At 36.4% G+C, this 72089-nt stretch overlaps 3 protein-coding genes and 2 long non-coding RNA genes across 5 annotated transcripts; 3 read left to right on the plus strand and 2 right to left on the minus strand.

Moving 5' to 3' along the window:
• Positions 1–20872: 20872 nt before the first annotated feature.
• Positions 20873–21875, plus strand: LOC146748003 (uncharacterized). The gene is made up of 2 exons (XR_014928909.1): positions 20873–21155; positions 21819–21875. It is a non-coding gene; the product is annotated as an uncharacterized LOC146748003 (long non-coding RNA).
• Positions 21876–22228: 353 nt separating this feature from the next.
• On the plus strand, positions 22229–26526 carry LOC146748004 (uncharacterized). Its single transcript, XM_085496612.1, has 2 exons — positions 22229–22575; positions 24708–26526. The coding sequence occupies exons 1-2, from the start codon at positions 22251–22253 to the stop codon at positions 25502–25504; spliced, it is 1122 nt and encodes a 373-aa protein (XP_085352738.1). The 5' UTR covers positions 22229–22250; the 3' UTR covers positions 25505–26526.
• Positions 26527–28620: 2094 nt separating this feature from the next.
• On the minus strand, positions 28621–39489 carry LOC146748005 (uncharacterized). The gene is made up of 11 exons (XM_085497521.1): positions 39427–39489; positions 38796–38939; positions 38417–38494; positions 35978–36128; positions 35488–35573; positions 33151–33320; positions 32351–32442; positions 31869–31950; positions 31595–31641; positions 30149–30364; positions 28621–28994 (listed from the first exon to the last, which is right to left on the minus strand). The coding sequence occupies exons 1-11, from the start codon at positions 39487–39489 to the stop codon at positions 28621–28623; spliced, it is 1503 nt and encodes a 500-aa protein (XP_085353647.1).
• Positions 39490–48629: 9140 nt separating this feature from the next.
• Positions 48630–50538, minus strand: LOC146748006 (uncharacterized). Its single transcript, XR_014928910.1, has 2 exons — positions 50256–50538; positions 48630–48854 (listed from the first exon to the last, which is right to left on the minus strand). It is a non-coding gene; the product is annotated as an uncharacterized LOC146748006 (long non-coding RNA).
• Positions 50539–53248: 2710 nt separating this feature from the next.
• LOC144350126 (uncharacterized) lies at positions 53249–53815 on the plus strand. Its single transcript, XM_078008482.1, has one exon. The coding sequence runs from the start codon at positions 53249–53251 to the stop codon at positions 53813–53815; it is 567 nt and encodes a 188-aa protein (XP_077864608.1).
• The last annotated feature ends 18274 nt before the right edge of the window (positions 53816–72089 follow it).

The following is a 72089-nucleotide window of genomic DNA, read 5'->3' on the forward strand; positions in this document are numbered from 1 at the left end:
GAAGTACAGTTCAGCTACCCTTATGTACGGATGGCACAATGAATAATACAATTCTTAGAAATAAGTGAGTATAGAGCTGTTTGTCTATGAAGTACAGTTCAGCTACCCTTAGGTACGGATGGCACAATGAATAATAACATTCTTAGAAATAAGTGAGTATAGAGCTGTTTGTCTATGAAGTACAGTTCAGCTACCCTTATGTACGGATAGCACAATGAATAATACAATTCTTAGAAATAAGTGAATATAGAGCTGTTTGTCTATGAAGTACAGTTCAGCTACCCTTAGGTACGGATAGCACAATGAATAATAACATTCTTAGAAATAAGTGAGTATAGAGCTGTTTGTCTATGAAGTACAGTTCAGCTACCCTTATGTACGGATGGCACAATGAATAATACAATTCTTAGAAATAAGTGAATATAGAGCTGTTTGTCTATGAAGTACAGTTCAGCTACCCTTATGTACGGATATCACAATGAATAATAACATTCTTAGAAATAAGTGAGTATAGAGCTGTTTGTCTATGAAGTACAGTTCAGCTACCCTTATGTACGGATAGCACAATGAATAATACAATTCTTAGAAATAAGTGAGTATAGAGCTGTTTGTCTATGAAGTACAGTTCAGCTACCCTTATGTACGGATAGCACAATGAATAATACAATTCTTAGAAATAAGTGAGTATAGAGCTGTTTGTCTATGAAGTACAGTTCAGCTACCCTTAGGTACGGATAGCACAATGAATAATACAATTCTTAGAAATAAGTGAGTATAGAGCTGTTTGTCTATGAAGTACAGTTCAGCTACCCTTAGGTACGGATAGCACAATGAATAATACAATTCTTATAAATAAGTGAATATAGAGCTGTTTGTCTATGAAGTACAGTTCAGCTACCCTTAGGTACGGATAGCACAATGAATAATACAATTCTTAGAAATAAGTGAGTATAGAGCTGTTTGTCTATGAAGTACAGTTCAGCTACCCTTAGGTACGGATATCACAATGAATAATACAATTCTTAGAAATAAGTGAATATAGAGCTGTTTGTCTATGAAGTACAGTTCAGCTACCCTTATGTACGGATGGCACAATGAATAATACAATTCTTAGAAATAAGTGAGTATAGAGCTGTTTGTCTATGAAGTACAGTTCAGCTACCCTTATGTACGGATGGCACAATGAATAATACAATTCTTAGAAATAAGTGAATATAGAGCTGTTTGTCTATGAAGTACAGTTCAGCTACCCTTAGGTACGGATAGCACAATGAATAATAACATTCTTAGAAATAAGTGAGTATAGAGCTGTTTGTCTATGAAGTACAGTTCAGCTACCCTTATGTACGGATGGCACACTGAATAATACAATTCTTAGAAATAAGTGAATATAGAGCTGTTTGTCTATGAAGTACTGTTCAGCTACCCTTAGGTACGGATAGCACAATGAATAATAACATTCTTAGAAATAAGTGAGTATAGAGCTGTTTGTCTATGAAGTACAGTTCAGCTACCCTTAGGTACTGATATCACAATGAATAATAAAATTCTTAGAAATAAGTGAGTATAGAGCTGTTTGTCTATGAAGTACAGTTCAGCTACCCTTATGTACGGATAGCACAATGAATAATACAATTCTTAGAAATAAGTGAGTATAGAGCTGTTTGTCTATGAAGTACAGTTCAGCTACCCTTAGGTACGGATATCACAATGAATAATAAAATTCTTAGAAATAAGTGAGTATAGAGCTGTTTGTCTATGAAGTACAGTTCAGCTACCCTTATGTACGGATAGCACAATGAATAATAAAATTCTTAGAAATAAGTGAGTATAGAGCTGTTTGTCTATGAAGTACAGTTCAGCTACCCTTAGGTACGGATAGCACAATGAATAATAACATTCTTAGAAATAAGTGAGTATAGAGCTGTTTGTCTATGAAGTACAGTTCAGCTACCCTTATGTACGGATAGCACAATGAATAATACAATTCTTAGAAATAAGTGAGTATAGAGCTGTTTGTCTATGAAGTACAGTTCAGCTACCCTTATGTACGGATAGCACAATGAATAATACAATTCTTAGAAATAAGTGAGTATAGAGCTGTTTGTCTATGAAGTACAGTTCAGCTACCCTTAGGTACGGATATCACAATGAATAATAAAATTCTTAGAAATAAGTGAGTATAGAGCTGTTTGTCTATGAAGTACAGTTCAGTTACCCTTAGGTACTGATATCACAATGAATAATAAAATTCTTAGAAATAAGTGAGTATAGAGCTGTTTGTCTATGAAGTACAGTTCAGCTACCCTTATGTACGGATAGCACAATGAATAATAACATTCTTAAAAATAAGTGAGTATGGAGCTGTTTGTCTATGAAGTACAGTTCAGCTACCCTTAGGTACGGATAGCACAATGACCAATACAATTCTTAGGAATGAGTGAGTGTAGAACTGATTGTCTATGAAGTACAGTACGGATAGCACAATGAATAACTCAAGACAGTAAGGCAGTCTAGTGCTAATAAGGTAGTACATCGTAGACTACGTTCGCTTAGGCTGTCACACACTTCCCAACCATAACTGTCACTACGTCACCAACGAATTAGTTATTCACTATGCCTGTCAGTTGTTGAAGTTGGTTGCACATTCACATTCTCCTGTGAATAAAAGACTAAACACTATGATAATAATGATGTACAACATTCAAAATGTGTTTTCTAAAAATTCGAGAACAAATGTTTCAAATGAAATCAACCAAGAATACAATTTAACCAAATCTGAACCTGGGGATTGTATGACTCCATGTGCCACTAACACTAGCCATGACACTCTCTACGTCTTCGAAATAAATGACCTTGGGCAAAACTCATTGTCAAATCACTCTACTGTATACGATATGTACTTATTGAGATCGATGCCGGCATATTGTGCGCTGACTGGGATATAACCTATACCTAATTAGACGGAAATTACGACTCCGTAATCCGGAATAATCTTATTGGGGATTACCCGTGGTTTCCGCAGTGAACAATATGACAAATTACCATATGACACATATTTGATTATCCAATATTCAAGTTCTCTGTAAGTAGATATATAAGAGAAATTGGCAAATAACTTAGTATTATATCATAACAAAACGGCGTATGTACATCGCATCGTGTAATACTTTTCTGTATCATCGGCAGACTGCAACTCTCTGGATAACTTTATTTCCTATTTAAGAAGACTCCATACTGCGTTACTTGTGCTCATACATCTCATTGGTGCGAGTCAAGGCTCATTCGTAAACAGTGTCGTTTTCCGAAATACTTACTACCAACGCGTTGTTTTATTTTTGCATGATGGCTTCATAATTGTATGTGTTATATTACCTTATAGTATACGTGAACACTGATTACTGTTACTATAGTGATTGAAAAATATATAATATTTTATATTTACGGTTTCGGGAATTACTAAATGTCTTGCCTTGTCGCCACTAGACATTGAGGAAATTGAACTGGCGTATTGTACCACATACCGCGTTTTAGTGATATCCGAAACTACCAAATATACTCAACTAATAACTGTAACTATTTCGAACATTTATTCGCAAATTATTGTGTTCTAACACAGAATCCTGCATGAAACAAGCCGAAATTATCATATTACATAATAACAAACAATTCGTACCACTACCATGTTGGATTCAGAGCCGCTCGATGGATCGTTCATATTGAAAAATCTTCAAGTGTGAATAACGATAACACGAATATGTATTTATTAGCTAGTGTAAGTTTTGCCTTTAGGTTGATGTTAGGTAAACTGACGGTAATCGACTATGAGACAAGTTAACAATATTGTTAAATCGTAAAACATTTAAAATAGAAATAACAACACACCTACAGTACATCCATTAAAATGGCCGACAAAATCAACACGTATATTACTACCTAAATAAAACAACATACTTAAATATTGCTATCAAATATGACATGAATATTCTATAACTGTATGCAAGGACTTATTGAAATTGATATAAATGAGTTTTTATCACTGGAGCAAACTGTTCAAGTAGAAGCAGTCAAATAGTCTTTTGTTTGCTCCACACGTGAGTTAATTCTCAATAGTTTTATGAATCTGTATCAAGCATCATTCTGGTCACGGATCGTCGAAGTGATCGAATACCATACGCATGCATTCGTTATTGATTACAATAATGCAATTTGAATTACAATGTTACTTGTTAGTGATATTGCGTTATACATTTTCTTTATTAGTAAAAAAACATGTTGACACACGTCTAATCTTTTTATACAGTGTTAAGTATTCAGTAAACTAATAGGTTATATAGCTTTCTATATTTGACCGGTATATATGTTGGCATTTACGTTGGCATATACGTTGGAATATACGTTGCAAAAGCAATCCATGTATTATCTTCTCAAATGAGTCATATGACTTGATGTTGAATGTTTGGTTCAAAATATCTTGCATTATATCATGACGTCAGTCGTTCGGATGTGCCATTCTAATAGATTAAAATTACAGACACGCGATGCATATATTTGCAATATTCCACATTTACAGAAGAATAAAATAAATTCTCATTATTTTGAAGGCATTCAGTAAGTCAGAGAACAATACTGCCCAAAAGCCATCTTCCGACATTGTCCAGATTGCTCAATGGGTAGCGTGTCTGTAAGAAGTATGTTGTGTGAGCTCATAATTAGAGGACAGCCTATGGGCAGCACGCCGTCGTTACATGTACGACGGTGGTGCCACAACAGTATCAATGGTGCCTGTGAGTCAGGGTATAGTGCCTATAAAATATTCTGGGACGTTTACAGCACAAAAGTCCAAGAACACTTGGACAAAGTGAGAACAAACAAGATTACGCTTGAAACATGACATTTAGTGAAGATAAAGTTCGGCATTATAGTAATGGTTGAAAAGCACTTGGTAGGTTTAAACTAACGGGTCTGCAAAGAACCGTGACACTTCTATATACTGTACAGACTGAATACTATTGATCAGTTCGATCCCAGGTTTCGATCGAGTAACAACGACATCATTTGGTGAATAATTATTTACCAGGCTGAAAGTACGCATACATAAATGTTATATACAAAATACATTTGAATTATTTCGCGTGTGTCCGTGACACAATACTGTTAGATAATATTGTTAAATTGTATGCTGCATTAAATCTATAATTCCCAAATATATACATTCATTATTGTAGTCGAAATTAGTTGTCGAAATACACAGTTCGTGTTATATCACATCGTAAGTGACAAGGGACCTCAGGTACACAGAAGACACTATGAACAGTCCTGATGTAGGATATCTCTAACTTCGCATCAAAGCAGGTTTGTTTGTCGCGTCGAGACTGAAATAGTTATCTTCGTATTTCAAAAAGTGACATATCTCCGATCATGACGTCAGTAGACCTGCATCAAAGAGTTTTGAAATTATTCACAGCATTACATCTTGTTTGAGTAGTACGACGCTAGCGAAATAAAGTAGATTGGAAATTTATGGAAAAATAACGATAGATAATATTTATCATACTATAAAACGTTGATTAACAATCTAAATATTGTATCATTAGTTGATTACTTGTGTATGTATAATGTATTGATTATAAGTATCCGTGTATCACAATAGATGTATGTTCGTGTGCAATAATGAAGATATCCACGTCACTGGTGAACACGGTAAAACAAGCTTGTCAGATCGTATTTGTTAATTAGTGTGTTTTCGTAGAAACTGAAGCTTGTTATTCCGTACCAATACTCAAACTAGTCCCGTTTGGCTATAGAGTGTTATCATGTGTGCCTCATGGTAAGTGTACCTGGTGTAATTGGGTTGGGACTTAAACGTACAGAAATTATAGGAAAAAAATCCGCATATGAAAATAGTCGTATATCACGAATTTACTAAATATTATTTCGAGTAGACAGACAAGGCTAGTAAAGAAAGTTAATTAACAAGAGACACATGTTAAATTCACTTTAGAAGGATGGGTTTACATGGCTCTAGTTCATAAAAATAGGTAGAGACCATTAACTAGCAAGCATTACTTACAGGTAAGCCACATCATAGACAGACCAGAAAACGATTAACATTGTGTTCTAGCATCTCTCATACTTGTGTGATCTGTATGTACTTCATTGAAAAAACCCAACGACTTTATAACTATACACACATATATATTATAAGAAGTGTAACATTTCTTGTGGTCCGATAACTATTTAACGATGAATCATTATTGATGATGCTGAACAATATGAGGTGATTTTAGCCAAGGATGTGGACTAACTATAATCACATACAGTGATGTCAAGTACACAATTGGAAGAACTGTAACTCTACTAATATTTCAAGTGAAAGTAGCAGAGAACTACTGGGATGAAATACATCTATATATTAGAAATATCCACCATCCTTGCAGGAAATTATAATAAATGAAGGATAAAAGGGCGGAAAATTCATTAGTTGAAACTTATGGGAACCTAAGTTTAAGCTCCATCAACCTGTAGTGTATGGTTTATTCAATGATTCTATCAGTGTTGATGTACAACCTGTGGTGTATGGTTTATTCAATGATTCTATCAGTGTTGATGTACAACCTGTAGTGTATGGTTTATTCAATGATTCTATCAGTGTTGATGTACAATCTGCAGTGTATGGTTTATTCAATGATTCTAACAGTGTTGATGTACAACCTGTAGTGTATGGTTTATTCAATGATTCTATCAGTGTTGATGTACAATCTGTAGTGTATGGTTTATTCAATGATTCTATCAGTGTCGAAGTACAACATGTAGTGTATGATTTATTCAATGATTCTATCGGTGCTAATGTACAACCTGTAGTGTATGGTTTATTCAATGATTCTATCAGTGTTGATGTACAACCTATAGTGTATGATTTATTCAATGATTCTATGAGTGTCGATGTACAACCTGTAGTGTATGGTTTATTCAATGATTCTATGAGTGTCGATGTACAACCTGTAGTATATGATTTATTCAATGATTCTATCAGTGCTGATGTACAACATGTAGTGTATGGTTTATTCAATGGTTCTATCAGTGTCGATGTACAACCTGTATTGTATGGTTTATTCAATGATTCTATCGGTGCTGATGTACCACCTGTAGTGCATGGTTTATTCAATGATTCTATCAGTCCTGATGTACAACCTGTAGTGTATGGTTTATTCAATGATTTTATCAGTGCTGATGTACAACCTGTAGTGTATGGTTTATTCAATGATTCTATCGGTGCTGATGTACAACCTGTAGTGTATGGTTTATTCAATGATTCTATCAGTGCTAATGTACAACCTGTAGTATATGATTTATTCAATGATTCTATCAGTGCTGATGTACAACATGTAGTGTATGGTTTATTCAATGGTTCTATCGGTGCTGATGTACCACCTGTAGTGCATGGTTTATTCAATGATTCTATCAGTCCTGATGTACAACCTGTAGTGTATGGTTTATTCAATGATTTTATCAGTGCTGATGTACAACCTGTAGTGTATGGTTTATTCAATGATTCTATCGGTGCTGATGTACAACCTGTAGTGTATGGTTTATTCAATGATTCTATCAGTGCTAATGTACAACCTGTAGTATATGATTTATTCAATGATTCTATCAGTGCCGATGTACAACATGTAGTGTATGGTTTATTCAAGGGTTCTATCAGCGTCGATGTACAACCTGTATTGTATGGTTTATTCAATGATTCTATCGGTGCTGATGTACTACTTGTATTGCATGGTTTATTCAATGATTCTATCAGTGCTGATGTACAACCTGTAGTGTATGGTTTATTCAATGATTCTATCAGTGCTAATGTACAACCTGTAGTGTATGGTTTATTCAATGATTCTATCAGTGCTAATGTACAACCTGTAGTGTATGGTTTATTCAATGGTTCTATCAGTGTCGATGTACAACCTGTAATGTTTGGTTTATTCAATGGTTCTATCAGTGTCGATGTACAACCTGTAGTGTATGGTTTATTCAATGATTCTATCAGTGCTGATGTACAACCTGTAGTGTATGGTTTATTCAATGATTCTATCAGTGCTAATGTACAACCTGTAGTGTATGGTTTATTCAATGATTCTATCAGTGATAATGTACAACCTGTAGTGTATGGCTTATTCAATGATTCTATCAGTGCTAATGTACAACCTGTAGTGTATGGTTTATTCAATGATTCTATCAGTGCTAATGTACAACCTGTAGTATATGGTTTATTCAATGATTCTATCAGTGTTGATGTACAACCTGTAGTGTATGGTTTATTCAATGATTCTATCAGTGCTGATGTACAACCTGTAGTGTATGGTTTATTCAATGGTTCTATCAGTGTCGATGTGCAATCTGTAGTGTATGGTTTATTCAATGATTCTATCAGTGTCGATGTACAGCCTGTAGTGTATGGTTTATTCAATGGTTCTATCAGTGTCGATGTACAACCTGTAGTGTATGGTTTATTCAATGATTCCATCTAAGGGTAGCTGAACTGTACTTCATGGTTTATTATTATTATTATTATTATTATTATTATTATTATTATTATTATTATTATTATTATTATTATTATTATTATTATTATTATTATATTATGTGTTTATTTCAGATCATAAAAAATCCATAGCAAAAAAAATACAAGTCAAAAAATCCTCTTCTCCCATAATTTCCATATTAAGCCCTGGGAATGAACAGTTTTGATGACACAGTTGCAACAGCAACCGGACGCTAATTAGACTGGTCACAGATATCGCCCCCAGGATCTTTTGGAATGGGGACTAAAACAGTAGACATAAGCTGATTAGGTACAAAGCCATGGATCAAAATTGCAGAAAAACAAAGGGATAGCAAAACATAAACTCTAGGGGGTGCATATTTAAAAAACTCGGTACTAACACCATCAATACCTGGAGAAGCTCCTGATTTTAACTATTTTATCATATTCAAAATTTCTTCCGGGAAAACTGGCATATCTGTAGTAAAATCAGAAGTGGGAATTTCAATATTAAAATCCGCACCTGTCTTAGTAAGTATAGACTTGTAATGACGTTGCCACATTCTGACACAGCAATGTCACCAGTATAACCACCGACAGTAGTAGGTGGTGTCGATTTTGTTTTTCGTATGGATATTCTTTTCCAATAATCGACAGTATCACTCAAATATGTAAAAGAATTAGTAGGCAGACGATCCACATCGGCCACAATAAAATTATTATCCAAGACAAAAGCATTTAAAAATTCATAGTGAATCCTTACTTGGATCTGAATTAAAGTCACCACAGACCATAGAACAGCAAGTATCTATGTCTTTAATGACGACCTCTAACGTACATAAAATTTGTTGTACTTCATCGTTGTCTGAACCAGCAGTCGGCAAATAAACATTAAAAATCACAAGATCAGGTTTTTCATTCATTTTTATACGGATACCTAGAACTCTATTTTCGCCAGCGAGAAATATCGGCGTGACACAGTAATTGACTTGCGCCAAAGAATCCCGACACCCCATAGGGCCTGCCCCCAAGAATACCGGCTGATGTATCCATAGAGGTAACAGCAACTGAACTAAAATCATTGTGCAGGGAGTTAAGTAATCCTAGGCTATCCTGAATTAATAGAATATCACACGTGTCAAGTATACTATTCATTTCAGCGAATAACTGGCAATGTTAATGTTATTCATTTATATTTCTGGAACGTTCGCCAGGCTTGCTTCTCTTAGCAATTAACGCTGATTTAGATAGGTAGTAAGGTTTAACCAGTACACCACGTGGCCACATTTCAGGACTCAAAAGACGACCAACGTTATCTTCAAACACATCAATTCGGAATGATGCATAAGTGATTATTCAATGATTCCATGAGTGTTGATGTACAACCATATTTCTTGGGTTGTCAGGACGGGGTAATGCTGTCAGAGTTAATGCTACAGAGAGTGGATGTACTAGTTTGAACATTAATAATATATTACATAATTCTTCCCCATGTAGTAGTAAAAGTAGGAATAAATTAAACCCAATTATAACAGAAATTAGGTGGTGTATGAGGGAGCTAGGATGGCAGCAGCAATGAAAGATCATAATAATCAACCACAGAATGGTACCAGAACCCAACTAGACAGTAAATGGATGAAATCAGAACATTGGAAAAAACTGTAACCACTTTAAAGCTAGATGAATGTCACCCAGGAAACAGGCAAGAAATTGAGACCGGGAAGAGGGTAACCAATCTACAAGACCAATTTCGAGCAAGACTACTTAAGTTGTTTTGTAGCAAATGTTTGGTGGAATTTTACATACAAGGAAAGTTAGTTCGAGAATTATGGGACATGCGCTCTCACGTACTAGGATGTACGTATCATCTCCAATGCATAGAAAATGCATAACCTCCCAGATTTTCCACTAAACCCAATTGAACAACTCCTTGAAATTGCCACAAATGTTCAGGCACTCATCCCACTTAAAGTGCAACAAACATATCTGAGGTCGAATTGAATTCAACCACCATCAGACAAAAAAATATAATCAATTAAGACTATAAAAGGTTCATGGAAACATCTGTTTATTTATGTCATTTGTCAACTGAAGAACAAGACATAGTGCAACAAATGCTAAAACAAGAAACAGCCAGATTTGCAAAATATCAAACAGAAATGGGCTGTATTGAAACTAAATCTTCATTTTCATTTAAATGACAGTAGTCGTGTACAACACAAACATGTGTCTAGACTTGGAAGATCTCATGAACAAAGATGGTAGAAGAAGTCACGGTATGCTTATTCACCAACTGTTTGAGGAAACATGATAGAACATTGACACGATATTTTGAGCTAAATCAGAAAACGCAACCAAACGGACAATAAATTCAACATATCCAAGATCTTTTAGATACATTTTGAGGAAGTTTGTGGTTTTCATTGATAAAAATAACTTTTATCAAATCATGGGAAAATTATGAATAAGCCAGAATCCTATTTTGGTTTACAAATCAATGATTTGATGGGTTGAGTCGTGACTCCATACATGTTTTAGTTCACTCTAACACATTTGAAAAACATTTAGATGACATCAAATGCACTCTGTTTAAATGCAAAGTACATTATATTATATTAGAAGAATAGTCCCAGAAAGAGGGTATACACCAAACCCAGAAATACTATTGCTGATATCAGCTAATTCGCTCGGAACTAATTGGTGATGTATCTGTATCCCCAGAACCAACTATTCCGGAAGATGAACAAGAACTAGAGTTGGGTACCACAGAACATACTATACCTGTACATGTACCTTAACCAACCTACTATAGTTAATAAAATTAAGCACGAACCAGATCATCCAGAAGTAGACCAGGGAAGGGATGAATCAACAAAATTCAATCAACATAGCAGAATGTCAATCCAGTAGTCAACAGTGCAGTAGTAATCAACGTATTCATCCAGTGCAAAGCTTAAGTTGAACCATTCCCCCTTTACTAAACCTAAGCTTCACAAACTTAAATTTAATTAAATATTAATATATATTATGAAAAATTGCGACTCCCCGTGTTTGAGGCTCCACATGTACAAAAAACTTCTCTTTGTTGGTGTGTATCCGGACCACTGGCTCCACTTCTACTTCTATACAAACACACACACCCGCCCCCGCACGCGCGCTTGTACACATCCATAGGGTCAAGTGCTAATAGTAATAGTCTATAGTAACAGTCATTGCGAGGTGTGCTTGCGAAGCTCATATAACGAGTGCCCATGGTAGGAGATGGAGTCACAATTTTTTCGAACAATCGCCAAATCGATGCTAAAAATAATAATATAATAATAATAATTAGAATCGGCCCTCAAAAATTATTTTTACTTGTCATTGATGGGAGCTATTTTTTATTAGCCGAACATGTCTGTGTATTTCTTTCTCCTGTCGTTAAATATTGCGAGGTCCTGCTAGTCACGTGGTGATATGAAGAATGATTAGTGTAGTCGCGTGGTCATCTATTACGTAACCATTTCGGGAAATTACAGTTAGAACTCGATAAATGAGATCAACCATGATTTCATGTTATTAAAATAATGTAAAATTGCATGCACGCACACGATTGTGTGTGTCACGTGGTAACCCATCCACAGGAAGAATATGAAATATTGTATTGATAAAACGATGAGAGGCCACAAAAAAAAATCGCCAGACTCTGACGTCTAAGGAAAAACCCAAATGAGTATAGACAAGATATCTCATGCCGCCATCTTGTCTCACTGACAGAGTGTACACCTAAGGGGACGCTTATCTAATATGAATCATCTGTATTAATTCTGATTAATATAATTTTAATAAATTATACATACATGCATACATAATATTAGATTATTGTAAAATATTTGCATTTTGTGAAAGAAAGCGTTACGACTATAAGATAGCCCGAAATTAAGTTGCTGATGTCGACACGAATTTTGGGGTTTAGAATATTGACCAGCGTACTAAAAAGCTGTGAGAAGCAAATTGATACGTACTACTTGTAATCAATGTATCCCTGCATTTTAACGATCCCGATCACCGGCAATCGGCATCGGCTAAAGATCTCCCCATTCGGATTAAATATTAAATTACACAATTACAATTAATACGAGAAGAAAGGTTTCACCTAGAAGACTTGCTTATGAATACAAACGCAATAATAAACGAGTTGAAGTGATATTTCCTTCGCAACTCCCATGGCACGTACTTGAATGTACGACGAACTTGTGTGATTTGGTCCGTAATAATGCACGCTACAAATAGCACATATATATGGCCCGACTAATCACACAAAACAAGTAATTGAATTTGTAAGTATAAATAGACATATATCCAGGGGAGTTTGCAGGAAAAACAGGAATCACTTCAAATTTAACATGACGTTTGAATTATAAATGAGGACAATGCCAGTCAGAGCAGAATCCTTGACACATTATGAATAATGCATGTAGTAATCGTCTCAGATGAAACAGTCATGATAATAATGAAGTACGTAAGACTAATACATCGCCCACATGAATACATTTTCTACTTTGAAGAGCGATGGCTGTCTCATAGCTCCCGTTCGAATGTTGTGTCAACAAACAGTTTATTTCACGAGCGGTGCACATGTCAAATGAAACGCATATCGTACACAACACATGATAACCGCCGCCTTTTTAAAACATTCTCTAGAAAGGAAATATCTCACGAAATGACGCTATAAACGTGAACACATCAGACACCATTTACAAGTACATCTCCGTAGTATATCTGATTTCAATACAATTACTACTATTCAATATCATTAGATGTTCATTAGCATGGTAATGTAATGATTGTCTTATCTGAAAGCTTAAGACATTCATCCTATGATGCATCGAAACTACTAATTCAAACCCAGTGAATGGAAGAATAAACACCCTTCAACAGATAGTTTAATTATATTAGTTTAAGAATATTCTAAGAACAGTGTACTTGATGAAATTAGACCATGAAGCCTTCCATCCACTAAATAACATTGTGGTCTCAAATTCGTCTGTGAAGCAAAATCCGGTAACGACGTGAACCTGCATATCAGGGCGACCTTCGGTAACAATCAAGCAATATTTCCGGCGATAGGAGAGGTAAAAAAACTATCAATATTAGATCTTGGTTTACGATCAATTCTGAGGAGAGTGGTACACATATGCATATTCTTGGACTGAAAGGGTAATGCCCGACTTTGGACATAAAGCAATCTTCTCAGATTAAAATCAAACTAACACATATTAAGGTAAACGATTATAATAAGTACACTACACTACACTGCATTGTCAAATCAGTAAGAGAACGATATATGGACCCCATGGTATACATGAAGTGATGTCACATGTCAGTAAACTGTCACGTGTATTGAAATTCATAAGGCGAGTAACTATTCATAAATATAGTTTACTGATTTTGAACATCTATGTGAGTATAAAAATAAACTATATTGAATGTGAACATGAATTGCCTGAGAAATGATTAATAATGATATATTTGCAGTTTGTTATTTAATCTTTTCTTTTTCAAAAATGGCCCAGTTAATTAATTTTCATCGCCCCAAGGAATTGTATCAAATATAAGACAAAATATGATTCATAATTTCATTCACCAGTGATTTTTCATAAGTTTGAATGAAATTAGACAAGGATCGCCATAGAAACAATGTATTACATGTTGAAATGTTTTTACCAGTCAAATGTTCATATTTATGGCAGGTATTCATTACGCCATGCCATCGATGCAGCATAACGAATTCATGCCATAGATGCAGCAACACGAATTCATGCCATAGATGCAATAGAACGAATTCATGCCATAGATGCAGCATAACGAATTCATGCCATAGATGCAACAGAACGAATTCGTGCCATAGATGCAGCATAACGAATTCGTGCCATATATGCAGCATAACGAATTCATGCCATAGATGCAGCATAACGAATTCATGCCATAGATGTAGCATAACGAATTCATGACATAGATGCAGCATAACGAATTCATGCCATAGATGCAGCATAACGAATTCATGCCATTGATACAGCATAACGAATTCATGCCATAGATGCAGCATAACGAATTCATGCCATAGATGCAGCAAAACGAATTCATGCCATAGATGCAGCATAACGAATTCATGCCATAGATGCAGCATACGAATTCGTGCCATAGATGCAGCAGAACGAATTCATGCCATAGATGCAGCATAACGAATTCGTGCCATATATGCAGCATAAGTAATTCGTGCCATAGATGCAGCATAGTGAATTCATGCCATAGTTGCAGCATAATGAGTTCATGCCATAGAGGTAGTATAACGAATTCATGCCATAGATGCAGCATAACGAATTCGTGCCATAGATGCAGCATAACGAATTCATGCCATAGATGCAGCATAACGAATTCGTGCCATAGATGCAGCATAACGAATTCGTGCCGTATATGCAGCATAACGAATTCGTGCCATAGATGCAGCATAACGAATTCGTGCCATATATGCAGCATAGTGAATCCATGCCATAGATGCAGCATAATGAATTCATGCCATAGAGGCAGCATAACGAATTCATGCCATAGATGCAGCATAACGAATTCGTGCCATAGATGCAGCATAACGAATTCATGCCATAGATGCAGCATAACGAATTCGTGCCATATATGCAGCATAACGAATTCATGCCATAGATGCAGCAGAACGAATTCATGCCATAGATGCAGCATAACGAATTCATGCCATAGATGCAGCATAATGAATTCATGCCATTGATACAGCATAACGAATTCGTGCCATAGATGCAGCATAACGAATTCGTGCCGTATATGCAGCATAACGAATTCGTGCCATAGATGCAACATAACGAATTCGTGCCATAGATGCAGCATAGTGAATCCATGCCATAGATGCAGCATAATGAATTCATGCCATAGAGGCAGTATAACGAATTCATGCCATAGATGCAGCATAACGAATTCGTGCCATAGATGCAGCAGAACGAATTCATGCCATAGATGCAGCATAATGAATTCATGCCATAGATGCAGCATAATGAATTCATGCCATTGATACAGCATAACGAATTCATGCCATAGATGCAGCATAACGAATTTGAAATTAAATTAAATTGTTGGACCATTGATTTAAAACAGCTATAGCAGATGTCTGAGTTCAGTGTAGAGATGCACCTGAATCAACTCTGAATCAATTGGATAAATGAGGCATCAGTAAAAAGCTACTTCAGAAAAATGTGGATGCCCAAATCACGTGACCAGAATGCTTAGACCCTGAAAAAACTTAAACTTCAATCCGAGAAGGTCGCCGAACAAGTTGACCAATTAAAATTCTAGTTCACAAAACTCTAATCAACAAGCACAATTTAAGACCATTCAGTTAAAAGTGGAAGAAGAATCTGAACGATAACAACAGGGGGCTTCATGTCCCAAAAGTGTTATTTCAGGAATTAATTATGTAGATGAAACACGAAATATATACACGACACAGATTGATTATAGTAGATGATTGTGTAGATATTAGTTTTGTTTGCAAGTCTGGACGTGATTAATTGAGTATATAGTATAGGTGTATATTGCTAAAACGTTTAGAGAAAATTAGAATGTTAATTCCATTTTAATACACTTTCTGAAATGACATGAACACAATGAGAGAAGATAATGGAATTTAATTAGACAAAGATAAAATAAGAGGAATATATTAAAAAATTGAAATCAGAATCAACAGTAAATTAATATTTAGATTAAGATTTCCATATGAAATTAAATTTATAATGTAATAATAATACATTAATAATAATACTCAATTTAATAAGTGCAATAAATATTGGTTTATTTATTATTCGTGGGATATATAAAATCGAGTAGTATATAAAATATATATACTATGTTGTATATATAATACACGGTCTAGTAGTAGAAGGTTAACAAAAATATATATGTTGTTTAGTTGCATCTGGTCAATCAAGTGCATTTTCAGAAAACAAAACAAAACAATAAAACATTTACATTGTATGATGTTAATAATATGTCAACTGAATGATGTAATAAATTGCAAACGAAAATAAATATATTACAACATAAATCACAGGATTCCAACTTATGATGAAATGTTGCCACTGCGGGCAGACGCTCTATCTATCACGTCACACTCGCTGTGCCAAAACAAGCATTTTGAAATTTCGTGTAATCACCTCTGCTCCACAACGACTAGATGGCAATGCACAAGTCGAATCTCGAACATCACAAACAATGTATATAGCTATAAAGGTTTGACCCAGGGGTCAAATAGGTATTAAAAGTTATATGAAACAACTAAACTACTTTAGTTAGTAACAATACAGGTAATTATAACACCAATTGATGATGCAGATAAGCTATCTGATGATTTAAAAAACTGAAAAAAAAATAGTTGACATTTTATAGCGATTTATTATAAGTATTGTAATCACAAAAAAAGGTTTACAACGGGTCAACAAAAACAACAACAAGAACAACGAAGACAGACATTTTTTCTCATATATCTTGACTTCGACTCTACGATGATACGGGCTTAAGGTAAAGCAAACAATAAATGTTATAGTTACTATTGTATGCGATATTTTGCGGCTTTAATTATTATAATATAAAACTCTCGTACTCTTATATCAAGATGAGTCCATCTAAACCATCTATAAATATGTATTATGGATTTAGTGAAGGGATGTCATGTTAATAATTTAACGCGAAATTCCTAATGGAAAAGCGGAATATGCTATCAAAGTCCTAGATATTTTCATACTGAAATTGTGGTATGTGAACCCTGTACGCAAGAACTGTAATGGCGAACTTGCGAATATTTAGTATCTAACCCGAATTATAATAACCCCAAAACAAACAAACCAACAATTTATTCCAGATAGCTCAAATAGACGGGTACATGTATGTCACATTTCCCGTTTTTTGAACACTCAGCTTTTGTTGTTCTTTCCTGACATATATACTAATACTTCGTCAGTATTCCGTCTTTGGTGTTATGTAATCTATGCTAAAACAAAGGCGTAAAACAGTTTTATGACATGTGTGACGACAAAGATTTGGCATAAGAACACGAGTGAGGCTTTGAAACAGAAGATTGTTTATAAAATGTAATAAAATTACTTTAAATATTAAAAAAAAAACTCTGTGCACTCTGATTGGTAGAGAAGCACCACGTGGGTTTTAATTAATGCCATAACATAATGAGTGTGGCAGGCCCGGGAGGGAGTTATTCCGCACAATTTACCTTTACAATTTACGTTGATGTACCGCCCTTTGGGGTGTGTTTTTTTCAGCCATCTGGGTTCCACAATGACTGATTGTCAAATGGGTATGGGTCTAACACAGGGTTAATTTTTTTAAACACTATTTTAATTTTTTCCGGATTTTTGATGATGCCGTGGTATCCATTTTGACCTTTAATTGCGTTCATTGCGTTCGGTATCTAAAATGGGGTCTATCAGACAACTGTTTGGTCAAAGATGGGGTATACATTTTTGGTCCAAATTGGTCTAAAATGTGCTATGGGTTTTGCAGAGTGGGCTACACACTTATACCATATCGGCAGCCAATCAGTCTAGGAAAAAGAGTCAGTTGTCATCCTGTTTTTAATAACGACATTATTTATTAGAAATCATGATGTTGTCTTCAGGTAGAGACGCAGTTTACTTGACAGGTATTTTAATTTAGTTAATTAGGAAACCAAGATGACCTCCCTTGTCCATAAAACTATATATTTTCGAAAAGCTTATTGTATGAATTTTAAAATTTTGTTAGTATTTTTGTTATAGACACTGTAGTTTGAAAAATGGACAAAAATGTGCTTTTTTGGTCAAAAGTGATTTAATAAAAAATAGCTTCTAAACCATGCTTCTGTTTCCTGTCAAAATTGGTTTATGGGTACATCTGTTTACTATGAAGAAAGTGCCGTCTTGAAAACTGTCTACCGGTTGTAAATTTTGCAGGACAGCAGCTCAAATTTCACTACTTCAAGTTTATGCATAAATTAACACCCATACTAGTTTTCTGTACGATTGTTGTAACACTGTTCAACCAAAAACAATGCCCCGACGGCGTTTTGAAGATAAACACATTGTCAATCATTTGTGAAAATTTCAAAACAAAAGGTCAAAGCGTCTAGGAGCTATTTTTTAACGTTCTGGGATGTGCACTAAAAAGAAGCGGAGATAATTGCTAATTTGCATTTTGCAACAATTCACTGAGTAAGAAGTTTGCTCATGCTCATAATCAAAATGGCTGTAACAGTTCCAAATTTAAATGTATTATCGTTTTAATATGGAGATTCCGTCATTTCTTTTTCTCACAATGTTTCTTTTTTATTATTTATGTACAGCCTTGCCAAATCTTGCTAAGCATTCAAAAGGGAGAATGTTTGCACCTGTTGTATAAATTTTAAAAACGTTTTTTGAACATGTTCCACTATTCACAGTTCTACAAAACTGTTTGGACAAAAAAAGCAAAAGAAAAAAATTCACTCCCAAGTGCCCACGAACCTGCACCTCTACCTTAATTTGACTATTATAGAAGTCTCACAATAAATATACAACATTTCGTGAAGGGTGTTACACACATATTAAATACGTAGTATGAAATATGGTACTTGATTGTTGCGTGACGCAATTGTCCTAAATTGTGTATTTGTTAGAAATAAAAACAATTTTGCCAGCGATATGTCAGGCGTAATATTGTACACATAAATCAAGTTAAGGCATCAAATCTAACGCCCCGTGCGGTGTTGCCAGAAGAGGTCGTATCAAGATAAGGCATTAAATCTAACGCCCCGTGCGGTGTTGCCAGAAGAGGTCGTATCAAGATAAGGCATTAAATATAACGCCCCGTGCGGTGTTGCCAGAAGAGGTCGTATCAAGATAAGGCATTAAATCTAACGCCCCGTGCGGTGTTGCCAGAAGAGGTCGTATCAAGATAGCATAGATTATAGACAGATAATCAAATTTATATACATGCAATTGTATTTTAATACCAGTTGGAGAGCGCCCTCTATGGCTGGCGCATTCTTGTTTAATTGTACCTTAGAGGGGGAGCAACATTGATCTACCTCTTTTGAACTACACCGTCGACTTGCCGGCTTGCAGTTTGTTTCTTCTACAATTTTAGTCGTATTTTCGACATTGTTAAGGTAAGTTCTGGTTTACCTGGGATTATCGTTCCGCCGTTGAGGTTTCAGGCATTCTTTCACACGTTTGTTTAAGTCATCATGAAGCCTAAAGTTTTAATTTTGGGTCATTCCTTTGTGGCGCGATATTGAGTACGTCCATGTCAAGTGGACGCAACGCACGCGCTTTGCCGCTTTCGTTCAATTTGAGTAATTCGGCAGAAATAAAATTGCATGGTGTCGAAGGGCGTGCAGTGGAAAAGATACGGCGTTGCGATTTACACGTCGTTCAGGATTTCAACCCAGACGTGGTTATTTTACAGTTGGGTACAAATGATTTAGCATCACTTTCTGCATCCAATGTATGGTCACGTTTAATTAACTTGGTGTACGAGGCGCGGAATGTAAATTTATTGTTTTGTGTATACTAGAAGAAAACGTACTAATAATTCAAAATTACGTACGTATTGGAGGCCGTGGCGTGTGTGTTTTAAAATGATGTGTGAATTTTAAAAAAACGGCGTGACTGTGCGTTTTAATGGTATGTGCTTTAAAAAATCATGTGTGTATATTAAATGGCGTGGGTGTTTTAAAAAACGTGTGTTTTAAAAATCGCGTGTGAATTAAAAATGATGTGTGTCTTAAAATGACGTGTGTGTTTACAATTATGAGCATTTAAAAAAACGTGTGTGTTTAAAAGGACATGTGTATATTAAATGGCGTGGATGTTTTAAAAAACGTGTGTTTTAAAAATGACGTGTGTGTTTTTAAAAATGGTGTGTGTTTAAAAATGACGTGTGTGTTTAAAAACATAACGTGTGTGTAAAAACGATGCGTGTGTTTAAAAACGATGTGTGTGTTTTTAAAAATGGCGTGTGTTTAAAAACGACGTGCGTGTTAAAAAAATGACGTGTGTTTAAAAATGACGTGTGTGTTTTTAAAAATGACGTGTGTGTTAAAAACGACGTGTGTGTTTTTAAAAATGGCGTGTGTTTAAAAACGACGTGCGTGTTAAAAAAATGACGTGTGTGTTTTTAAAAATGACGTGTGTTTAAAAATGACGTGTGTGTTTAAAAATGACGTGTGTGTTTTTAAAAATGACGTGTGTGTTAAAAACGACGTGTGTGTTAAAAAATGACGTGTGTGTTTTTAAAAATGGCGTGTGTGAGGTCGAATGAAAATTTCGTGTGTGTAAAAAGAAAAAAACGCGTGCATTAACTTATTTACGCCTGTGGGGGCGCTGTTTTGAATAGATTTTTTATTCGTGTGTGTGTGCAAAAAAACGCGTGCGTTAACCTTTTTACGCCTGTGGGGGCGCTATTTGAGAGATTTTTTTTCGTGTGTGTGTTAAAAAAATCGCGTGCATTAACCTATTCACGCCTGTGGAGGCGTCGTCTCAAGTGGTAGCCATTTTCGTTTGTGGATTTCTATAACGTCAATAAGGTACGTAAAAAGGAACTTGTCCAGCACGAACATTTTATTCATTCTGCTCTATAAATTTACCGACACTGTGTATACCTCAGCGACCTTTTGATTTATTCGTGTGGGTGGTTGCTGAGGACGTCTAGTACAATGGGGCAGAACAAAGTACTCGTACTGGTCTCACAGGCGCTCGGAACGTTTCTTGGATAATAAAAAATGACCTAAAGTAGGGTCGGCATAGTTAATCAGTCGCCGGCACATTCGCCTACCACTCATATGATAACACAAGGTAGGAAAGCGTTCACACCGTGACACCGAAATTGTCCGAAAATAACACGATTTTTAAAATTGTATTTCGATCCACTTCACACAACTCAAGCATGATATCGGTAGAAACAATCGATCGACTGTTATCATATGAGTGGTAGGCGAATGTATCAGCAACTGACTAAATATGCCGAGCCTACTTTAGGTAATTTTTTATTAATAACGTACGTAAAAAGGAACCACAGGCGCTTGGAACGTTTCTTGGATTTATTACGGTAGTAATAGTATGTAGACATCTTGCTATTAATGTATACTTACACATAATAAGTCGGGCAAATGTTTATGGCAACACTTGTAAATTGTTCACTTCCTAGCTTATGCTCAAATAATACTAATTTATTTCCATCTTTATTTTAGAAAACAATGGCGACAGCAACTGACAACTGGTGTCGATTTGTTGGGGATATACAAAAACTGTTCAAGGAGAGTGAATTCAGAGCACATACTCGAGACAGAAGATCTATTAAACACATGATACAGCGAGTTACTATGCATCTACGATTTACAAACAATGTTCTGAATAGAATGTATGCACTGAACTCTCCTGACACATGTGTTGATCAAATAGTTACCGTTCTTTTGGATCTCAAGACATCTTTACATAATCTGTTGAAAAAATGAATGGCTAAGGTTTCAACCACTGAAAAGGAGAAAAGAAAAGTTCTTTCATATCCATGTTGTCCAAAAGTATATACAGGTGAGCCTGGGAGACCTGCAATTATAATTGATACTGATTTGATTAAGACACTGTTGTCAAAATCCTTCAAAGTTGCTGACATAGCTGAAATTATGAATGTCTCGCGTCAAACAATATGGAAATCATTGGCCAAATATGGTTGCAGTCCAAGACAGTTCAAATACACAGCTGTTTGTGATGAAAGTCTTGATGTATTAGTTTCTGAGTTAAAGGACAAGGGCCCTCTGAAGGACAGTGGGGAAAGCATGTTACAAGGTATACTAAGAGCTTCTGGTGTGCGTATACAAAGGGAAAAACTAAGAAGCAGTATGAATAGAGTTGAACCAGTAGAAAGAGCATTGAGATGGCCACTGTTAAAGACAAAAACTAAGCACTGCGTATATAATGTCAAGGGAGCACAAAGCTTATGGCATATTGGTGAGTGGATTAAATGTATTTTATATTCTGAGGACATCTTACAATGTGTATGTATTATTTCGAATCCGTCTGTGCTTATGTATCAGGCATTTGGTTTAGTAACAGGGAAGGAATTGTTCAGTTTGTATTAATAATAATATCAGGGTTTTTTCTAAAAAAAACTGCAGAGGGAGCCCTGCAGTTCACCAATGCCACCAAGTGGGGGAGATAGGGTTCTCCCTACCAGGGTGTGGAGTTTTGATCATTCTAAATTAAAATGAAGCATTCTTTGACTTCCTTGGGGTGAAAATTACTATCAGACAGGTCACAGTTAAAGACTGTGGCCACATGTGATCCCTGGTCATTCAGAATTTTCTGGTTGCCAGAGGATATGCTCCCCAGGCTAAGGATGAGCATGGCCATGGCATGAGGCGCTGTGCCCCTGTTCCCTTGTTTAAAAAATTCACTGAATGTAATTGTACTATACCTTCCTCCTTTACTAAACCTAAGCTTTGCAAACAAATGTTCAGTCTCGGGATATTCAACTTTTATTTAATTGATATCTAAAGAATTATAAGATTTTCATGAAACATAGATGATAACATAGATTTCAATGGTACATAGATGCTCTGGGATAATACTCAGACCTGATTAGTTTTTGGTTGAAATCTGTGCATATAATGACCTGATTAGCATATTAATTAGTCAATATTTAACTTTTTCACCAATATCTCAATATAAATTTGCACAACGCATCAGATTCAGATGCTTAGGAATTAGCCATATACATGTTCAGTTTAATGTTGAACTTTGTTTTTACTAAATACCAAATTTAGCTCTGCTATTGATTAGGTCAAGTGGACTGTTAAAAATATGGCTTTGATACTTTCCAGAAATGTGCCTGAATTAGGTTGCTCTTCTCATTTCTTCATAATTTCCATTCAACTAATTCATCCACATTCATCCCACACTGTCATGTCATGTCACCCTGACATTCCTTAATATTATACCTCATGACCATGATAGCCAATCAGATTTGCATATTACAGGTAGACATATTCATGTGTCGACCTTCTGCCATATTCGTATGTCTACCTCCATCTGGGTACCTTCCTCCTGAATTTATCTCATATACACAAATAATAATATGGGGAACATAATACCAGGCAATATTTGTGAACTGATTAGTCAGCGGTGGACATATAGTTTTATAGACGCTCAGAGCCCATTGTCAACATTGGCTTTGCTTTGGTTGACAATGAGCTCTCTGAGTCACTAAAACTGTATGTCCGCTTCTGTCAGGTGAACATTTTCTGTCATGTCTGGGGGACATCCCAATCTGTCATGTTACCAAGACATCCCATACTGTCATGTCACCAAGATATCCCATACTGTCATGTTACCAAGATATCCCATACTGTCATGTCACCAAGATATCCCATACTGCCATGTCACCAAGATATCCCATACTGCCATCATGTCACCAAGATATCCCATACTGCCATGTCACCAAGATATCCCATACTGCCATGTCACTCGGATATCCCAAACTGTCATGTTACCAAGACATCCCATACTGTCATGTCACCAAGATATCCCATACTGCCATGTCACCAAGATATCCCATACTGTCATGTTACCAAGACATCCCATACTGTCATGTCACCAAGACATCCCATACTGTCATGTCACCAAGATATCCCATACTGCCATGTCACCAAGATATCCCATACTGTCATGTCACCAAGATATCCCATACTGTCATGTTACCAAGACATCCCATACTGTCATGTCACCAAGATATCCCATACTGCCATGTCACCAAGATATCCCATACTGCCATGTCACCAAGATATCCCATACTGCCATGTCACCCGGATATCCCAAACTGTCATGTTACCCAGATATCCCATACTGTCATGTTACCCTGATATCCCGTACTGCCATGTCACCCAGACATCCCATACTGTCATGTCACCAATACATCCCATACTGTCATGCTACCCTGACATCACATGTTATTATGTCACTTATATATCATATACTGCATAACCTACATGTATTACATATCATGTGAAGATTTTGCAATACACACTCAATAATATGCTGAATTTTCTATTCAATAATTATTATACTTGCCTTTATTTTTATAGATGGTCTTGAAAAGTTGAGACGTTGGAGCCTGTATGTTCATGGTGGGATTGATGGGTATTCCCGAACTGCAGTGTATTTGATTTGTGCCCCAAATAAAACTGCTGCAACTGTTTTTGATGGATTTTGGAAGTCAATAAAGCAATATGGTATACCATCAAGAGTCAGATCTGATTATGGAAAGGAAAATGTTGATGTAGCAGCATTCATGATAGCAACTCGTGGTGATCATAGAGGCTCATTCATTGCTGGAAAATCTGTTCATAATCAGCGTATTGAGCGTCTACACCAAGATACATATAGGAATTGTATCCAGCATTTCCATAATCTGTTCTATCAAATGGAACAAGATGGAATACTTAATCCAAGTAATGCAGCGGATATATTTTGTCTTCATTATGTATTTTTGCCCAGAATTAATGAAGCATTGCAAATCTTTAGAGAAGGTTGGAATGAACACCTACTAAGTACTGAAAGTTCTAATACACCAAATCAGCTATGGATGAAAAGTGTACTTGCAATAGAAAATGCAAACAACACTGCAAATAAGGACATACTAGATCCTCAACTTGTTGATTATTCAATGTATGGTATAGAACCTACAAGCGATGAACTATTAAGTTGCCAATCAGATGAAAATGAAGACTTGGAAATCAAAGATATGTTGGGAAATAAACTCATCCTTAGTGATCACAACATGCAGATTCTTTGTGAAAATATAAACCCTTTAGGACTAACTTCTGACTATGGAGTAGACTTGTATCTTACCACTTGTAGACTTGTAAGTAGTCTGGTATAGTCACAACTATACAAGGTTGATGTCAACAACATTTTTGCATTTTAAACTTAAACTGTCAGCATTATTCCATTTTGCAGTGTCCAATTGTTTGAGTAATCTAATACATGACTGATACAGAGTAAATTTTTCGTCAGAATATTGTTATTTACCATGTCTCTGTCTAGCAGCCTTAAGCCTTTTTGTTTGTTTACTAATGTACTCAAATGATATTTGTCCTGCATTTGCTGCTTTTATATAAGTGAATTGGTTAAATTGCGTTAGAATTGTTTTTACAAGCTAAACCTATACCGATAGTATAAATGTACCAAGCAGCTTGTGTTTAACTATTTCACACCACAAAATTAGAAAATTAAAGCAACCTAAATTAATAGGAAAATTAATTTTCAATAAAAGTAAAATTGATGAAGTGATTTTCTTTTTAATCAAGGGTGCTACTCAAAATTAGCATATTTTCCCATGGGAAAATAATACATTTTGATAATGAGTGTTAGATTATGTGCAAAACAAATTGTCAGTTGACATTCATACACTTGCAGGTAAAATGTACAACATACAAACTTCACACTCTCACACGGGAGATTAGAATGAAGTACAAGAAGCAATCAAACTACATATGAAATTGTGTTTAAACAAATAACTTTTATATATCAAATACAATAATTGTATTGAGTTTACAGAGTCAAAATAGAAGACAAAATACAAGTGATACTGTAATTGCTCTATTATTATTGCATATACACTTATAATAAGTAGTATAGGATTATCTGTTTGATGCAGTCTATAATTAATGCATTTGTTTAAACATGCTTGTATTGTAGATTTGCTACTACTGAGATGAGTCAAAGGTCTGAATTATCCTGCACGAAATTCTTTGTGCATCACATGTTCATAATTCGCATAAATAAACAATGCATTGTGTATGTCACTATTGGACCATATCAAACAAGTCACAGTTTGTTATAAGATAACTTTAATCTGTAGTACATACAGTTCTGTCATAATAAAATTCTTTTAATTATAAATCTGTCTGGGTCAACTGAACACATGCAGCTATGGAAAACGGTTTGTTTACAACATATTACATATATGTATAACTTACAAAGTACATTTTTTTCCATACTTTGGCAGTATGTAAAGGAAACAATAGTCTCTATTGTGCATCACAGACAATTTTTGAAAAAAATTCTTGTTCATTCCTCCCATCAGAAGAGATAAAAAAAACCAAATATTAGGGTAGCAAAGATACATGTACATTTTTTACTGCAATTTGGTATTGAGAAAATTTGCAAGTCATATTTAAGGTTCTCCCTAAGGCATGTCAATTATTAAATTACTCTGAGAGTGTATAGAAAATTGAAGCTGAATTATAAAGTTGTTGACACTATTACCAGAATATATTTACCCATTATTTGGTCATTATTTGAGATGACCCTGACCTGGCTTTGAAGATTTTGAAATGTTTTAGTCCCTCCCACCATCACTGTTCAATATCACCCTAATAAAATCAGCAAGGGTATAAATCTTCAAATGACATTGCCCATCCAGTTCATTTTCCAAAACAATGTGTATAGTTGCATTACTACTGGAATCCATGCATTATACATAACGTGTGGGAAAGTGAAAAAAATAACAGAAAAATCATAACTTCAAAACACTTGAGAGAGGACCAGTCCATGGCAGGCCGTTTCAGAAAAGAAGGCAAAAATAGATACAATGTACTTGCATTTGGTATCATGAAAATAAGTCTGATATTCCAAGTTAACAACATTCATGCCAAATTGCAAAGCAATCTAAAAAGAGGTTGTGGAAAAAATCTTTTTTAACCATAGATGACAAAAATATTCCCAAAAAATTAAAGTTTACATGTGATGTGTTGTCGTGAAACAAATCTGAGATAGGACCATCCCAGGTACATGTAGTAGTGCTATGAATAGCAAGACAATCCAGTCACTTGAATGAAACAAAGTTGATGGACACCGATAGGTGTGGTCAATCCATGAGCTCATCTTCGGTCGATCATTTTTGATGACAGCCAAGCATAAAAAAAATTGAATGTAAAACTTGAAACTAAAAGTTCTGTGCAATATGTAAACCCTTGCGTATATTACAAATGTGACATTATTTAAAGTCACTTGTGCGGCTTCAGGAATCAATGTATTATAAAAAAACAAAATCACTATGTATGGTCTTCAATACACATGTCGTGTTGAGGATCTTGTGTTGTATTTTTTCTTTGGTGCATGTGTGAAATTGTGCAATCAGTCTGTGTGTCAGTCTCCATGGTCGCGTAATTAGTCTGTGTGTCAGTCTCCAAGGTCGCGTAATCGGTCTGTGTGTCAGTCTCCAAAGTTGTGCAATCAGTCTGTGTGTCAGTCTCCAAAGTCGTATAATCAGTCTGTGTGTCAGTCTCCAAAGTTGTGCAATCAGTCTGTGTGTCAGTCTCCAAAGTTGTATAATCAGTCTGTGTGTCAGTCTCCAAGGTCGCGTAATCGGTCTGTGTGTCAGTCTCCAAAGTTGTATAATCAGTCTGTGTGTCAGTCTCCAAGGTCGCGTAATCGGTCTGTGTGTCAGTCTCCAAAGTTGTATAATCAGTCTGTGTGTCAGTCTCCGAAGTTGTATAATCAGTTTGTGTGTCTGTCTCCAAGGTCGCATAATCAGTCTGTGTGTCAGTCTCCAAAGTCATGTAATCAGTCTGTGTCTCAGTCTCCAAAGTTGTGCAATCAGTCTGTGTGTTAGTCTCCATGGTCGCGTAATCAGTCTGTGTGTCAGTCTCCAAAGTCGTGTAATTAGTCTGTGTGTCTTCAGGCATACATGGCACTTCTCTGACACTTGTACACATGTGGCTGACTGATGTCATTATATCGTCATTTGTTATCTGGTTTAAAGTATTGTGAATACTGATGTTTGAACAGTGTGTTATCTGCGTTTCCTCAAGTCGGGAATCAATACAATCTTTTATTGATGTTAATAACTTTGTACATAATGATCCATTCATAGCTGATCTAAGTGCTAATGGAAACATAGAAAATGCCTTGGTAAGAAAATCCCTGTGCTGACAATATGATTCCAATATAAATCCTTGCTTCATACATTCGTTAACAAAAATGTTTGAAAGTTCAGCAGGATTGTAATCTGGAAAATACCAAGGTGTACGAAAACCTTCTTCTTAATCCAGGATTGGAGTTAAGAAAAATTTCCATTTGCTGAGTGTAACCACTCAAAATTATGATTGGAAATGACCCACTATATGTCGGGATATCATTATTCATGTATTTCATTAGGGTATTTATGGCATCTACCCCAAAATCATTGACACTTCTAGCCTTGAAAAGTGTGTAGGCTTCATCTATAAACAGTATACCACCTTTGGCACTGTGGATAACCTTGTTTGTTTTTTCCTCTGATTGCCCAATATGCGCCCCTACCAAGTCGTCTCTCTGGACTTCAATGGTTATGTTCTTATCAATTATTCCTGCTAAGTTGAGGCAACCTATTAACAAATACATAACTCCATGTCAAAGATTACAGAGTTTATGAGTATTGAAATTGCTAAATTGAATTAGACACAGTTCTGAAATTTAGGAAAAAATGAAAAGACATTTGCATTGGTAAATAAATTAAAAAAAATTGATTGAAAACTACGTATGAATTTTGAAACAAACATTTAAAAAAAAAGTCATTAGGCCTCAAGACAAAATGTTGTTAAACTTTTCACCACTAGAATTTCTTGCCTAAATATTTCTGCACTTTTTTTTTAATTTCTTCTGGAAATGAACCCTTATTTTAGAGCCAACAGACAATATTTGGCTATTTTTGTCACAATCTTTTAAAGGAAAGTGCAGACTATAAACGGGACTATTTTATAAATTTGTGATGAAAAAAGGAAACTGGAGGTGAAAAGGTTAACCCACAAAAATGTACATGTAGTTTAGTTCTGCCTATTAAAAAACATATCAACTTCATCAAACAAATTGTTCACAACTTAATATTATGTACACCGCAAACACCAAAGCAATGTTATTCACTAGATTTTATTGTGGATCATACTTCAAAAAAATTCATGGAAAAGTCATGTCATGAAAAAGATCTTTTTCTTATGTGAAAAGTGATGTCCTTTTGACTATAATAAAAATTGTTTTTAGGTTCATTAAATTGCAATAGCCGTTATAAAGTTAACTGAAAACAATTTAAGCTCAATTTAAAAAAAAAAAAAAATCTTGGAGTGTCATTGAACCTTTAGTTCTGTGTTATAAACAGCGCCATCAATGACCAAATATTGAAATCATTCATTTTTATTGCAAGATCTTATATACTTTCTCGAAAACAAATAAAAAAAATATTTATTTTAGGATTTTAGTACAAATGGAATGACTGAAGCACATTTCATCTGTTACATCATTCATCATTCTGTTAGCAGTTAGCATATTTATAGTGTAAGCTAGTTTGCCTCTAATACATTTTTCAATTAAATTAGTTGAATGTTGAAATTGTTTCTATCTTGAGAAACAAATAATTAACATGGTAACATGGTTTTATTTGTTGCCACTGAAAATATGTCATGTTTTATGGCTTAATTTTATTTTGCAACTAAGTTAGGCAAAATTGCAATTATAAATGAATTAATTGATGAAAAGTCATAATTACCTGCCAACTTTCTTGCTACTGTGGTCTTACATGTGCCAGGGCCACCCAAAAACAAAAAGTTCATAGGTTCCTCCCTTGGATTACCACCAACAGCCTTTCGTAACAGATTTAAAGAATGTCTTCTTATTATTGACTTTATGGATCTCTTTATTGATTCCAACCCAATAATATCCTTCAATGTTTCATCAACTGCATCAAAAACTTCTTGAGTTTTCACTGTGTAAAATATAATTAATTGTGATGCACATAGTTTAAGACAATTTGATTTGTTATTGTTCTCTATTATTTTGTCATACATGATAATAGCAAATTGATCTATTAAAGCATTCATGAGACACAAATGCCCAAAATTGTTGCCTGTTTTGGCAAAAATTCAAGATTCAAATTCAAGGTGGAAAATCTGATCCGAATTGTTAGTTTGCTGTCTGAAGAAGACAAACATGGCAAATTTCAAAATAATTGGATTAATGTGGCATATAAAAAATATTTCTTGTTTAGAAGAAATCAAAGATGGCTCCCAAACTATGTGACCAATCACACAGACCTTTTTAAAAAGCATTATACATAGATGCGAAAAAAACTACCGGTACCGGTAATCTCAGATCAATGTGTTCCAAGTGTTTTTTGCCATCTTTCCAGGAAAAAAACAAAACTGAAAGGGTTACATGACTAACTAATGTTTGTTTGATGTTGCCATGGCAGCAACTGGCCAGGGATTTTTTTTTCAGATTTTACCACTAAACTAAAGGGAGAGTATGAAAGAACTAACCAAGTCAACAAAATCGGCCCTGGCAAAAAAATAATGTGTACTGGTGAAAATTCACACTATTTTCTCAGAAGAATAATTACGTGAAGACACTGGAAATCACACACACTGACAGACAAAAGTGACTTCAAGGGCAATCCTAGCAGAGTTGATTACCAATAATGATACCACTAAAAATTCAAAATGCCTTGACCCTCAGAACGGGTTCAAAATAACCACTTCCTGTATAACTTCACTCCAAAATAGCTACCAAACCAGTTAAAAATTTGAAAGTTAGGTGCACCAGTACTCATAGTCCTCAATGTGCTTGAGAAGGTTCAAAGTTAATGCACAATAGTGTTCAAGTTCTAGGGTTACAAAAAACTGTGGAAGAAGAAAAATAATTGTGTTCAAACAGACACTAATAAACTGAACCGCCCTTTCTAGATCTCAACCAACATACATCTAACTGATTAGAACTAGTTTTCAAGGCTACTCCTCTTCATTATGTCATGACAATTTGGGCTATCAATGAAAAACAATTTACAACATGCTGTTTTCATGGCAACCAGATTTCTCTCTATAACAAATTTGGTGAATTGGTTCACAATCTCTCCTGAGAATCAATAACTCTTTGAGTAATCCTGCTTGCATACTTTTTTTATTACTAAATTATTAAATGAGAAAGATTATACACTTACAACCAGTTCGTGATATCCATGACTCAGATGCTACTTTCAACTTCAACCTACCGGTAAATAGAATTTTTTTATTTGGATTTCTAATAATTGATGATAATGATTAATCAAGAAGTATTATCATCAGTTATATAACATTGTCACAAAGTGAACCATGCTCACAATTAGTACCAATGTAAAGTATTGAAATTGGTGAGGGCTAGAAAATGCAATATTGAAAATGAAGTCGAAGATGACAGACATTAATAAATTAACCATCTTAATAAGTGTACCTCACCTTTCTAAGGCAATTTTCAATGCCTCAAGATCGACAACTGGTTCAGCATTGAATACATTATTCAAAGCATAAAATGCAGCTAGTGTTTTAAGTTAAGGTTAAAGACATTCTTAATGAGACATAATTGTAAATTTGAACTATGGTTGACCTTGGCATGACCTTAAGGGTAATATTTTGGTCTGTTAAATACACTGAGAATCAGAATGAATAAATTGTGATAGTAATAATCCTTGTAAGAACGTTGCAAATAGGCTGCAATTATGATCACAATCCTGTGTGATTCGTACTAACAAAACTGTATATAAATCTCTAGTAATGTCACCAGTATACTTAACAGCCTATAGAGATAATATTTATAATAGCTGCAGGGCGGTGAGGGTACATGAATTTCATTGTTGTTGGTATCTATGCCATTTAGATATTATTGGGATAAATTTGAACACAAGATGCTCTGGGCTTAATGCCCAAGATAAAAAGGATATCTATTGAATCATTACGATTGCCACCTTGGAGATACTTCCACAGCTCACCTGTCATTGTGAAAACACTTATTTTTGAATCATCATACATAATCCTAGAAAAACATCCAAAACAAAAATGTATTAATTATTTACTTCATGTATTAATACATGCATATAACATCAAGGGCTGATATCTCTCTGCTATAGTGTGGGAGATCTCACATTAGGACATTGATATCACATTTACAGTACCCTATGAGCCAATTAATGCACAAATATATCATAGAATGTTAAATTTCAATATTAATTATGCAGGCAGCAAAATAATTATCACAATCTTCAACTTTAAGTTCTCATTTTATATGTTGCTCTTGCTAAACATTCAAGAGCTATTAACTGACACTGATGATTCTGATTAGATTTTCTTTCACAATGTATTCAATGATCTTTACTGCATAATTTTAAAAATAGTCAATTCAAAAAGTCTGTTAAATATTTATTATAATTTTGTATTTATTTGATGATTGTTATTTGTTACACACAAATGTTAATTTTACAGGCAAATGTATTATTCATAGACATGGGGGTACCCAGAGGTTTCCCTGGTTGTTGAAATAAAAGAAAATATATAATAATAACAGATCCCCATGATGAAACACTCTGCTGAATTAACTCATCAAAACAATTTCAATACTTAAATGTCAGCTTTCTGACATTGTATCCTGTTTGTTACAAGAAACATTATTTACATACTATTTCACTGTAATTATCGATCAAAAGTGTTATATAGCAAAACCAGATACAAATTAATTATTACATACCATTCTGACATATTTCTTTTTGTTAATACAAAATAATGGTTCCTTATTTCTGAATGAACAACTGCAGCAACTAAATGCAAATTAGTTGTTGAATAGTGTGCCATGAAGTTCATAGGACTTTCCAAATCTTCACATGGTAGCTCTTGTGGTACACATACAGAGCTGTTATTCTAGATTAATGAAAAATTGTATAATATTAAAATAAGGTCATAAAATCCTGCAGAGACCTAATTCACTTCTGTCACTACTTTTAATTTAGTTTCCAACATGTCAGGACAGCCTGTTTTGTTTTACAGATATAACCATTACGAGTACTGTCTATATACATCATTAACTGACGTTTTCTCATGTTTTTTTTTCCCAGAACATGTATCTAGTTTAATTGAAACATGACAAGTGGGATGATATGTCAGAAGAACAGACATTTCACACACACCAACATACTCATACAAAGAGTAAAAGGGAATACAAGCTATCTGATAAGCACATTGTGGTAACGAATTCAGCTAATGCATAAATAAATCAAAGAAAGCTTAGAAAGTCCTCATGTGTGCTGAGAGTATTGGAGACACATTAAAAAATTAATTCAAAATTACTTGTACTTAAAAAATTGAAGCTGAAAACTAATTATGCAAATCAGGTAATTAATAAGAACAGACTTGCCGGTCACTGGTAGCATAGTGGTTGTTGCACCAGACTCATGATCGGTAGACCCAAGATCAAATCCTAACTTAGGCTGAACATGAAAGGGTCGACCCCTACCCTGGGTGAGTGTGCCACAGACTCAATGGGCAAGTCAATTCCACTGGCCGCGATTCATTCACTAACGAATGCGACTTTGGGGGAACCTTGGTTAAGGTCCACAGGTGCTTGTGTCGACCGGGCCTGGTTGACACCAGGATAGCGCATTACAAATTGCCATTTGACAGAGAGATGGCCACACAGCCCTGTTGAGTAGTCCCAAACATGAATATGACTTCTGTGGCAAAATGCACTAAATATGTGTCGTCACTAGCACTTGCAATGTGCACATACAGAAAAAAAGTCAGGAGAGACAACAGTGACACTCAATGTCCGGAACTGTCGCCTGGCACAAAAAAAAATATTTAAAAAAAAAAAGAACAGACTTGAGTGTAAAACTATTAAGGTCTGCAAAATTTAACAGACCACCTATGTACCAAGTTTCATTAAAATATGATTAGAACAAAACAATTATGAATTATTACACTAATTTGAAATTGTCATCAGTACTATTGTTTAATTATGTAAATTAGGTGATTAATATGCATAAATATTTACCACAACTAATTGAGTCTCTGCATATAGTCCTAGATTTATTGAAATCTGATGATTATTACTCAAGAGATCAGTGGAAAAGCTGAAAATTAACTAATTATGCAAATTAGATAATTAATATGTATCTATTAATGAGTATCTATGTACCATGTTTCATTAAAATGTGATGATAAGTACTTGAGATATCTGTGGAGAAGTCATAAATTGATAATCATTATGCAAATTAGGTAATTAATATGCACATTAATATGATCTTTACCCAAAGTATTCAAATCTGCACATTAGTTCAGAGCATCTAGGTACCAAATCCCATTAAAATACAATGAGTGGTGCTTTAGATATGAGTTAAACAGACGGACAAACACACACATACATGTCACACTAACTGCAAAGACTGTGTGCTTCGCACATGGGAGTCAAAAATTGATGATATTCCAGAATTGCATGTATAACAAGCAGCCTCGTGGCTGAAATAGCTCCACTGTTAGCAATGCACATTTCAGTTAAAGCATTGAAGGATATCTTTAGAAAATGAACAAATCTGAAAGAAGTTCATCAGAGTACCTACATGTATAACATCAAAGCAATCGGACTTGTGGTTTTTAACAAGAATTCAAAAATATCAATTTTTAACAAAAATATTCATCAACATTAGAGAATTAAAGATATCATGAAATGAACAAATCAAAGGTCTGTCAAAGGTACATATACACCAAGTATCAAAGCAATATAAAAATGTAACTTTCAAAAAGAAGTCGAAAAATTTAAAAATTTAAAAAGTTGACGACGTATAATCGCTCATATGATAAGCTCCACTTGATAAAATTGAGCAAAGCTAATAAAATTGACTTTTTGATTGTTTAAATTATCCTCTCTATCCAATAACATATCTAATTTTTTGGGATGTGTGTGCCTTTGTTTTTATACCTCAAGATCAATCATTCACAAGACACCTTCTAATATTGATCAAAATATTCATAATGCCAATATAGTTAATCAATATAGTTGTAATGAACTGAGTATCATAAATATCAATATTACCTTTCCAGAAGTTGCTTGACGTTCAATTATAACACAAAATAACCAAGGACATTCAGTCCAAAAATCAACATGTTGCATCAATGAATCTGAAATAAATATAATATGCTTTAATTAATTAATTAATTAATTATTAAAATTAAAATCATCATCAATAAGTACAATTTAAAGAGTCTGATTAAAATAAATTTAAGATTAAAGCCAATGTAAACAAGCTGCCTGTCAGATAATATGGTACAAATGTACAAGTGAACAGACAGAGCATCTAGGCATCCAGTTCATCCAAAAACCATCATGTTATTCTTGACGTTTCTGTGGAACAGACAAACAGACACACATACAGACACACTATATGCATAACTGCAATGACTCACAATGTGTGCTTCTTCATGAGAGTCAAATATGACAATGACACAAATGGAGACAATGGGAGTGAGATATATCTAGTAATTATTGGAAAATAAATAGCCTCAATTATGTAATCAACAGATACCTTCGGACACTGCAACAGAATTCTTCTTAAAATCTTCTTGTACATGATTTGCCATATCAGAAAATGTATAAAATTTTCTCTTTGTCAAAACAGCATTAAGCAAACTAGGTAGTGATGGAAGCATTCCTTCAAATACAAATGGAATATGGCAAGAAAATCAGGGTGGTGATTTAGGTTAAGGATTATATATTGCAAGCTAATTCAGCATTAATACATTATGCATGTGATAGTGTAATGCATGTGATTTTACCTGTGTAACAACCTTAAAAGTTCCCCAACCCGACATAATGATTGTTAACACACACTCTAAAATAAGATTGATTTATTAACAGCTATATCAACCATTGTCCATGGCATAACTTTATAGGGTAATAATAATGTTACATTTGAACAATAGCTCAGCAGTTATAATGCATAATTTGAATATAGCTAAAAATTTATTCTATGAAAACAAATACTAAATTAAAGCTGCAAGCAGCATTGGTGGGGTCCAAGCAGAATTATCAGAAAAGTTATCTGCAGATACTCATTGAAATGGCGTGTTGATACCAATATAATAGCACAGGATTCATCTTCCTAACTGCAACAGTGCTTGAGGCTTAACAGAAGCCCCAACCCCATGGGCGCCCAGCCACAGAACTAACCATGTGCCATTCAGTTGGGAAAATGTATCTATGATCAGACATGTTATATAAAAAATCGGCATTGAAGTATCAATGAGAAAGAAATGCCTAAACTGTTGGTAATTTTTGTTAATAATACAAAATGGTGGCCAAACCAATTGACCAATCAGTTTTTGGGGCTCAAAATTGAAAGAGCTAGGCATGTAGATGGATTGTGCCAAATTTCATGTCAATCGGTCTGCAACTTTATGATAAGAAGTTTTTCAAAGGATTTAGCCTCGTTTTTGAAAAAAAAAATAGCGACAAAAGTCATGTGACCTCTTATGTTCTTGAACCTCATTAAAGATGGGCATGGGTTACAGAAGCAACACAACAATTTGGACTTCTAGACCGCCAGAAAGTGGTCAAAATGGCCGTTTTCGGTTTTAACTAATTCCAAGATGGTGGGCAAACCACGTCACTGATCGAAAATATAATGTGTTTCTCATATGCAGCTATGATCAGACATGTTATACGCTAAATACCCAGTTAATCGTTGAAGCACCATTGAGAAACAAATGCCGACATTTTTAGTTCCTTTTGTTTAAAATCCAAAATGGCGGCCAAACCACATGACTGATCTGACATTTTTTTGGGTTTTTTGAAAGACTTCAATATAGAGATGCCAGGCAGAAATCTAGAAGATAATCACATAAGTGTGACATGAGTAAAAAACTACTTCCTCTTTAGAAGAAATCCAAAATGGCGGCCAAACTTAAATGTGCTTCATATATACAAGCTAAATAATATACATGAGAGCATTTTACTTGATGGTTTAAAAGAAGAAGATTTTCAAGTGATTTTTGCTGTTTTTAGGAGAAAAAAGATGGCGGAAAAAGTCACAAGACTGCTTAAGTTTTTATTGCTTGGATGTATTGCACATGAGTTGTACCATACGCCATAAAAATCTAACAGCCTAGACCCTCAGAAAGTGGTCAAATAGCCACTTTTGGCTTTAATAATTTCAATCCAATATGGCTGCCGAACCATTTGACCAATCAAAATTCTAAAAGTTAGGTGCACCAGTTCATATTAAGGACTATCAGCACAGAGCATTTCAGACCATTCCGTTCAGCCGTTTTCTCAAACGAGCTGACAAAAAAACATGAGGGAAAGCAGAAAAACAAAAAAATTCCAGCAATAAAAAAAAAGGGTTCAAGCCCAGAAAGGGCTTGGTCACCTAACAACAAACCATTTAGGTTTGTTTATAGTAATATAGTTGAAACATCAACATGTCAGAAGTATGGATCCAGAAGCTGATGCTTGAATAAGATGATTTTTTATCATTAAAATGGTTGACATTTAGTCATCTTTTATCTGATCATCAAATGAGTACTTTTTCATACTGAGAGATATTGCCCTGCATTAATTGAAACAAAATAGCCACTGGTCGGCCATTTTGAATACATCTGTATATCTATGACCAGATGCATAATGAATATATAAAATTTCGACATAATAGCAAAAGCAGGTCTGAGATATGGCACTAGAACCACATTCATTAAATATAAATGGTTGCCAGTCAGTCATTTTGAATCTGATTGTGAAAAAATTGATGTGCATTAGTATAATAATGCATAATATGTATGTTGTATGTGTGAAGTTTGAATGTAATTGGCCTAGGCATATCTAAGATATAGATCTGAATGCACACATGCACAGAGGTTCATCCATACATTGTGTAAGTCCCTGTTTTCAAACTGCATCTGAACGTGGACTAATAAGTACTCTCTACACACAGAGCAGAAAGGATATATTGATTCATATGTTCAATTACACCATCTTCAGAACCTGGACATAACCACAACCTGCTTCTTTTACCAACAAACACAGTATGAATCACCTCTTTAATAACCTGTAAAATAGATAAATTTTATGTTATAATTTAATTGTTTAGTGACTAATTGTTAATTAATACATAAATACATACTGAAGGCACTAAAGTGTAGGTTAGCAATTGAAAAATAACACAACACTTATATGGGATTGTTATCTATTAGAAATGGGATAATTATAATGGTTAATAAATCATCCCCAAATCTTGCAAACATGTATTAAAGAATGCAATCTAGATAATTATATACAACATTTGTGAAACAACTCATTTACACATATGCTATGCTATAAAATATCAACCACACATAATAATAACATACCTCACTTTCTCTACTCATGACATCAAGAAGTCTACCAAAAACTTCATCAAAATCCTGATTATCATTAACATTCAATTTGTCTAACAAAGAATCCAATGCATATTTAAAACAGGTACTATCCATTTCCCCTCTGAGTGACATGACCTAAAATACATATTAATTCATAAGTAAATCATGAGCAGATCCATTACAGCATCTTTGTAGGTAGTAATTATTATACATGTAGATCAATTGTATAAAAAGGAAAGTACATGCAGCTGGCATATAAAATGTTTCAAAAAAGTTTATATAGATCATGGAGGTAGATCTACTATGTTGATTAAAATTAACTACAAATTTGTGATTACTATTATAATAGCTCCTTGAGTTGCACTAAGTAATCTGACTCACAGTATTGAAGTATATAATACTAACAGAAATATAAAAACAAAAACAAAAAATAATTACATTGCATAGTCCCTGTTAGTTATCAATAATATAAATTAAAAAAACTTTGATAATCGTTTCTCAAGATGTCAGTGGGACAGACTAACAGTAAAGACTCCCATAGTTTGCCTCACACACAAGAGTCAAAAATCAATGTTTTCCTCCAGCTCCAATGGCAGAATTATGATCACAAAATAACACTCACCGCAATCAGTGATGAAATGACTGGTTTAGTATCCAAATCACTTGTATCGCAAATGATGTTCATGAAGTTTGGTATACACTGCAGAATTGTTATGACTGTGTTTAACGTACAGTTGTTATTTATTTTCAGCATACCTATGGTGTGATATGTATATAATTTATAAAATGGTTAGACAGGGAACATTTAATGCAATCATAACTGTAATCATACTGAAAAAACATGATATCTAACCATCATGCCAATATTACCGGCAATAAAAGTTAACTGATGTCAAAAACTTAAGTGCTAACATGAAATAAAAAAAAAATATACATACCATATTTTGGCAACAACTCATCAGATATACAAATATCTCTAAATGTTTGTTGGTGTGTTGGAAAATGTGCAGTAACACTGGCGAAGCTTATTATTTCTTTTGGTTTCACAGATGTACCACTCACACCTGCCTCATTTGTATTTGTGTCAGAATCAGTATCAATTACAGTTTCTGTTAGTTCACAAGTAACAGTTGTTCTAGTACCGGTACATCCATTTTCAATATCATCATTGTCATCAACACCATCATTGTCATCAATTCCATCAACTCCATCATTGTCATCAACTCCATCATTGTCATCAACTCCATCATTATCATCAACACTATCATTGTTAATGAAATCATTTAATATCACTGAAGGGGGGATTGGTGATGTTAACATTATATACACAGTTTTACATGAAGATTTGATTGACCATACCCCCTGTGCACTGTACGTGAATATGTTGGAACTTATACGCTTGGAGACAATACGGTCACCTCTTTGCTTGTAGTCTACATAAATAAATTTATCTGTATAACCAAGCTGATCAAGCAAAACATCAGAAATTTCTTGAGTAACTTTGATTTCATCCCATGATTGCTCAAAACAAAAATCAGCTGACAAAACAGGTCTTCCTGACCATGAGGATTTATTCTTATTCAAAACTTCTCTTATAAGAGGTAACACACTTATTTTTAAGTTTAGTTTTTTCCTTTTCTTAGTGGGTCCAACATTCCCTTGAAAACTTCTCCGACATGCCCTTCTACTTGATGATACTGTTGGTGCCACTTGCCTACTGAAGACATTCTGTACTGCACGCTGTATATCTGGGCTTCTTAAATTCTGTATGACAGTTTCCTGACTAGCCATTTCTAGAATGAGACACATCAATGAATTAACGAACATACAGATTTAACCTAAGCTACAGTCATTTGCACACCTCTTGAAACAGCTGACTCTTTATGCAAGTTGTTTGATAAGATGATGATGAGCATATTTTTAAACTTAACTTTTTCTATTTAGTCATCCATGCAGAATCTTGAGTTCATGGGCATGTCCCATGGTTGCCATGTTACAAGTTTGCAACAGAAAGGAGGTTGATTTTAAACTAGGTGTCTGTGAGCTTGTTTGTATCAGATTTTGAATATAAGTTAAATATAACATGCTTGTATGTTGTTCCAAAAAATATATAAAGGCATGGTACAGACACCGTCATCGTTCCCCGTGGACAGAAAATTATGCAGACACGATCTGGATTAACAGTAATCTGGTGGCGGCAACGCACATACATCAAAGCGAGTAAACACCGTGCAGCGTCCATCTCTCATGGACTAACTATGCCTACTTTAGGTAATTTTTTTATTATCCAAGAAACGTCCCTAGCCCGAGACATAGCGAAACACGCAAATGCTTAGAAATATAATCTTGGGCGAGTTGGTTTGATGCGGGTTGGCATTGGTGCGAGTTAGCATTGGTGCGAGTTGGTCTGGTGCGAGTTGGTTTTGGTGCGAGTTGGATCGAAATCTGCATGGTTTGTTTAACTCTCGGTCAACTGTGTGCCACGCTTGTTTGACAATATCGCCGATTGTCATCATTGTAGACCCAATTATTTTCATGCCATGAGCTGAAATCGCGAGTATGTATCTGTCCCATCAAAAGCTATATGACAATTGTAATCATTAAAGAACTGGAAATTCGTTAAAAACTTACTTTGTTTGTCAAACAGGCAGTATACAATTCGGCCACAATCCAAAAACATGCGCCAAACGACACAGGAAAACATATAACAGCGCCCTCGTACGTTCGTTCTGGTGCGATTGCCGTCCCGGAAGTAAGAATATCATATCCTCGGGGGCGGAGCTACGTCACAAGACGTTCCACGTTGCTAAGATGCGCACCACTGTACATGCATTTCTATGGGCTCTTTTCGCGCTGCTGTGGAATGCCGGTCGAGCCGGTGAAAATTCGAGAAAACAACACAAACTCAACTTTGAAGTAATCCTGAACAACTAAATTTAGATATGTTACACACGTAGGGCTAATCGTGTTATACTGTTCAGGGGAGTCTCAACCATCATCCAAAAGTATCGTTTTCTGCGAGTTTTTGGCCTTTGTTTTAACCGCCAGGGTTACCAAGCGGTGAAAATGCCCGGATGTCCGCCCCCGAGGATAGTCTAGTTGACTGGTTCCCGCCTCAAGTGTCATAGCGTACCAAGCCACAAGAGGCCGGTAACTAGTAACGAATGCGGCATTCTGATTGGTCCATCACTTTCTCGTTGCTTGTTCACCTTACGTCAGCGCTTACGCTCGTGGCCGTTCAGGGGTTTCCTTTTACTTTCGAAAGTTGGGCGAATAAAAAAACTGTTTCTTTTGCTATAAGTGTGCACAGAAATAGCGAGGAATGTCAGAAACATCTCAAATATGTAAGTCTAAGCAGGCAGGATGTATGAGCATGGCTTAATTGTAGTATTACAGACACGTTATTACGCAGAACGTAACTTGGAATGTTTTCAATTTACGTCACTCAGTCACGTGCCTTCCGGCCTGAAAACCGAACAATACGGCGTCCTACCTGCCATTCGCAAAGGACGCCGGGAATAAGGGAAATAGTCTAGTCACAGTCCCTCTGTCAGGAACAGTGGCCTAGTATATACATGCATACGTATTCAATACAGTTTGATCTACCCGATTGCTTAAAACCGTACTCACACTGCACAGATCACACAGTGCAATTAAATAAAAAGGAAAACTGTAATGACCATAAGCAATCTACGAGTAGTCTCAATATAGTAGGACGGGTAGGAGCACAGTCACTTGTAGCCCTGCGTACAGTGCTGTGTGTACGGGGACGCGTTCGGTTGATCATAGAGGTAGAAAAGAGATCTCTTTTCTACCTCCATGGGTTGATAGATGTCCCCACCACAGCCCTGCGAACTTCCATAGACAAAGTCCGGGACTTTGAAAAATGTAACTTTTTTAATGAAATAATATGCCCAGGTACCAAAAATGATGATCGATTACCAGATATATCCAGAACTCCCAGTTCAATTGTGGATGAAATGGCTACTTTGCCCTAAAAACAAACGCATTCTCTCGCGTGAATGAAATTAAAAATGGCGGCGTTTAGTGGATAATTCCTCCGGTACCTACGCGTTTACAATTTGTCCGTCTTCACTAGTCGTTTGTTTAAAGACATTTCAGTTTCAGATAACTTTATAATGGTTGTTACGGATAACTATCGTCATTTCAACCGTTTTCGGCTGGGAAATTACTTATTTTTAACTTACGCACCAATTACTAGTACGGTGCGCAGGGCTGTGGTGGGGACATCTATCAACCGAACGCGTCCCCGTACACACAGCACTGTACGCAGGGCTAAGTCACTTGTTATCTATAACAATTATTTTATCAACAATCGGAGGTCCGTACCTCCTCCACGACACATATAAATAGTCTATTTATATACGAACGAACTTCCGATTGTTAATAAAAGACTTGTTATAGGTAACAAGTGTCTGTGGATGGGAGTGACCTCTTCGGTATAAAGGCTGAGTCCGGGGGCTGAGTGTAAACTGGTAGTACATTTGGCAACATTGCAAACTTCTGACCAATCGCAGGTCCACTCTTGTTATCGGCAAACACGGGAAGTCGCAGTTATGAGCACATCATACGCCCCCGTTATTTTCAATGGCAATGTCAACAAAACAACAACGCAAGCTAATGTATATAATTCTTTATTAATAATAATAAATCAATAATTCATTTCAGCTGTTTGAAAAAACTGTAGTTGTTGGAATATCTTTCAATTTCGAAACCAGAATACATCTGGACATGGACATTTATAAATATTTATGAAACATTTATCATTAGGTGAAGGTCCTTGCGTCTCACGGGAAGATGTTTTCATTGGTCGTAGAAACCATTTGGTGACGCCCATTACCTATGAATTTGTCATTGACCGATTTACTTTCAAATTATTTAAAACGCTCGCTTGAAATTACAGGATAAAGGATACTAAAAGCAAAAGTTGAAAAGAAATTATTTTTTGTTTTTATTCTTCCTAATGGTCACGTGCAGCACATACGGTAAATTGGGTAGGAGGTGTTCTATGTTCCCAAAGGTGTTTAACTATAACCTTATAATCTACTGTATAATCTATTTAGCGGATGCGAAAAGTCTTGTGAAACACCCTCTAACCTGTGAATTTGGCAGGGAAATATAAGGTAGGTTATATCACAACCCAGACCTCGTGGGGTGACTGAGGTTACCCACAGTAGCATGTCCCAGTTTTGTAACGTCTATTATAAGCCGGTAATTTTGAATTTTGAACAAACTCGCTCGTTTTCCTACACAAAGCAATGACTAACCCGAGTGATTGCAGTTAAATAAAGCATGAACATTTCTTTCTGATTGGCCAGAGCATACATTTTAATGTCCTTTATGTACACATATACATGTGTTCGAGTGTATGAAATTAAAATTAATCTCAAATACGTCTGATATGTATCAGTAGGATTTAAATGCGGGCTAGAACACTGTCTAGAACCATCGCGAATAGTTGCCGGGTAGTAGGATTTTGTATAAATTACGTGAGTGTTACTACGTCGGTGATATCTTATATTTTCACCGGGGTTGGTGAGGGTCTTAATATCTACCCAGGGATTTAATATGGGTATTTGCACAGCATGGTGTAGGACAGTGCCAAAGAATCAACATATGTTCATATTAATTTTCACCAAGAATTACATAGTGCCCTAAAAATTAAGTATATCTATTCATGACATGCGAAGGTAAAAAACTACTGTTGATTCGAACGTTTTATTGAATTGTTGAATGAGTAATACATTCAAAATCGTGAAATAATAATTTGTTTAGAACAACCTAACCGGATTACATTAACGGAAGTGTAGCACGTATTGTAAGCATTTGTGACCTCGGTTGTGTCTTGTTTTGAACATTTCAATAATCTATAAAACAAAGAAACAATAGTACTACATTATCCACTGCATCTATATTCGCATATTACTGATGTAACACAAACAGAAAACCTTTAGTTTTTTGGAAATTTTATTAAATATAATATCTAAAATTATTCCTTTAGCATATTTTTGACAGGCACTTTTAAGTTCCCGGCTGTTACCCTTCTGTCAAGTTTAGGCTAAACGGTGTACTTACGCGTATTTGCATGATGCAGCAATTTCCTTTTTTATTTTTTTTTAAATTCTTTCGACATCTCAAATGCCCACTGTACATGTCGAGTTATGTTTACAACCTATTACGCATATACGTGGGTTGTTTGAATTAGTGTAACAATAAACTAACTTTTCATCCAAAAATATGTTCTGCAAAAATAACGTTCCCATTATATGATAAATTAAACTCTCCTATTTTCATCAAGCTAACCGTTGGGGCTTTTCGAGACGCATAGATGTTATACCTTTCTCACACAATAGTCATACAAACGGCTAGTGGCCTATATATAATCCAGAATTAACCCTTAATCATTTTGCTTACTGACTACACAAACAAATGTTTTTACTTATCCCACAAAACTTACTGGGCATTTTTGTTTCAGTTTCCGTTCTTCTGAATGTTGTTCCGCCCATAGCAGACAACCAACAAAAAGTAGACGATGATAAGTGTCGCATACGACTTATTTACTACTTCCGTGTCACTGAGAATGTTCTAGAACCGTACTGTGTCTGGGTGGAATATTCTAGATTTTTTTTTAGAAACTGGTTGAATAGGTAATAGAACACTGTAGGAGGCAATATAAGGTAATGGAACATTCTAGAAATTTGTAGTAAGTTCCAGACTCATTATGTATGCTGATGTAATGGTCTATTTATAGACAGTGGGGTATATATAGGGGAGTTGTTCAGCACTGAGTTCAGATCGGAGATCTCGTTGAATTGTATTGGAGTTTAAGTATCTAGTCATTGGAGTAGTGGAGTTTTACCGCGTTATTGTACTTGATGTTTGCAGAGTATAATAATACCAATACCAGTTGAAACCTCATCTGTTGGATCCGTGTTCGTATTTTATCATCGCCGTCAGGGAAGTCTTTGTGTTACTGTTGCCATTTTGGTATTTGAACCATCACACCTGTACTATACCAATTACGGTAATATTACGTTGCGTGTGACAATAAGTTCAGCGGGTAATTTCTGCAAATATGTTGCGGGTGCGTGCATTTGCAGACGCGAAGTTAGTGGATAGTGTTTCATGGTTTTCTCCCCGGGGTTGTCTTTCCATTGTAGTTTAGCTACAAATCGACCGTCTTTCCGGGTTAAATTATGATTTGTATAATGTTGATACGGTTCATCGTGGGTGGGTTAGCATCGTGAGCTGAAGTCGTTTTGTGTATCCCGACATTTTCCAAATCCCAGTAAGATGTTATGTTCTTGTCTAGCTGTTCATTGGTAGATTTCATCGTTGTGAGATGCAAAGATTTTATGCGAGTTCTTCGTTGTTTACCAGTGTGTATATGTTCCAAAAGTAAATAGCAGAGAGGACTCAACTGCTACAGTCCCATTGCCATAGATAATTTTATTATTATTATTATTTTGTTTCCTTCATATTCACCAAAATGTACTTCAATAGTATGTAATATTTTTGCATATTAAAGGTCATCGATGTAAACTAGGCCAGTTAATATGTATGAATAATTATGATGACATACTCATTTCAGAACCCATCTCATAGCTAAGACTGGCATAATGGTCTATCACATTTTTGGTTATTGCGACGTAACGCAAGGTCAAAAATAGGTCAAACTATATATTTTTGATCTCTTCTCGATGAGCAAATTGATATGCATCTTAAAAGGATTGTACCATATTTGAATTTTGACCCAAAAATGTTTTTTTTTGGCAAAAAATGGTTTTTAATTTTGGCATCGTCCCTGACGTGAAACTATATAAAGACGTGATTTAGCATAGATGCCTGCTTGTAACAAAAAATGCCGGAAAAAATTGTTTTGAGCACTTTTCTACCTTCTGCTGACTGTCTGTAGCTATTTCTCGGACATGCAGTGACCGATTTATTCCGAACTTAGTAAAAAGTCACAAGTCCGACAATTTTGGCCGGTTATTTTGGACACAAAAATGTGTTACTATAATTGATTGCAACTAGTTCTCTGAAACGACTGGAACAATTTCATTAAAAATGGTTACTATGACACGTTATTGTTTTTTAGTAATAAATCGTTGAATCATATCACTTAAATGTGTTCACAACCGGTTCTTCGAAATGATTGGGTCAATATCAATAAAACTTGCTATGGTGACATTATAGGTATATGTTTACATGTCTGTATACCGTGACTTGTCCATGGTATATTTTACTTGTCCCACATTTCAGTAAACTTTTCACTTTTATTGATTACGCAATCATGGGAAACTAAAAAGAGTGTGCACTAATACAATCTGGTAAAATCTGATGTATTGTACGGTGTGTATCTTACAATACAATAACAAACAAAATAATTGAATTAAAAAATAAAATAAAATAAAATAAAATAAAATAAAATAAAATAAAATAAATACTATTTGAGTATTCAAATTCGCCTTTGGCGGAAATAAGAAAAATAAAAAAAAAATGCAATGTCGAGAATTGACAAGTCTTCAACTATGACATCAAAGACAACCTATGGATTTTAATTAATCAATTGAATAATTGCTATAGAAATTAGGTAATTTAAATTCCCTACTTATAAGATTATCACAGATACGTACCACGTCATTGACGCTGTTCTTGAAATATTCATGCATAAATACATACAGGGTAACGACAAAGACTTCTTTTGTGTGCTTTGCTTAACAGAGTCAAATGGCCAAGGGTGGGGTTTAAACCTATAGCAACAGTCAAAATCGTAAAACCTCTTACATAAGCTGTTTGGACTTTGATAGAAAATACACAAATTAAGCGATTACTTCATCCGTATAAGCAAATTGTAAAATCTCCAATAGTCTCTTTTGCAATCATGTAAATTAAGTTTGGCCATTAGGTGTCATACAGGAGAATCCATCTGTGCTACCAAAAACCTTATCCTGTTTCTTGTGACACAAGTTTTTCATTGTTTGCCTTGTGTTCACAATTATTAAAACCTTACTGTTGTGGGTATATATCAATGTTAGAATAGGATTTCAATATAGATGACAAGAACAAATATTAAATGAAAAGGATAAAAAGCCATTTATTGAAAAAAAACTCATACAGAATATCATTATTGTATTTAAAACAATACTTCAATGTCACATTTTATGAAGCAATAAAACAATCAAAGAAAGCTTAGAAAGAACTCCTGTGTGCTGAGAGTATTGGAGACACATTAAAAATTAATTCAAAATTACTTGTACTTGAGATATTGTTGGAAAAGCTGAAAACTAATTATGCAAATCAGTTAACTATTATGAACAGATTTGAGTGTAAAACTAAATAAGGTCTGTGTAATGTAATATCTATGTACCAAGTTTTATTGAAGGTTCATTGAAATGTGAGCTAAAAATTAATCAATTATTCAAATTAGGTAATTAATATGAACTGATATTACCCTAAGATGATCAGTGTCCTATGACATTTTATGTACCAAGTTTTGATGAAATGTGATGATAAAAACTTGTGATATCAGTGGAAAAGCCAAAAAATGATTAATCATTATGCAAATTAGGTAATTAATATGCATGGGATTTTTACCCAAAACTAATAAAATCTGGGCATTAGTTTAGAACATCTATGTGCCAAGTTTCATCGAAATCCAATGAGTGGATCTTTAGATATCAGTGGAAAAATCATTGAACAGCTAAAAATCAGCTAATTATCATGCACATATACACATGCAGTTCATACATTTTGACACATATGCTTATTATATACCTAAAGCCAATAATGGCCATAAAGTAAGCCACATTTTCACCCAGTTTATGTTCAAAAATAATCATCAGTAACAAATCTGAAGTAACAAATATTAAGATTTCTCAATCATTCAACCCAAAGTAGTCTGACTTTTATTTATAGTGTAATTCCATTAATCTGAACTATCTTCAGCATTCATCGTTCTTTTTAGGTCTCAAGATATCTTTTCCTCTACTGCAATGCCTCAATTAAGCTGCTGCAACCATACCATTACTTAAAACAAAAAAAGACACATTATTTTCTTTATACATTGAACATGAAAGTGAGAGCAACTTGGTGCACTTGTACTGTAATTTAATGAAAAGATTTTCAATGCACAAAATATCTGAAAGAGGACTACACAAAGTGCCTACATATTTGCTGTTTAAGTATTTTAAATATTTATAAAATACATGGCGTACTGCCTATCACTGTAGTTTTGTAATCATGTACAATGGAATACTGTTATTTTTCAATTTATGTTTGCCTTAAGCTTAACCAGCATTCAGATGACTTGGTTTTTATTTTATCAACAACTGTTACACTGCTTCACCATACCATGATATACAACTATGGGAGAACATCTATGTACCCTGTATGTCTTGTCAAATTCAAGATTTTACCCTCGCCCTCTATCAGAAGTTGCAGTGTAATTGACAACATAACTGATAAATGTGTTATATCAATATCACAGCTACATGTAATCCACATCAAACACTCTAATGGTTATTTGTACATGTATAAGGAAAGTGCTTGTAATGAAATAAAAAACTCAACCAGAGGATAAACAACTAAAAGGGTGACAAATACACCAATCATAGCGTTATCACGACTGAATACACATTATACGAGTAATGATTGCAATTTGATATACATAGAACTTGCCTAATGGGTTTGTGCCCCTGAAATGGGTCTTGTTTTTGGGATTTTATGTATTTTGATTTTGCCACTATCCAGGTATAAAAATGTGTTCACACTTTTGAGCACTCAGGGGCACCTCCCCACCCAGCTATAGGGTAACAGGGGCTCACTATGTAAATTAGAAGCTACACTAAATAAACAATACATTTCACTCAAAAAATAATGAAAAAACATTTGATATACCGGTATGGATATGCACATACCGATAGACCAGTCACAGGTGCTCGGAACGTTTCTTGGATAATAAGAAATGACTTAAAGTAGGGTTGGCATAGTTAATCAGTCGCCGGTACATTCACCTACCACTCATATAATACTAGTAACAGTCGATCGATTGTTTCTACCGATATCATGATTGAGTTGTGTGAAGCGGATAGAAATCCAATTTTGAAAATCGTGTTATTTTCGGACCATTTCGGTGTCATGATGTGAACGCTTTCCTACCATGTGTTATCATATGAGTGGTAGGCGAATGTACCGGCGACTGATTAACTATGCCGACCCTACTTTTGGTCATTTTTTATTATCCAAGAAACGTTCCGAGCGCCTGTGAGACCAGTACGAGTACTTTGTTCTGCCCCATTGTACTAGACGTCCTCAGCAACCATCCACACGAATAAATCACCAGGTCTCTGAGGTATACACAGTGTCGGTAAATTTATAGAGCAGAATGAATAAAACGTTCGTGCTGGACAAGTTCCTTTTTACGTGTACCTTATTGTCGTTATAGAAATCCACAAACGAAAATGGCTACCACTTGAGACGACGCCTCCACAGGCGTGAATAGGTTAATGCACGCGATTTTTTTAACACACACACGAAAAAAAATCTCTCAAATAGCGCCCCCACAGGCGTAAAAAGGTTAACGCACGCGTTTTTTTGCACACACACACGAATAAAAAATCTATTCAAAACAGCGCCCCCACAGGCGTAAATAAGTTAATGCACGCGTTTTTTTCTTTTTACACACACGAAATTTTCATTCGACCTCACACACGCCATTTTTAAAAACACACACGTCATTTTTTAACACACACGTCGTTTTTAACACACACGTCATTTTTAAACACACACGTCATTTTTAAACACACGTCATTTTTAAAAACACACACGTCATTTTTTTAACACGCACGTCGTTTTTAAACACACGCCATTTTTAAAAACACACACGTCGTTTTTAACACACACGACATTTTTAAAAACACACACGTCATTTTTAAACACACACGTCATTTTTAAACACACACGTCATTTTTAAACACACGCCATTTTTTAAAAACACACACGTCATTTTTTTAACACGCACGTCGTTTTTAAACACACGCCATTTTTAAAAACACACATATCGTTTTTAAACACACGCATCGTTTTTACACACACGTTATGTTTTTAAACACACACGTCATTTTTAAACACACACCATTTTTAAAAACACACACGTCATTTTTAAAACACGTTTTTTAAAACATCCACGCCATTTAATATACACACATGATTTTTTTAAAGCACATACCATTAAAACGCACAGTCACGCCGTTTTTTTTTTTAAATGCACACATCATTTTAAAACACACACGCCACGGCCTCCAATACGTACGTAATTTTGAATTATTAGTACGTTTTCTTCTAGTATACAAAAAATAATAAATTTACATTCCGCGCCTCGTATGGTGCGTCATTTGCATGATCGCATAAACGTCAAGGTCATTATCGTGTGTCAGGTTTTCCCTTGCGTCACAACAGCTCGAAGTAACTTTAACGAACGTGTGGCACAGTTAAACAATATCTTAGAAATGGAGTTAGGGGGCCTGGCTTACAGACACTTCTGGAAGCATAGGCGTGTTTTTAGCAACACGGCAACAATTTTCTGCCCCGATGGCATTCACTTTAGCGGCATCGGTGAGGTCAGATATTATAGAAGCTTATGTGGAGCAATACTTAAATCTTTACAATTAATTTGATTGTATTTTGTGATTATCCAAATATATATATATATGCAATAAGTTTGTTGTTTACGGATTAGATGTAGTACTTCTGTCTATGCATATTTATTTTATTTACTTGACCCAGTGGTGGTTTTACTTTGATTGAGTACAGCATGATTAGTGCAATATTCATACTCGGTAACCGTTTTGGTGGCCATTTGCACTAGTGCTGTTTTTGTACCCTCTCCCAATGACATACCTTGTTATGGCAGAGTGGTTTTACCAATTGTATTGGTTGTATGTACTTTCTGTTTGAAACTGGAAGGTTATTATCTTTAGTTAGCAAGCATTTTGTTTTGTTAAACATTTATTATTATTTAATTGTCTGTACAAAATTAATTCTGTTTATTCATAATTACGTGCATGTAATTTTTAACGGTATCCTTTTCACTTCTTTTGTTGCTATTACCATAGTTTTTTATCATGCGATAGAATATTTAGTACAGTTTATTTTCTGTCAATAATTTATTTTGTCAACAGTATGCCACCAAAGCGTACAGCACCAGTCACCAGGGCAGCTACAGCAAAGCGTTAGGCAGCGACAACCACATGTTCTGATCCAGTGGAAACATCAAGTAATCCTTCTGCGGTGCTGCAAGTCCCCACTACCAATCAACAAGGTGAACAGCGAGCTGCTGCAGTCACAACACGTAATTATGCTGCAGAGCAACACTTGGACCCAGAAGGGTTAGCAGCCTCTATCTCATGTGCAGTCGTTCAAGGTTTGAAGGATGCTGGTCTTTGCAACGTTGCAAGCCCAGCAGCAGCTACTGCATCTCAAGTCATCCAACCAGTTGTCAATGACATTATGGGTAATGGACAGGGGGTTCAAGCTGCTAGACAGCCACTGGATTAGATTAGTGATTTGTCTGTAATTCAGGTTACACAGCAACCTATAATTCAGGGTTCAGAGAGAGAGCTACAGCCAACCATACTGTTCACTAGCCAGTCTGTACTTTTGGTAGCAAGGGTGTCAGATAGGGTTAAATCTAAAATCTGAGCAGGTGATTATATTGATTTCGCTACTCTGCTTAGTAATCCCTCCCTGCGGGATGGTAGGTACACCGTTGCATTATCTGATGGTGTGGGTAGGCCTCAGCTTTGTCTTGAGCCCGCTGCTAGTACTAAGAAAATTACGTCAATTGAACAGTGGATTTCTGCAATTAACATCTTTGTAGCAATGTATACTCTAAAGAAGCCTGAGGATATTTCAGGTCTTATGAAATATGGAGAGGTGGTGCGTGACCTGGCAGCCAAAAAGGCTGGCTGGATGTTTTATGATGAGCAATTTCGCTTTCTGAAGCAGTTAACCCCACTACCCTGGGACCAGACACACTGGGAATTATGGTTACAAGCATTACATTTTGGGAAAAATGTCAATGCTGGTCGAAGCTTTTCGACTTCTAACAAATTGAAGTTAGCTAATTCATTTCAGTCCTTCCCGAAAGGGTTCTGTTGGCGTTTTCATGGGGTTTTCTGTGCTGGGTGCCATTTCGACCACAAGTGCGTCAAGTGTGGGGCAACTCATACAATTTTCAAATGTGGTTCCCGCAGTTCCACTAGTCAAATCAATGGGGGATTGCCACAACAAGCTAACACCAGAAAAAGAGAAAGCCCCCACTATACTCCCCGGGGTCCTGTTGGCTCCAAACCCCCAACTGCTGCCTTTAGTGGTAACCCCAGTAAAAGTGCCCATTATGAGTAGATTACTGACGGGTTTTGATGTGGGGGAAGGCGTTGTATTTGTTGGATGGTTTTTCAAAAGGGTTTTCTTTAAAATATGTAGGACCAAGAGCTGGAGGGTCATCCCCTAATTTGAAATCTGCATTGAATAATCCAGACATTGTTTGGGATATGCTTCAAACTGAGGTGCAGACAGGCAAGGTTGCTGGTCTCTTTCAAGCTCCACCATTTAACAATTTGCGTATTTTTCCTTTAGGACTGATGCCCAAGAAACAACCTAACAAGTTTTGCTTAATACACCACTTATATTGTCCATCAGACTCATCAATAAATGATGGTATTCCAGTCGAGTTGGCGACTGTTCAGTATGCCAATATTGATGATGCAGTTAAGATTATTAGGGATCTGGGTCTAGGCTGTTTCTTGGCTAAAACTAACATCAAATCAGCATTTAGAATTATTCCAGTAGCTCCACATGACCATTGTTTATTGGGTTTCAGGTGGGATGATCATTTCTTTTTCGATAGATGTCTTCCAATGGGGTGCTCAACATCATGCCGCATTTTTGAACATTTTAGTTCAGCTTTAGAGTGGATTTTTGCTTAAAGTTGTGGGTGTTGAGGCAACTATCCACATTTTGGATGATTTCTTATTTCTGGCACGAACTAGGGAGCGCTGTTTTTTTTCATTTTTGCAGGCTTTTTTGGATTTGTGTGCTGACCATGGGGTTCCAATTGCACAGGAAAAGACTATGGAACCCAACACTTCCATGGTGTTTGTAGGTATTGAGTTAGACACAGTTCAAGGCAAGTGTCAACTGCCACAGGATAAACTGTTATGTTGCCGCAGCTTGATTGATACTTTCTTAGTAAGGAAAAAGGTGATGCTCAAGGAAATTCAGTCTTTGGTGGGGACCTTAAATTTTTCATGTATTGTGGTGGTTCCAGGCCTGGCATTTTTGCGTAGGTTAATTGATTTGACAAAAGGGATATCCGGTTGACCAAAGAGGTTAAAGCAGACCTGCTTGTGTGGAAGCAGTTTTTGGATAGTTATAATGGGAAGACAATTTTTATGGATGCTATCTGGCATTCGTACGATTCACTTTGTTTATTCACAGATGCAGCAGGGTCACTGGGGTACGGTGGCATTTTTAGTTCTCATTGGTTTTTTGGGGAGTGGCCAGCTGACTAGAAAGTTCTTAATATTGCAGTCTTGAAGTTATTTCCAATCATGCTGGCTCTTGAAGTGTGGGGGCATTATCTCAGTAACAAGCAGGTGTTGTTCTTCACTGACAATGAGGCCCTGGTGTCAGTCTTGAATAAGCAGTCGGCAAAGCATAAGGACCTGATGGTTTTAGTTCGTTGGATCGTGCTCATTGGCCTTCAGTTTAACATTCTTTTTAGAGCAAAACATATTCCACTGTCTTTCTCGTTTGCAGGTGGATCAGTTCAGATCAATGGCTTATGGCATGGATACCAATCCAACCCCAATTGAATCACATTTGCTACCAGTCAATTGGAAATGGAAGTAGGCAGACTTTTACAGCAGGCTATTTGCAGCTCTTTTAGGACAACATAGCGTGCATGGCGGGTTTTTGCCCAATTTTTGTATAGCCAGTTGGGGGTACATTGTCCATCATTACCACTTCCGGAAACAACCATTACTTTGTTTATTGGCTACCTTTCTATGCAGCACCTGGCACTATCCACTGTTTCAACTTACTTGTCAGCCATTAGCTACGTTCATAAAATTGCAGGTTTTTCAGACCCAACCAAGTCTTTTATGGTACACAAAAGTGTGAAGTCATATCGAAAGTTGAAACTTCAACTGGATGACCGTCTTTCTATCACTCGTGATATTTTGCATTGTCTAGTTAAGGCTATTCCACACGTTATTTCATCTGCTTATCAAGGGTGTTTATTTAGAGCAATGTTTTTAACAGCATTCCATGGGTTCCTCAGGATTAGGGAAATTACAATTAAAAATAGGCAAGATGTGGGTGGGGCCATTCTTTTCGATCAGTTGCAGTTCAGTTCATTGGAACCATTGGTAAACCTCAGTCAATGAGATTAACCTTATCCAAATTTAAGCATTGCAAACCAGGCACAGCATTTGTTATTTCATTTTGTAGGAGGGAGGCGACTGACCTTTTTGCCAGTTACGGGGAGTAGATGCGGGCCCACTTTTTTGCCTGCCTGGAGCATTGGGCATTGGACGGGGTGATTTCATAGCTCAGCTTAGACGTTCTCTTGAGTTTTGTGGCTTTAATGTTGATAGGTTCAAGAGACATAGTTTTTGTGTAGGAGCAGTCTCACAAGCTGCTTCAGATGGGTTGTCTGATGCTCAGATCCGTGTTTTAGGTAGATGGAAGTCAGATGCATTCAAGGGATATATTAGGCAACCAGCAGTATGGTAACATGTTTACAGGAATAGACTAAACATGTTTTGCACTTCAATATAGGTCAGGCAGGGGCCGCTATATATGGGTGCCTTACATTGTTCTGTTTTTCCTTCTATTCGATATAGGTCAGACAGGGGCCGCTGTATTCGGATTCAAGCAATTTAGTTAGTGTTCACTTAAGTAATGTACTTTCATAAGGAGTTACCTCTGGTCATTTTGGGTGGGGCGGCCACACAATAGTGTGGCTTGTGGCGTTTCTGGGGCCCCACACCTTTGTGGGAAATTAATTTGTGCTTAATTTTCACTGATTTATTGTTTTGAAAGTTTTTCTCGCCAGTTGACCTTTGACCTGTGACCTCCTTGGAGGTTTTTCTGTTGTAATCTTTCAAGTTGAGGAAACTGGCGAGGGATTTTTTAAGGTTTACAAGCCTCTCATTTTTCAATAAATGTCAAGAATACTTGGCCTTTCATTCCATCTCATTTGTGTTATTGTCGTCTATCTCCCACAAACAGAGCAAGATGACCAGAAGTGGTTCAGTTTAAGTGCAGGAATATAAAGCATAGATTATAGACAGATAATCAGATTTATATACCGTATTTATCCGGGTATAAGCCCAGGGTCTTGAACATGGAAAATTGCCAAAAAAAGGGGTGGGCGTTTGCCAGGAGATCCCCGGCAAAAAACGAAAATTCGCGAAAATTGACAACACGCAGATCGAACTGCGACAGGGAATGGAACGGCAAATGAAAACATGCAACGGAAATAAATGAACAATATGCAACACTAGAAGTAAAACAAAAATAATGTATTGCTTATAATGTGACAAATAAACCAGAAATAATAAAAATCGACAGTGAGAAATCATTTGAATTAGGATTCTCCCGCCGTCAAACACGCCCAATAGGCGTGAACTCAAAATGATTTAAAATGTCAGGGGTTAAACTGCGTAAAATGATTTCCGGTCTCGACAAATTACGAATTAACCGTCATACAAGATCAATAATAATTTACAAATTTACACAGTAAAAATTATAAAAATTCATAGCTGTTTGAAAAAACTTCTCAGATCTTTATTTGTACGTTCATTGCCATCTTCGTCAAACTCAAAACCCTCAAATGTCCAAGTCGGCGTCACTGTAGCCGTCGAACAAAATCCCTACAACTTATTCCTGAAGTTCGTCGATATCGTCCCACACAATTTGGACTTAGCACTTTTAATCCACGGATTTCGCTGTCTGTCAGCTTGGCACTTTTCATTCATGTTTAATCATAATAAAGAGACAAGAAAATGGGGTCGCTCTGCTGTGATGGCACACGATGCTCTTGTTTACAGTCTAGCAATCATCTTTGAACTTTATGCATCTGCTTTACTGATTGGCTAAAAATGACATCACTACTAGTATTTCATCACAAAGGTCAAATCATGACATTGCTTTCTTATCAGACTCGACGCTTATTAATCACGGTGAAAGTTATCATTCAGCAAGTTTCGGCGGTTGGAATGTCTCACTATATGGATATTGCGGCGGACTTGAAATAGGAAGTTATTTTTTAGCCAACGACAGAAGAATAGTTTTCATGACAGAAATGCAATAGCGGTGATAAAAGATGGTAAAACAGTTGGCAGTCTTCGGCGTGACATTGCAAAATTGCTGGCCCCAGTTATGGATTAGCAAGCTGCTACAAAATGTTTATAAAGCCAAAATAACGTGATTTCAACCATTCTCTCAGGTACGGGTTGCTACAATATTGCAACATTGTGTTCATTGTCGACAAAGCTAAAGCCCAACGAGTGCGACACTTGCTTAGGGGCTCTCCTTATACGATTTGCTTGAATCGTTTCTAAGGAAGCACACACCAGACGGCCGGCCCTTTTAGGGCCACGACATATTTCAAAAAGAGAACTATCGTTTCTGCTTTAATATTTATTTTCATAGAACTGCTGACTGTTATGATTCTGAAAATCAGCCGTGAACGAGCTGCCCTTGTTTTACGCAATTAACAATTTTTATAAGTATCAAGACAGACTTCAAGAAAGTCAACTGTTAATACAACCACAGTCAACGAATAGAAAATAGTTTTTTTGTTTTGTGTAGAAAAAGACCCCCTGGGCGTGTGCCCGGATATGACCTCAACTTCTTTATTGTTTCAAAAGTGTGGGGGGGGGGGTTCCAGGCATGGGCTCTTGCCCGGATAAGTACGGTACATGCAATTGTATTTTAATACCAGTTGGAAAGCGCCCTCTTTGGCTGGCGCATTCTTGTTTAATTGTGCCTTAGAGGGGGGGGGGGGCAACATTGATCTACCTCTTTTGAACTACACCGTCGACTTGCCGGCTTGCAGTTTGTTTCTTCTACAATTTTAGTCGCCCTCCACCACCCCGTGCACCTCCATTGTAATTATGGCACAGGTGGGTGTGGGCGTTTCTGGGGCCCACACCTTTGTGGGGGATTAATTTGTGCTTAATTTTCACTGATTTATTGTTTTGAAAGTTTTCCTCGCCAGTTGACCGTTGACCTGTGACCTCCTTGGAGGTTTTTCTGTTGTAATCTTTCAGTTTGAGGAAACTGGCGAGGGATTTTTTAAGGTTTACATGCCTTAAGGCCTGATGAGCCTGTGCCATGGCGAGGTGTCTGTCATCCAGAAATTACAAAATCCATGAATAAGGATGCCATTCACTGATTCTAGGTTAGGTATTTGTGATATATATGTATGTTTTCAAGAGAATAAAGTTCATTTAGGCAGTCAATGGTGCATTCTCTCTTTCTTGATACATTGATTTAAAACCTTCCCAACACGTTTTCTAATGGAATTACCCAGAATGCTTAGCGCAATCAGCAGCGCCTTACTTGTGCACATGCGCAGTTAATATTCCTTCCACAATGCACTTGTTATCACGAAATTTAAAATGGTGGATGTGGATCTTCTTGGCTATCCCAAGAGCAAAGAGCAACGCAACTAATTCAACGGAGGAACAAAGCAAGGGCACAACTACAAGCCGTCCTCACACCGATTGAAGAGCTAATCACGCAGTACCCCGATGACAATGACAAAAACGCCGCGTACCGGGAAATACTCGCACAGAAATTAGCTGTCGACAACCGGCTATCAGCGCTAGTCAACACGGACCAACAAGTCATCGATCATTACGATGAAGACCACGTCGAATTTACCGAGACTGGGTCATATGAAGTCGAAATACTCGCCCGCTTTGCTCGACTTTCGATGTTTGTCGAAGAATTCCAGACTATTCGATTTCAACAACCAGTCATTCAACAAGCACCCCTCGATCACAACATGGCCGCCCTACAACCGGATCAACAAACCCACTACAAGTCAGTTCGTCTTCCGCATTTAGAAATACCCACTTTTCACGGCGATCTACTCACTTGGGCTGAATTCATTGATAATTTCAAAGCCGCTGTCCACAACGACCGTCATATATCCGATATCCAAAAATTCACGTACCTCAGAAACTACGTAGATGGTGAAGCCAAACGATTTATCAACGGATTTCCAACCACCACCGAGAACTACAAACTCGCATTCGACTTGTTACACGATAAATATGGTCAACCTCGAGGAATCATCAATGCACATATGAAATCTCTATGGTTCCAACCACCACCGGATTACAATGCAACAAGTTTACGGGAATTTCATGAGGCATTAGAAACAACAGTACGAGCTTTAAAAATCCCGATGTTGTCAAAACTACCGCTTAATTTTCACCAACAACTGATACGTTCGAACGGTAACAAGGACTGGACATTAGCCACGCTAAGTAAATGCATGCTTCAAGAAATACGTGTTCTCAACCTCGGACATGAAAACAATATTCTCAACCCGGACACGTGCCCCTCATCAGTCGCCGCGTTCAACATGGTGGCGCAGGCCATTCAAAACAACCGCCATGATTTCTAGACGATCCGGCCCTGGTTTGTTGCGGCCCTGGTAAAAAAAAGACGTTCCGGCCCTGGTTTGGACGTTCCGGCCCCAAAGCAGTTTGGTCGATCCGGCCCTGGTGTAAAATATATTCGATACGTGTTCATATCTAATGTTAATATATTAAATACACAACGAATGCTTGACTATCTTGTTTAACAACTATTTTTCATCTTTTGCAGGGCATTTTCACGATTTCACACCGTGTTTGACAGATGTATGTTCATTTATTCGCCGCCTATGCACGTGAACGGCAGACATTAGATTACACGTCTAATACAATCTGTTTTAGTCAGGGTTCGAATGCACGGTTCAACTCAAACCAGCGACGACCGCCAACCATGCATGGATCAAATTCACCGCCTCCCACAACTCAACACTACAGTAAATTTGCAACTCGATCAGCGAAATCACGATTTATTCCGCGACCCTGCAGCTACTGTAAAAGCCGGCATTCATCGAACGATTGCCAAACCGTAAGTACACGTGAATCCCGCTTAGACATTGTCAGACGTAATAAACTCTGTTTTAATTGTTTAGGCAAACATGGTGTAAACATGGAGGTAAAAGGACCTCCATGGTGTAAAACAGTGCCGTTCACGCTTCACCTGTAGGAAATGTAAAGGTGATAGGTGATCATCATACGTCCATACATCCGGACACTGTCGATTCAATTCAATCTGTCACCTTTGCTGTTGCTCCACCATCTTGTTGTCTCTTGGTGTCCGATAAACCTATCGAATGACTAACTATTTTAATGCATATTTAAAACTCAACTGACTGAAAATACTCGACCTAAATTTTAGAATGTTGAATGTCAGACTAAAATTATAAAAACTCATTTCTCATAAAAAGAATACTGGTAAGTTGAAGTTTACAGTTGATTAAAACAAAAACATTCGATTGAAAGTTTGTTTGTACACCAAAATGTTTTTGGTTTAATTTTTTTTAAGAGGTCGTATCAAGATACGGCATTAAATCTAACGCCCCGTGTGGTGTTGCCAGAAGAGGTCGTATCAAGATAAGGCATTAAATCTAACGCCCCGCGTGGTGTTGCCAGAAGAGGTCGTATCAAGATAAGGCATTAAATCTAACGCCCCGTGCGGTGTTGCCAGAAGAGGTCGTATCAAGATAAGGCATTAAATCTAACGCCCCGTGCGGTGTTGCCAGAAGAGGTCGTATCAAGATAGGGCATTAAAACTAACGCCCCGTGCGGTGTTGCCAGAAGAGGTCGTATAAAGATAAGGCATTAAATCTAACGCCCCGCGCGGTGTTGCCAGAAGAGGTCGTATCATAATACGGCATTAAATCTAACGCCCCGTGAGGTGTTGCCAGAAGAGGTCGTATCAAGACACGACATTAAATCCAACGCCCCGTGCGGTGTTGCCAGAAGAGGTCGTATCAAGATAAGGCATTAAATCTAACGCCCCGTGCGGTGTTGCCAGAAGAGGTCGTGATGAGTTACGGAGATAAATTTGCTCCCTAAACTTCGCGTACTGTGGCGGACGTCAAAAATAGAAGAATGATGAAGTCGGGGTTTCCCCTTAAATGCAATTTACTGCCAAACTCGCCCGAGGTATTGAGATCATGATGTGACCACGAAACAAACATACCTTGACTGATGTGCTTGTTCGACAAAATAAGTATTGACTAAAATTAACGTTGTACACTATTAGATATAAGTTGTGGTGACAGTATAGTTACTTAGATATCAATTATTGAAAGATATAACAAAAAAGAAGCAACTAAAGATAACCTTGACTTATCTGTGTTAGATATGTCAAGGTTTATCGCTGTTCAGGCAATTATTATTATAGACTTCCCATGAGTACAGTGCACTTCACTTAAGTACTAGAATATCATTAATATCAGTTGATTATTATTTAATTGTTTACAACGTCATCTTTATATATGTTATCAAAGATATGACATGTACACGTCACGTACGTATTCTCCTCAGAATTGATCAATTAATTCAACTCCAATGAGTAAATTCACAATTACTTACTAGAACTGGATTGGTCATGCAGTGGGATCGAAATGTTCTCGTCTATATGATTATAGTATAATTGTCAACTAATAACAGAGAGTAACTCTGGTAAGCCTGGCAAATGGCTTATTTCACAATACAGAGGCGGTGGCACGAAATTGTGCATGGAGGGATGACAGATTATTGCATACAAAGACAGAATTACCATGTCCCGACTCTTGTCCATCTTTGGAATTGGCATGTCATTTCAATGACTATTTCATTAACAAGATTAATGTAATAAGGTCCAGTTTTAGTGAAACAACTGTTCCTATCAATTCGACTCGTCATGTTGACCATGTTTTAGAGGAATTTGAATTACTATCGGAAGATGATGTTTTAAATCTAATTAAGGCATCGCCCAACAAGTCATGTTACTTAGACCCCCTTCCCACACGAGTATTAAACGAGTGTATTGGTGAGATTAGTGGCTATATAAAATGTATTGTTAACTCCTCACTATCTAATGGTATTTTCCCATCAATGTTAAAAGAAGCTATATTATTACCAATGTTGAAAAAACAGGGCCTTGACTTGGCATACAGTAACTATCGACCGGTATCAAATGTTTCCTTTGTCTAAAAAACAATTGAAAAAGCTGTTTCTATTCAAGTACTGTCACATATTAAGAAGAACTCACTGGAGGAACAATTCCAGTCAGCATATAAAAAGTTTCACAGTACAGAGACTGCCTTACTCAAAGTACAAAATGATATAATAATGTCCATGGACAGCCAAAATGTTTGTGTTTTAGTACTTTTAGATTTGAGTGCAGCATTTGACACTGTGATAGTCAGATTTTATTAGAACGACTTGAACAGTGTTTCTGTATTTCGGGGAGCGTCTTGGCTTGGTTTAGATCATATTTAACGAGAAGGTACCAGTGTGTTTCGATCAAGGGTCTAACATCCCCAATGAATATGTTAAAATATGGTGTTCCTCAGGGGTGGGTGCTCGGGCCGCTTTTGTTTAGCATGTATACTTTCCCACTTGGGAGTATTAGAGAACATCATGGACTATCATATCACCGTATGCTGATGATACCCAGTTATACATATCATTTCAACCGAACTCAGTATATGATCCTGACATAGCTATGACTAATCTTAAGAATTGTGTCAGTGAACTAAAAGATTGGATGTATTGCAATAAGCTAAAACTAAATCCTGAGAAAACAGATATTTTAGTTTTTGGCATGCCTCAGCAAATTAAGAAATTAAATTTGCTTTCCCTCAAAGTTGATAATACTTTAATGTTCGTCAGGAATGACGTACGTAATCTGGGTGTGATGTTTGATAAACATTTGAATATGGCAAGTCATGTTAGTCAGGTAACAAAATCATCATTTTATCATCTGTATAGGATTTCCCAGATCAGAAAATATCTTTCAACATAAACTACCGAGATTATTGTTCCACGCACTTGTGGGATCAAGGCTTGATTACTGCAATGGTTTATTATATGGTATAACAAATGTGTAATTATCTAAATTGCAGAGGGTACAGAATGCAGCAGCTAGGATTGTTTTGAAGAAAAGAAAATATGACCATATTACACCTGCTTTAATGTCTCTACACTGGCTTCCAATAAAGGATTATATTATATATAAATTAATGCTGTTAGTATACAAAGCCCTCAATGGCCAGTCCCCTAAATATATTAGCGACATGTTGTATCTGGAGCACGTTTGTGGAACGCTCTACCAAGACATGTAACAAAATGGAACAATATTATTGATTTTAAAGTACATTTGAAAACTTATTTGTTCAAGAAAGCATATAATTTGTAATTTGTCTTTCTTTGGTATAGTTTGTAGTGTAATGTCATGCGCTGTTGATCAGTTATTGCTGTAAATAGCGCAATATAATAAAGAAATTGTTATTATTATTATCTGCTAATAATCCCTCGAGCCTAAGGTGCGACCTTAGTAATGGGCCTAGGGGCATGCTACCCCTAGAAAATTTTGAAATCTAGACCTGCTGAAATGCTATTTCTTGCATTGGGGGGATTTACTGGCACAAAGGGTTTCAGCTTGATTTTAGAGGGAACGATGCCCTCAACATATTTTTAGAGGGGGCATCCCCCTGCTCCCTACTGCAAAAACAACACATTCCTAGGGTAACCACCCCACTAAAGAGGTCTTTTGGGTTTTGGGCCAATGCAAAAGTGAAACAAGACTCTAAATTGAAAAAATATCGAATTTAAGCATTACAGAGTGGAGGCCAGTAAAGGTGGTCCTCCACTCTCACTATTTTTTGCTTGTGCGGACCAACAGCAGACTCATTGGCCAGCAACCAGTGGGCCCATTCAGTTCAAACATTCAGCCTCATAAGTCAACTGTGATAAATCGGGATCCACTAGAAATCTACAGCTAATATTTGTGGGCACTGTAGTTGTATGAAGTTTCCCGTTGAATAACAGGTGTGGCAATCACTATGCTGCGCTTTGACTTGACAACGCAGTAATTCTTCTGGATTTGTTGGAGTTACATACAATTTGGTTTTTTGCCAGGAAATCAAGCCTAATTTTCAAGGAAATGTCATGATTACCCCATAGAGTGAAGTGGTCAGAAAATGTCATGATTACCCCATAGCGTGAAGTGGCCAGAAAATGTCAAGATTACCCCATAGAGTGAAGTGATCAGAAAATGTCATGATTAACCCATAGAGTGAAGTGGTCAGAAAATGTCATGATTACCCCATAGAGTGAAGTGGTCAGAAAATATCATGATTACCCCATAGAGTGAAGTGGTCAGAAAATGTCATGATTACCCCATAGAGTGAAGTGATCAGAAAATGTCATGATTACCCCATAGAGTGAAGTGATCAGAAAATGTCATGATTACCCCATAGAGTGAAGTGGTCACAAAATGTCATGATTACCCCATAGAGTGAAGTGGTCAGAAAATGTCATGATTACCTCATAGAGTGAAGTGGTGAGGAAATGTCATGATTACCTCATCGAGTGAAGTGGTTAGAAAATGTCATGATTACCCCATAGAGTGAAATGATCAGAAAATGTCATGATTTCCCCATAGCGTGAAGTGGTCAGAAAATGTCATGATTACCCCATAGAGTGAAATGATGAGAAAATGTCATGATTTCCCCATAGCGTGAAGTGGTCAGAAAATGTCATGATTACCCCATAGAGTGAAATGATGAGAAAATGTCATGATTACCCCATAGAGTGAAGTGGTAAGGAAATGTCATGATTACCTCATAGAGTGAAGTGGTTAGAAAATGTCATGATTACCCCATAGAGTGAAATGATCAGAAAATGTCATGATTTCCCCATAGCGTGAAGTGGTCAGAAAATGTAATGATTACCCCCATAGAGTGAAATGATCAGAAAATGTCACGATTTCCCCATAGCGTGAAGTGGTCAGAAAATGTCATGATTACCCCGTAGAGTGAAGTGGTCAGAAAATGCCATGATTACCCCCTCAGAGTGAAGTGGAAAGGAAATGTCATGATTACCCCATAGCGTGAAGTGGTCAGAAAATATCATGATTACGCCATAGAGTGAAGTGATCAGAAAATGTCACGATTACCCCATCAAGTGAAGTGGTCAGAAAATGTCATGATTACCCCATAGAGTGAAGTGATCGGAAAATGTCATGATTACCACATAGAGTGAAGTGATCAGAAAATGTCACGATTACCTCATAGAGTGAAGCGGTCAGAAAATGTCATGATTACCCCATAGAGTGAAGTGATCAGAAAATGTCATAATTACCCCATAGAGTGAAGTGATCAGAAAATGTCATGATTACCCCATAGAGTGAAATGATCAGAAAATGTCATGATTACCCCATAGAGTGAAGTGGTCAGAAAATGTCATGATTATCCCATAGAGTGAAGTGGTCAGAAAATGTTATGATTTCCCCATTGCGTGAAGTGGTCAGAAAATGTCATGATTACCCCATAGAGTGAAGTGATCAGAAAATGTCATGATTACCCCCTCAGAGTGAAGTCGTCAGAAAATGTCATGATTACCCCCATAGAGTGAAGTGGTCAGAAAATGTCATGATTACCCCATAGAGTGAAGTGATCAGAAAATGTCATGATTACCCCATAGAGTGAAGTGATCAGAAAATTTCATGATTAACCCATAGAGTGAAGTGATCAGAAAATGTCATAATTAACCCATAGAGTGAAGTGATCAGAAAATGTCATGATTACCCCATAGAGTGAAGTGATCAGAAAATGTCATGATTACCCCATAGCATGAAGTGGTCAGAAAATGTCAGGATTACCTCATAGAGTGAAGTGGTCAGAAAATGTCATGATTACCCATAGAGTGAAGTGGTCAGAAAATGTCATGATTTCCCCATTGCGTGAAGTGGTCAGAAAATGTAATGATTACCCCTTAGAGTGAAGTGGTAAGGAAATGTCATGATTACCTCATATAGTGAAATGATGAGAAAATGTCATGATTACCCCATAGAATGAAGTGGTAAGGAAATGTTATGATTACCTCTTAGAGTGAAGTGGTTAGAAAATGTCATGATTACCCCATAGAGTGAAATGATCAGAAAATGTCATAATTTCCCCATAGCGTGAAGTGGTCAGAAAATGTAATGATTACTCCCATAGAGTGAAATGATCAGAAAATGTCACGATTTCCCCATAGCGTGAAGTGGTTAGAAAATGTCATGATTACCCCATAGAGTGAAATGATCAGAAAATGTCATGATTTCCCCATAGCGTGAAGTGGTCAGAAAATGTAATGATTACTCCCATAGAGTGAAATGATCAGAAAATGTCACGATTTCCCCATAGCGTGAAGTGGTCAGAAAATGTCATGATTACCCCCTCAGAGTGAAGTGGAAAGGAAATGTCATGATTACCCCATAGCGTGAAGTGGTCAGAAAATGTTATGATTTCCCCATTGCGTGAAGTGGTCAGAAAATGTCATGATTACCCCATAGAGTGAAGTGATCAGAAAATGTCACGATTACCCCATCAAGTGAAGTGGTCAGAAAATGTCATGATTACTCCATAGAGTGAAGTGATCAGAAAATGTCATGATTACCCCATAGAGTGAAGTGGTCAGAAAATGTCATGATTACCCCATAGAGTGAAGTGATCAGAAAATGTCATGATTACCCCATAGAGTGAAGTGATCAGAAAATGTCACGATTACCCCATCAAGTGAAGTGGTCAGAAAATGTCATGATTACCCCATAGAGTGAAGTGATCGGAAAATGTCATGATTAACCCATAGAGTGAAATGATCAGAAAATGTCATGATTACCCCATAGAGTGAAATGATCAGAAAATGTCATGATTACCCCATAGAGTGAAGTAATCAGAAAATGTCATGATTACCCCATAGAGTGAAGTGATCAGAAAATGTCATGATTACCCCATAGCGTGAAGTGGTCAGAAAATGTCAGGATTACCTCATAGAGTGAAGTGGTCAGAAAATGTCATGATTACCCATAGAGTGAAGTGGTCAGAAAATTTCATGATTTCCCCATTGCGTGAAGTGGTCAGAAAATGTAATGATTACCCCATAGAGTGAAGTGGTAAGGAAATGTCATGATTACCTCATATAGTGAAGTGGTCAGAAAATGTCATGATTACAGCATAGAGTGTAGTGGTAAGGAAATGTCATGATTACCTCATAGAGTGAAGTGGTTAGAAAATGTCATGATTACCCCATAGAGAGAAATGGTAAGGAAATGTCATGATAACCTCATAGAGTGAAGTGGTTAGAAAATGTCATGATTTCCCCATAGAGTTAAATGAACAGAAAATGTCATGATTACCACATAGAGTGAAGTGATCAGAAAATGTCACGATTACCTCATAGAGTGAAGCGGTCAGAAAATGTCATGATTACCCCATAGAGTGAAGTGATCAGAAAATGTCATAATTACCCCATAGAGTGAAGTGATCAGAAAATGTCATGATTACCCCATAGAGTGAAATGATCAGAAAATGTCATGATTACCCCATAGAGTGAAGTAATCAGAAAATGTCATGATTACCCCATAGAGTGAAGTGGTCAGAAAATGTTATGATTTCCCCATTGCGTGAAGTGGTCAGAAAATGTCATGATTACCCCATAGAGTGAAGTGATCAGAAAATGTCATGATTACCCCCTCAGAGTGAAGTGGTCAGAAAATGTCATGTCTACCCCATAGAGTGAAGTGATCAGAAAATGTCATGATTACCCCATAGAGTGAAGTGATCAGAAAATTTCATGATTAACCCATAGAGTGAAGTGATCAGAAAATGTCATGATAACCCCATAGAGTGAAGTGATCACAAAATGTCATGATTACCGCATATAGTGAAGTGATCAGAAAATTTCATGATTAACCCATAGAGTGAAGTGATCAGAAAATGTCATGATTACCCCATAGAGTGAAGTGATCAGTAAATGTCATGATTACCCCATAGCGTGAAGTGGTCAGAAAATGTCAGGATTACCTCATAGAGTGAAGTGGTCAGAAAATGTCATGATTACCCCGTAGAGTGAAGTGGTCAGAAAATTTCATGATTTCCCCATTGCGTGAAGTGGTCAGAAAATGTAATGATTACCCCATAGAGTGAAGTGGTAAGGAAATGTCATGATTACCTCATATAGTGAAGTGGTCAGAAAATGTCATGATTACAGCATAGAGTGTAGTGGTAAGGAAATGTCATGATTACCTCATAGAGTGAAGTGGTTAGAAAATGTCATGATTACCCCATAGAGAGAAATGGTAAGGAAATGTCATGATAACCTCATAGAGTGAAGTGGTTAGAAAATGTCATGATTTCCCCATAGAGTTAAATGAACAGAAAATGTCATGATTACCACATAGAGTGAAGTGATCAGAAAATGTCACGATTACCTCATAGAGTGAAGCGGTCAGAAAATGTCATGATTACCCCATAGAGTGAAGTGATCAGAAAATGTCATAATTACCCCATAGAGTGAAGTGATCAGAAAATGTCATGATTACCCCATAGAGTGAAATGATCAGAAAATGTCATGATTACCCCATAGAGTGAAGTAATCAGAAAATGTCATGATTACCCCATAGAGTGAAGTGGTCAGAAAATGTTATGATTTCCCCATTGCGTGAAGTGGTCAGAAAATGTCATGATTACCCCATAGAGTGAAGTGATCAGAAAATGTCATGATTACCCCCTCAGAGTGAAGTGGTCAGAAAATGTCATGTCTACCCCATAGAGTGAAGTGATCAGAAAATGTCATGATTACCCCATAGAGTGAAGTGATCAGAAAATTTCATGATTAACCCATAGAGTGAAGTGATCAGAAAATGTCATGATAACCCCATAGAGTGAAGTGATCACAAAATGTCATGATTACCGCATATAGTGAAGTGATCAGAAAATTTCATGATTAACCCATAGAGTGAAGTGATCAGAAAATGTCATGATTACCCCATAGAGTGAAGTGATCAGTAAATGTCATGATTACCCCATAGCGTGAAGTGGTCAGAAAATGTCAGGATTACCTCATAGAGTGAAGTGGTCAGAAAATGTCATGATTACCCGGTAGAGTGAAGTGGTCAGAAAATGTCATGATTTCCCCATTGCGTGAAGTGGTCAGAAAATGTAATGACTACCCCATAGAGTGAGGTGGTAAGGAAATGTAATGATTACCTCATATAGTGAAGTGGTCAGAAAATGTCATGATTACCCCATAGAGTGAAATGGTAAGGAAATGTCATGATTACCTCATAGAGTGAAGTGGTTAGAAAATGTCATGATTTCCCCATAGCGTGAAGTGATCAGAAAATGTCATGATTACCCCATAGAGTGAAATGATCAGAAAATGTCATGATTACCCCATCAAGTGATGTGGTCAGAATATGTCACGATTACCCTATCAAGTGAAGTGGTCAGAAAATGTCATGATTACCCCATAGAATGAAGTGATCAGAAAATGTCATGATTACCCCATAGAGTGAAGTGGTCAGAAAATTTCATGATTAACCCATAGAGTGAAGTGATCAGAAAATGTCATAATTAACCCATAGAGTGAAGTGATCAGAAAATGTCATGATTACCCCATAGAGTGAAGTGATCACAAAATGTCATGATTACCGCATAGAGTGAAGTGATCAGAAAATTTCATGATTAACCCATAGAGTGAAGTGATCAGAAAATGTCATGATTACCCCATAGAGTGAAGTGATCAGAAAATGTCATGATTACCCCATAGCGTGAAGTGGTCAGAAAATGTCATGATTACCTCATAGAGTGAAGTGGTCAGACAATGTCATGATTACCCATAGAGTGAAGTGGTCAGAAAATGTCATGATTTCCCCATTGCGTGAAGTGGTCAGAAAATGTAATGATTACCCCATAGAGTGAAGTGGTAAGGAAATGTCATGATTACCTCATATAGTGAAATGATGAGAAAATGTCATGATTACCCCATAGAATGAAGTGGTCCGAAAATGTCATGATTACCTCATGGAGTGAAGTGGTCAGAAAATGTCATGATTACCCCATAGAGTGAAGTGGTCAGAAAATGTCATGACTTCCCCATTGCGTGAAGTGGTCAGAAAATGTAATGATTACCCCATAGAGTGAAGTGGTAAGGAAATGTCATGATTACCTCATTTAGTGAAGTGGTCAGAAAATGTCATGATTACCGCATAGAGTGAAGTGGTAAGGAAATGTCATGATTACCTCATAGAGTGAAGTGGTTAGAAAATGTCATGATTACCCCATAGAGTGAAACGGTAAGGAAATGTCATGATTACCTCATAGAGTGAAGTGGTTAGAAAATGTCATGATTTCCCCATAGCGTAAAGTGGTCAGAAAATGTCATGATTACCCCATAGAGTGAAATGATCAGAAAATGTCATGATTTCCCCATAGCGTGAAGTGGTCAGAAAATGTAATGATTACCCCCATAGAGTGAAATGATCAGAAAATGTCACGATTTCCCCATAACGTGAAGTGGTCAGAAAATGTCATGATTACCCCGTAGAGTGAAGTGGTCAGAAAATGCCATGATTACCCCCTCAGAGTGAAGTGGAAAGGAAATGTCATGATTACCCCATAGCGTGTAGTGGTCAGAAAATATCATGATCACCCCATAGAGTGAAGTGATCAGAAAATGTCACGATTACCCCATCAAGTGAAGTGGTCAGAAAATGTCATGATTACCCCATAGAGTGAAGTGATCAGAAAATGTCATGATTACCCCCATAGAGTGAAGTGATCAGAAAATGTCACGATTGCCCCATCAAGTGAAGTGGTCAGAAAATGTCATGATTACCCCATTGAGTGAAGTGATCGGAAAATATCATGATTAACCCATAGAGTGAAATGATCAGAAAATGTCATGATTACCACATAGAGTGAAGTGATCAGAAAATGTCACGATTACCTCATAGAGTGAAGCGGTCAGAAAATGTCATGATTACCCCATAGAGTGAAGTGATCAGAAAATGTCATAATTACCCCATAGAGTGAAATGATCAGAAAATGTCATGATTACCCCATAGAGTAAAGTGGTCAGAAAATGTCATGATTACCCCATAGAGTGAAGTGGTCAGAAAATGTTATGATTTCCCCATTGCGTGAAGAGGTCAGAAAATGTCATGATTACCCCATAGAGTGAAGTGATCAGAAAATGTCATGATTACCCCCTCAGAGTGAAGTCGTCAGAAAATGTCATGATTACCCCATAGAGTGAAGTGGTCAGAAAATGTCATGATTACCCCATAGAGTGAAGTGATCAGAAAATGTCATGATTACCCCATAGAGTGAAGTGATCAGAAAATTTCATGATTAACCCATAGAGTGAAGTGATCAGAAAATGTCATAATTAACCCATAGAGTGAAGTGATCAGAAAATGTCATGATTACCCCATAGAGTGAAGTGATCACAAAATGTCATGATTACCGCATAGAGTGAAGTGATCAGAAAATGTCATGATTACCACATAGAGTGAAGTGGTCAGAAAATGTCATGATTACCCCATAGAGTGATGTGGTAAGGAAATGTCATGATTACCTCATATAGTGAAGTGGTCAGAAAATGTCATGATTACCGCATAGAGTGAAGTGGTAGGGAAATGTCATGATTACCTCATAGTGTGAAGTGGTTAGAAAATGTCATGATTACCCCATAGAGTGAAACACTAAGGAAATGTCATGATTACCACATAGAGTGAAGTGGTTAGAAAATGTCATGATTTCCCTATAGCGTGAAGTGGTCAGATAATGTCATGATTACCCCATGGAGTGAAATGATCAGAAAATGTCATGATTACCCCATCAAGTGAAGTGGTCAGAAAATGTCACGATTACCCCATCAAGTGAAGTGGTCAGAAAATGTCATGATTACCCCATAGAGTGATGTGATCAGAAAATGTCATGATTACCCAATAGAGTGAAGTGGTCAGAAAATGTCATGATTACCCCATAGAGTGTAGTGGTAAGGAAATGTCATGATTACCTCATAGAGTGAAGTGGTTAGAAAATGTCATGATTACCCCATAGAGTGAAATGGTAAGGAAATG

The sequence above is a fragment of the Saccoglossus kowalevskii genome, chromosome 3 (assembly GCF_978046115.1).
Source record: "Saccoglossus kowalevskii chromosome 3, keSacKowa6.1, whole genome shotgun sequence".
NCBI lineage: Eukaryota > Metazoa > Hemichordata > Enteropneusta > Harrimaniidae > Saccoglossus > Saccoglossus kowalevskii.

Bases quoted from the DNA above. Each gene is read 5' to 3' on its own strand.
- LOC146748004 (XM_085496612.1), top strand. From the start codon at position 22,251: ATGAATGTCTCGCGTCAAACAATATGGAAATCATTGGCCAAATATGGT. The intron at 22,576-24,707 runs GTGAGTGGATTA...TTATTTTTATAG, and splicing joins ACAAAGCTTATGGCATATTG to ATGGTCTTGAAAAGTTGAGA.
- LOC146748005 (XM_085497521.1), bottom strand. From the start codon at position 39,489: ATGAACATCATTTGCGATACAAGTGATTTGGATACTAAACCAGTCATT. The intron at 38,495-38,795 runs GTATGTTATTAT...TCTATTTTACAG, and splicing joins TCATGAGTAGAGAAAGTGAG to GTTATTAAAGAGGTGATTCA. The intron at 30,365-31,594 runs GTAAGTGTATAA...TATTTTACACAG, and splicing joins ATGGATATCACGAACTGGTT to TGAAAACTCAAGAAGTTTTT.
- LOC144350126 (XM_078008482.1), top strand. From the start codon at position 53,249: ATGTGGGGGAAGGCGTTGTATTTGTTGGATGGTTTTTCAAAAGGGTTT.